Consider the following 72089-nt stretch of genomic DNA (forward strand, 5'->3'; position numbering starts at 1 on the left):
CTAGCATCCAGGAGGAATTAAGTATGGTAAGAATGACCAGCATTAAGGAGGCATACCAGTTTACCCTATGAGTTGAAGAGAAGCTAAATAAAAGGTTTGAAGGGAGACAAAGAGGGCATGGTCAAGGAGGAAGGGGTAGAGGTAGGTCATCTGGAGGCTAAAATGAAACCCAAAAGAAAAATGAAGATGTGGGTACTAGCGTGAACTAGAGGAATGAGGGTTTCAACCACTCCCATGATCAAGACTTTGGAAATCAAAGAGGAAGAGGTAGAGGATGTGGAAAAGGAAGAGGAGGCTTCTGTGGTACCTATTTCCATTGCAATAAAGAAGGTCATTATGCCTTTGAATGCCCTCAACAAAAAGGAAGGTTAGATAGGAGAGATGAGGGCCAAGCTAGGGTTTCTCATGTGGATGAGGATGCAAAATCATCACATTCAGAGGATGCAGAAAGAGGAGAGACTTTAGTAAATGAAAGGGTCCTACTAAGTGGTGAGATTGAACCAGGACAAAGGAGGAGTTTATTTCATACCAAGTGCAAGTGTGAGGATAAATGTTGTGATGTGATCATTGATGGTGGTAGCACTGATAACTTGGTATCAAAGGAGATGGTCTCTAAGCTGAAGATCAAGAGGGAGAAACACCCCTAGCCTTATAAAATTGATTGGGTGAAAGATGATCATAAGGTCCTGGTAAGTGAACAATGTTTAGTGAAGTTCAAAATTGGGATTTACCATGATGAAGTTCTTTGTGATGTTATTCCAATGGATGTTTTCCATCTATTGTTGGGTAGACCATGGTAGTTTGATAGGCATGTGGTACATGATGGTCATGCAAACACATACTCTCTAACAAATAATGGAGTTTTCCACAAACTAATACCCATGAAAAAGGAAGGTGAAAAGGTATGTAGCAGCGCTAGGATTTGTCTTGTTGATGGAAGGAAGTTTTTAGATGGCATGAAACATCAGTGTATGTGCTATGCTTTAATTCCTAGGAAAGATAAAGAAGGTAGTAGTGAAATACCACTTGAAGTATCAGATTTACTAGGTGAGTTTGGAGATATCATCTGTGATAATCTTCTAGAAAGATTTCCATGAGTAAGGCAAATCAGTCATCAGATAGATTTAATCCCAGGAGCTAGTTTGCCTAACAAGGCTGCTCACAAGATGACTCCAACTAAAATTGAGGACCTAAATAGATAGGTGTAGGAGCTATTAAGAAAGGGTTTGATCTGAGAAAGCTTGAGTCCATGTGCAGTACCTGCAGTATTGGCACCAAAGAAGGATGGAGAGTGGAGGATGTGTACAGACTCTTGGGCTATAAATACGATAACCATCAAGTATCGATTTCCTTTGCTAAGAATGGATGATCTTATGGACTACTTGAGTGGAGCTCAATACTTCACAAAGATAGATCTCAAGAGTGGCTATCATTAGATACTGATATGAGAAGGAGATGAGTGGAAAATAGCCTTCAAGACCAAGGAGGGTCTTTATGAGTGGTTAGTCATGCCCTTTGTATTGATGAATGCCCCAAGCACCTTCATGTGGCTTATGAATGAGGTGCTTAAGAAGTTCTTGAGATAATTTGTTATTATTTATTCGGATGATATTTTAATTTTCAGCAAGACTTTGGAAGAACATTTATTGCATATTCGTAGTGTTCTTGAGAGGTTGAGGGGAGAGAAACTGTTAATTAATCTGAAGAAGTGTACCTTTGCTAAAAAGGAATTAATCTACTTGGAGATTGTTATATCACCTGAAGGTCTCAAAATGGATCCAGAGAATGTAAAAGCCATCTTGGAATGGCCTACTCCAAGGTCTGTTACTGAGGTAAGATCATTTCATGGTCTGGTTAGTTTTTATAGTAAGTTCTTTAAGAATTTCAATGGCATATGTGCACCCCTGACTGATACAATAAGAGAGGATAGAAAAGAGTTCAAATGGACTGCGGCAGCTACGAGAAGTTTTGAAATGCTAAAGAAGAAGGTAATAGAACAACCTGTGTTGGAACTTCAAGATTTTAGAAAGGTGTTCCAGGTGGATTTTAATGCTAGTGGTAGTGCTATTGGGGCTATATTAAGCCAAGAAGGTAAGCCTATTGCATATTTTAGTGAAAAATTGAATGATGCAAAAAAGAAGTATTTTGTTTATGATCAAGAGTTCTATGCAATAGTTCAGGCCTTAAAGAAATGGAGGCATTATTTATTTCCAAAGGAATTTTTTTTATATACTAATCACCAGGCATTGCAGTACCTAAATAGCCAAGGTAAATTGAATCAGAGGCATATGAAGTGGGTAGATTTCTTGCAGAGCTATACATTTGTGTTGAAGCATAGAAGTGGAAAATCTAATAAGGTTGCAGATGCACTAAGTAGGAGATAGTTGTTGATTATAGTAATGCAGGTTGAAGTAGTTGGGTTTGATGAACTCAACAATTTGTAGCCTAAGGATCCTGATTTTGCTGAAGCATGGAAAGCTTCTAAAGAGCCTGTTTTTGTAGATAGAACCAAGTGGCTAGACTATTTGATTTAGGACGGTATGTTGTTCAAAGGTAGTCAATTGTGTATTCCAAGGAGTTCCATGAGAGAAAATCTAATTAAGGAGAAACATAGTGGATGGATGGCAGGACATTTTGGTTGAGATAACACCATTGTCATTCTCAAAGAACATTTTTTTGGCCTCAAATGTCACAGGATGTGAAGAAGTTTGTACATAATTTCTAGGTTTGTCAAGTGGCCAAAGGATTTAGTCACAATATTGGACTATATCATCCATTGCATGTTCCATCAAAGCCATGGGAGGACATAAGTATGGATTTTGTTCTTGGATTGTCGAGGACACAAAGGGGTAATGGCTCAGTATTTGTGGTGGTTGATAGGTTCTCCAAAATGGCACATTTCATTCCATACCACAAAACTCATGATGTTGTCCATATTGCAAACTTGTTTTTCAGAGAGGTGGTAAGACTACATGGTCTCTCACAAAATATAGTTTTTGATAGAGATACTAAATTTGTGGGGTATTTCTAGAGAACATTGTGGAAGAAGTTGAGAACAGACTTGAAGTTCAGTTCCACACATCACTCGCAAACTGATGTGTAGACTAAAGTGGTAAATAGAAGTCTAGGCAATTTACTGAGATGTTTAGTTGGGGATAAGCCCAAGGGGTGGGATTTGATTCTACCACAAGCAGAGTTTGCTTACAATAACTCTATAAATAGGATTACTGGTAGATCACCATTCCAAATTGTATATGGAAGTAGCCCAAGGAATGCACTAGAATTAAGGAAGATAGAGCAAGGGGAGAGGACAAGTGTTGAAGCTGAAGAATTTGTTGAACATATCAAGCATCTACATGAGGAGGTCTAGGCACACATTACCAAGATGAACCGACAGTATAAATCTAGGGCTGATCAAAGGAGAAGACATAAGGAGTTCCAAGTAGGGGATCTAGTCATGGTACACTTAAGAAAAGAAAGGTTCCTAGCTGGTACTTACAACAAGCTGAAGATGAAGAAATTTGGCCCCTGCAAAATTTTGAAGAAACATGACTTAGGAAATGCATATGAAGTGGAGTTTCCAGATGGAATTCACATTCCTCCTATTTTCAACATTGCAAACTTAACAGAGTATCATGATGATGTTATAGATGAGGAGTTGATGTTAGACCCATGTCTAATTCCTACTTCTAAGAAGGAGGAGATAGAGGAGATTCTGGATAGTCATGTGGGTAGGAGTACCAAAAATAGGCAGTATGAAGAGTATCTGGTCAAGTGGAAAGGAAGGCCGATAGAGGACTCAACTTGGATATTAGTAGCTAAGGTTTCCCATTTGGGATTTCCTCTACCATTCATAAAATGAAAAGGTCATTTTTCAATCTACCCTGGGTGTCTGATGCAGGAGCATCCAGAGGTATAAGGGCAATCCTGTGTCACCCAAAAAAAATGTTTTGACTTAGTTTATGTTTCATGTGTTTTCATTTCTGGATACCCATTTGGGTCAAATAAAGGTTCCAACTCTCACAGTTCCACTATCAGTGTTCTAGGATAGAGTATTTGAGCACCTTGGGATATATGTAAATGCCAAAAAAATAGGAGTATCTAATTGAGCAATAATTTTGGTGAATTAGAGGGTGTAAATTGGTCAGATGAATGTAATTGTAATTTAGAGCATTCCAGAAAAGGAACTAGGTCAAAAGGCCCAAGGGTTTGAAAGTTATTGTAGTTTTTTGATTTTTGGAGATCTCCTAAGAATGCTTCAAAGTCAAGTTAGGGGTATTAAATGACCTCAAACAAGAACAAAAAATGGGGGATGAGTAAAGCTCCTCCATAGGGCTATAGAGTGCTTTGAGAGCTTTCCAAAAATGTAAACAGTTTGTCAATCGGAGCTACGGTTCAAAACTTATGCCTCCCAAAAGTTTGGATACCATTTGTAGATTCTTCTAATTTTGTGCTGACTTCTAACATAGCTTCTGGAGCCTTCTATTTGGTTAGTGGATGCCAACTAGCACTTTCTAGAATGTATTCCTAATCCTTAACCCTTTGGGGTCTATTTAAGAACATTTATGGCATTGTAAAAGGTAGTTTGGAGTGGAGTTTGAGAGGAGGTACTGGGAGAGGAAATTATCTCCAAATTTAGGCTATTGTAAGCCATTAGGGCATGTTTTGAAGTCTATTTTCTCTGTACTGAATGTATTAGCATATTTAAATAATTAATAAAATTTTTCTCTTTCTTGTTGTGTCCATTATATTATTTGGCTTGACCGCATCACTAATTCAACTTAACCCTAAAATGGATGATGGAGGATGAATGGAAAATTATCTAATTTCTCTTTATAAGGGGATACAGGGCATGAAACAACAATTGGCACGTGTGAGAACCCAAGAAGGACAAGGAGTCTAGGGTGTTGTTTTATATGGTGGCTAAACTATAGAGTCTATAATTGGCATGCAAAGTAAGAAGACTTAAGGGTATGGATGCTTGAAGGGTCAACAAGCTACCAGAGCTAAAGTATGTGAAAGCCAAGTAGAATGGAGGACTAAAATAAAGATCTGTAATATGTAAAGTGAGTTGTAAGTTGTTATCAGATAAATCCTTGTAACTATTACTTTCTTATCATTGTACTAGTCTAGGGTAAATCCTTTTGATTAAGGTTGACCTAACAATCATTTGTAAATCCTTTAATTGAGTGACATTCCAAGTGAATGATCTAAAGTCCTCTAACAAGGCTCACTCCTAATAGGGTGATTGAAATCCTTTAACCAGGTCATATTTAATAGTGATGAATTGTAACCTTTAATATAGTTGACCTTTCACAAGGCATCACTTCAGAAGAGTGAGAATTAGTATCATGTTACTAGTGTTTTTTCCCAAATTGGGTTTCCATGTAAAATCATTGTGTCAAATGTATTATTGAATCTGTACATTTGGACATTGGATAACTGACTCATGCCCCCTCTTAGTTATTCTAAAGAATTCCAACACAATTTACCAAGAATATGGAGAGCATCAAAGAAAAATCCATGTAAGTTCAAATCTCTTCTAACATATTTATTCTTCTTTATTTAGAATTTCTTCCCTTCTAAAGGTACAATAGTATGGAGGAAAGATGTTCCTATTTTTATCAGATTAATGAGTATATAGTAGAAATGGTTGAAAATTTTGAAAGTATTATGGATAACTACTTTGAAACATTCAAGGAGAAGATGAATAATAGATATAAGATCCCAAAGAAACTTGTTGAAGATTAAAAAGATGATATCTATTTCATGGTGGACTATGACAAAGTATATATTCAAGCAGTCAAACCTAGAGTGGCATGGGTTAAACCTCTAGAGCATGAGGCTAACACTGATCACACCAAGGATATAATAAAGGCTTTGTTGAATGAGGCCATGGATCCTAAAGCTACATACTTTAGCACATAAGATGAAGCCAAGTAAAGAATAGAACTTGAGATTAAGTTACCTCAAGTAGTCAATAAAGGAAGGAGAAGAGTATAAAAGATATTGAAAGGCACTAAGCAAGTGGGTTCCCCTCTAATGCTTGTCAAGGGAAAAGGTGATGATATTAAAGAAGATGATGCAAAGGATGAAGAACAAGGATAACTTTAGTGGCAAATATTTGCCAATTAGCTAATCTCACTCATCAATGACCCTAGATTTGGCTTTTTTTTTACACTTTTGGGGTGTCCATGTCGCCTACACTTTACCAAAATTGGGTCCCATGATTAGGCTAATCATGAGTAATAATATAGAAGTATTTATATTTTAGTTATGATTTTTCCAGTGGAATCTAAATTTTCTATGTAGTAAATTAAATATATTTTCACCTACAATTTTCAAGGCTTGTCTTAATTGATGGTCACATTCACCAATATTTGGTTAAAATTTAAGGTACACTATAGATTAAGTATGTAGATTTAACATGTGTATCTATTTTGAGGACTTTTCATAAAAAAATTATCCTTTCTCACTTTTCCATGAAATAGATTTGATTGGGGACACGGATCTTTGCTTTGAAAACTTTCTTGAAAACTTGGTATCCTTTTAAAAGTTTGGCTTGAAAATAGTGTTTAGCCCATTGATTAAGGATCATCCAATGGTCAAAACTAATATGGGTGCTTCCCCTAAACCACCATTCAATAATTTGGAGGGAAACTATAATGACAAAAGTGGCTAAATTAAACCTTAAAGATTGATAATTATTTAGGCTCCATATAATAATAAAATCATTTTTCTATGTATGTATTCTTTTTTCTATTATTTTTATCAGTAATGAAAATTTGCTAGGATTTTATATAAATTTCATATGATTGAAAAATAATTGCCAATAATTTTTTTTAAAGATACTTAAAAATAAAATTTCACCAATCGCAATTAATTTTTCTCTCTTGAACTAATGTTCAATTCACCAATATTTTATACATTTTTATCCCATAAACTAATTGAATATGTGGTAAAGGAAGCTACAACAACATGGAATAACATCTATTAGTTACATCAACCTAGTGACTTTATTGTTCATGTGGAAGAGAAACCTAAATAAGATGAGGAAGAGGACATAGAAATAAAAGATCATGCACTTGATGATGTCAATATGGATAATCAGGAGGAAGAACATGGAGCTACTAGAGGAAGTCTTCTAGAGATTCAAGGTATTAAGTACTAGTCTCAAATTGGTTTTGACAATTGAGTGTCAACACACTTAAGAAACTTTCTAAGTTGATGCCAAGTATAATATTGATGTTGAGTTGCAATATGTGCCAAGCCATAAATTCAATAAGTGTCGAGTCATATAGATGTTGAATAGATAGACAATACCAAGATAGTTTCAAGTGTCGAGTAACTATAGGTGCCAAGCAAGATAGAATTTCTATATGTACTGAGCATCAGTAATCAACAAGTGCCAAGTGACACAATATTGTCATATGAGTTTGTGCCTTCACAAAATCAAATGTAAATCATGTTGCATGATAGCTAATAAACAAATTTTGAATCCTAAAGATAAAATTGAATCTATTAGATTTCTGATGTACTCTATATGCAACCAATCAAATAATTAAAATGTTAAAGAGGAAAAATGGATGAATCTCAGCCGTAGATTCATGCCTAACCCTAAGTCATGAAAACCTTTTAAGAAGAAAAAAGCTTCATAATTCAAATAATAGAAGAAAGGAAAGATAGAGTGAAAGAGAGTAAAGAATAGAAGGGTAAAGGGTACATTCAAGGTGACTTAGTATAATAGGGGAATTGCCTGATTAGTTAACAATAGAACATAGTATTAACACTTCATAAAGAATCATATCAGATCAAAGAGGATCAGATCAGAATGGATTGAACATCAATCTAAAATCAGCAATTGAAGATTATAAGTGATCAGGTCAACACATTCTACTATACTTTCTAGCCATTGTATTAGGATAATGAAAATCCTATGAAGATAGGTTGGTTTAATAGCCATTTTGCAAATCCTTTAATAGAGTGAAATTGAAAGTGAATGTTTTGTAAATGCTTTAGAAAACTACACTTTTAATAAGGTGTTGGAGCCTTTAATAGGGCAGGCCTCTCACAGGGCTTTGTAACCTTGACAAGTTACATATTGCTGCAGTGATAAGTTGTGGGTGTCATCCACACCCCAGTTTTACCTTCTCATTTTGGAGGGTTTCTAGGTGATTAGATATTGTGTTATCTAGTTACATACATGCCTTTATTTTCATGTTAATTAGAAATATTACATGTATGTATTGATTTTAGTTTAAAAAAATTATAGCTTAAAGTTTGGTACTTTTGATTCACCGTCCCCCACCTCCCCCACCTCTTAGAAGTATACTTCCCACTTGTAAATTCCAACAATTGGTATCAAAGACAAGTTCTCTGAAGGAGAAGCCTTACAACTTGAAGAAAATATCTAGAGATGGAAGTCTACAAGCCTTGGGAGATTATAGAGAACTAGGAGATTGAAATACATCTCACTCTACACTCTCTAGAAAAAGCTAGGGAAGAATTGAGGAAATCTGTAAAAAGAAGAAAAGACATTGCCATATCTAAGAATGATACACAGTACAAGGAGATTGGCACCTCAAAAGTGTTTTCCAATGGAGATTATAAGGAGTATGATGTAGTGATTTTAGACCTAATGGAGAAGAATAGAGCTCAAGTAGAAGAGATTAGAACTCTCAAGATTAAGCAAGAATCATAAGCCATGATGCTTTGTGAAGTGACTGAGCAAAAGAAGAGAGCCATTAAAGATAAAGCTATGATAGAAGATGACAAGAGAAACCTTGCCAACAGACTAGAGGAATAGTCAAGCGAGCTTGCAAGAGTTTCGAACATGTAGCTAGACACCCTAAGCCAAATGATGAATGTCCATCATGAGTTGAATGTCAAGGACATTTAGATCTCCACACTGAAGATGTAGAATGAACAATTGGAAAATGACTTGAGAAGAGAAAATGAAATTGCAGAAAGCTTCAACAAACCTATTTAAGCCATCAAGTATGTTGAACAACTACTAAAATCACCAAGATCTAGCAATGACACTTCAAGACTAGGATACACCAGCTTTAAAGGAGTGTCATCCAAGACTGTAGAAGAAAGAAGTGACAAAGGTAAGAACACAAAACCCACTTGTAATTTTTGTGGTAAAAAGGGGCATACCTCTAATATTTATAGGAGAAAGAACACCAATCAACATGACAAACTTAAAAGCATCAATGACTATCACAAGTACCATAAGCAAGGTCATCAGGCACATGGCTACAAGACTAGAACCATCAGGACACCAAGATTTTAAGGTCATTTTTGCAATTGCAAGAAGTCTAGACATAGATTCTTTGAATGTAGATCCAAGCCTATGTGGACACCAAACCAACTAGAAAAGACAAAGAGTCATGTACATCACTATAATTGGGACTACAACACTAGGCAAAGTTGTCACTACTATCAAGAATATTGGCACATTCTTGAGAACTACATAAGAACACATTTTAGTGGCAACTATAATAGGTGGTTGAGTCAAACCACTTGTTTTAGCCATCTAATGATAGGACACATTAGCAAGTATTTCTCAACTAGATCAAAGGTACCCAACTTTGAGTTCAACAAAGGAAAAAGAAAAGTTGACGTTGAACACATAAGAGGAGAGATGAATAGGACATTGAAAAGAAAATATGGAACCAACACATCCAATGGAGGGATCACTTCACCTAAAAGGTCAAGTGGTCGCACTTCATCCAACTAAGCAAAAGAAGGTATGTGAGACTAATATTTATATGATTTATCATACATCAGTTTTGAAAGTAAACAAGCAATGAAAAGGATAGATCAGCATGAATAAAGATGGAAAATTAAATCTTTAAAACTTTCACATTGTTGCCGAACAAGGAAAGTTGCCTTCAGATGTCCAGTTGTTTGCCAAAGTTAGTGTTTGTCAAGTGAAGGGAAATTCTTATTGAAGCTGAGTAAGGGAAACTCAAATGAATGTCAAGTGTTAGAAAATCAATGGAAGCCAAGTAAAATATAATTGCATAAGGAGCTAAGTAGAAAGATGTATATGCACTAAGCATTAAATGCTATGTAATGAAGGGTATAAGGTCAATTTTTTTATCATTTTTCATCATCGCAAACATAGAGCAAGAGAAAGAAGAGCACATAAATGATTTCCAAGTAGATATTGATTGTTTTGTGAAGATTCTAGCCAAGATTCAACATTATTTCATCAATTTAAGCTATGTAGTCTAGTGTGAAGCTATGTAATTACAAAAATATAACATCTTGAAACCCTATTTTTCTGAAATGGAATCTAGCTCTAGGAATCCCAAGGACAAGGAACCATTTGAGGTTCAATTGGTCAGCAATGAAGTTAAACAACCAAATTTTAGACCAATCCCTGAAGTCGCACAAAAAAATGACCTTGTTGGTGCTTTATATATTATTCCACCTAAAGTCATCATGGTGCAAGATGTCAGAAGGTGTTATAACTATAAAATTGGAGCAAGTAGTGACATGGATATTAAAAAAGCTTATGATAAACTTTGTGAGAATGGGTTATTGAAGGAAGAATTCCAGATTGTCAAAAGGAAGGGCTTAACCTGTGACCTAGATTTCCCTATAGTTTTCAAGATGGAATGGACAAGAGTTGTGCTATGTAGAATACATGATGGATGCCTATGGTTGGAGGATGGACATATTAAATTATCAAAAAGAATCATACATAGGGTAATTGGGTATCCAACCCTAGAACATCCAAAGAACCTAAGGAGTGATTCAAAAGAAGCCATAGAGAAGAACATTGTGGCAAAGTGGAATAAAAGAGGCATGACTATTGACACTATCAAAGATCCACTTGTAGAATTTGTTGTTAGGGTCATATCACATAAATTCTACCAATTGAGTCGACTAAATAGTTTACCTTGCATTGTAGTTGATGTGGGATACAAAATAGTCAAGAAGGATCATACATATGATCTAACTGAACTAGAATTGCAACAGATTATGGAGAATTTGGGAGCAATAAGGAGATCCAAGAGTGCTCAATGTAAGTTTGGATCAATTTTGATATGCTTATTTTTCTATGTTCAAAATGAATTCCCCTCTTTTGGTAAGGTAAGTTGGAAGACAAACAAGCTTATAGTAGTATAGGTTAATGAATACATAGAGAAAATGAGGGAAAACTTTGAAACCATAATGACTGGCTACTTTAAAGACTCTAAGAAGTCTATGAAATAGAGACTCAGGATACCTATCTCTCTTGTTGAATAGCACATAAATGACATTTGTTTCTTGTTTGAAATTGATTTTACATACATCCAGGTAGTAGTACCAAGGGTGAGATGGCTAAGGCCACTTGGATATGAAATTAACATTGATGAGGCATCATTAGCAATCACAACATTACTTGCAAAAGACATTGATAAAAGTGCAGAACCTTTTGGTACTTTTAATGTTGTAAAGTATAAAATAGAAATGGAGTTGAAAACTACTTCAATGCTTAAGAAAAAGGATAGATTGGTCAAAAATCTAAAGGCCAAATTTGGTGAAGGGACAATAGAAGTAGTAGAAGAAGATGATGAAGATGAAGAGGAAGAAGAATAATAGGGCCAAGAGCCACTTACCTTGACACAAGGTATGGGAGAAGATGTTGAAGAGGAAGAAGGTGTCAAGGAGGAAGAGCAAGCCAAAGAAAAGAAAAGCTCAAAAACAACCAATAGCTCAACCTAAGGGCAAAAAGATTGCCAAGCCAAGTCTAGCTAAGCCTATTACAAGGGCAAGTACTAGAGCTACAACTGAGGATGCTAAGGAGAGAGAAAATAATATGTTTATCAAGCAAGAAGGGCCAGCCAAGAAGAAACTAAGAAGAAAATATATTGGTTAAGCTGACTCAGATGAAGAGAAAACAAAGTCAAAAGACACAAGCCAATTTAAGTGGTAAGTCACACCACCGAGTCTGATTTAGAAAATATATGTGATAATATAAGAGATAATGCAAACTTAATTGGCTTAAGGAGCATTGATTTTAATAAGTTGAGTAGAGAAGAACAAAACATGGTGGAGGAATTAGTCTACACCATGATGGCCAAGTTCAAGAACACTCCACTTAAACTTGACAATTCAATGCCCAAAGAGTTGTATTCTATCATTGAAAATAAATGGCATTATTTCCTTAATATGGAGAAAGAAATAAGAGAGTCAACATTGGCTTGAGTAATGCTAGAACTCAAAAAAGGGAAAATTACCAAGGAAAATAAGAAGCATGGGAGAAAATTTACACCCAAATATAGAGCCTTTAGTATTCTCCAAAATAAGATTGAAGATGTCATCAAAAAGTTCACTCAAATGTAGAAATTAATTTATGGCCTAAGAACTATCAAAGAAGGAGAGGAAGATCCCTTTGAGGGAAGAAACAATGGAGAAGAAGATAACAATGATAAGGAAGGAGAAGGTGAAAAAGAAAAGGTAGATGATACAATGGAGAAGAAAACTCAAAAGGATGATATGGCAACTGTTGAAGAGTAGCAAATAGAACAGAGTCTGCAAGATGCACAATTGCCACCTCCAAGTCCTCCACATGTTACCTCAACACCTACAGATACAATAAATGTGCAAGATGTTCCCAACAATTTGGTTTAGAACATAATCCACTAAGTACAGAGGATCTTTAAAAGATCCTTCACCATACTACATTACAAGCACAATCGTGTACAAATCCAGTCTTGGTGAGTGTGTAAGAATTACAAAAGGATATAGCTGACATTACAAGGGATAAGGTGAAACCACAAAAACCACCTTCTCATATCTTAATAGCTACAAGTGGAAAACCTATGCAGCAGATAAAAGTAGACACATTAGCCAAGCTTGATTCCATAGATAAAGTCACTACAACTACCGAAGAGCTAGCAAAAGACCAAGCATAATAGATGAATACTTCAGTTTCTACTACATAAGAACAAGGTGCACCACAATAGATAATATAAATTTACCAAGAAAGACTAGAGGAGGAGATCCCAAAGGAAAAGGAGCAAGAAACAATTCAAGCTCTAGTAAATTTTCCAACCTCTGGGACTCCAATAGGAATTCCTTTAAAGCTTAGCATTTAAGATATACCACTTCAAATTTCAGCACCAGGCTCAAACTCTACAAAGGTTTCAAGGGTACTTCACTATGGAGACCCTATAGTAGATGAAGAAATAGTTATTCCTAAGTATGGCTATGCAACCATGAAAATTGATCAAATAAATAAAGTTCAAGAGGCACTAGAAAAGAAAAAGAAGCAATAGATACTCAGAAATGAGTATAAATAGAGACAAGCATTAATTGAGATAAAAGACATCTTTCTAGATGTATTTATCTTCCAAGCACCTAATGAAACTAAGCCCATTATGGAGCAACTATGCAATATAGTGTACCAGGTGTAGAATGAAGACCTTGATAGAAATGCCAAAATATTAAAATGGTCAAAAAGAGGCTTCAAAAAAAGGTGAATAAAAGAATATCTAGTGAGATAGTACTGTCATAGGTAGAGTTGGCCAAGAAAATTGAAAAGGTGAAGACAATACTTGGGAACATATTCTCCTTGTACTCAAAATTGTGTGATCCATCAATTTTTACATAGGAAACCAACCAAATAATAATGGGCTTGGAGAGGAACTTAAAGATATCAAGTATGCAACTACCTAAAGATCTAGCTCAAAATGAGAAGCATTTTCACACTACACTTCACAATTAGAAGGAACTAGTTGTGTTAATAGTAGATGAGGCAAATACAAAGGCAAAATTAATATGGATACAATCTACCATAACCCCACACATGGAAATTTTGCAAAAAGAACTGGCCTATGCTGAAAATGTTTTACAGAAGGAACCCAATCTTTATACATTAGATGGCCTAGTTCACCTTGTAGCAGAGTCACCCATCTAGATTAAATCACTAGAAATTGCACTATAGAACTAGGATGCTACTCTAAGGATAGTAATGTAGGTAAACAAATCCTTTTTGGCAAAAAATTCAGTTAGTGTATAAACCCCTTTGACATAAGTGTCAAAAAGGGGGGAGATAAATATTGATGGGGAGAAATATAAAAGCAAAAAGGAAACTATAATTACAAGGGAAGAATGTGAAAGGGGGAGTTAGAATAGAGTAGATAGAGAAAGAATGATAAGGCAAGGCATAGATAAAGAGTATCAGAATATGCATGAAATAAATCCAACATGATAAGTTTTGGATACAGAAAAGGCACATTAACACAGGGGTGTTTCAAATTTTGAGGTATAAAGTCTTTCACAAAATTTTGAAAAATTTTGAAATTTTTAATATATGATGAAATCAAATGTATATTATACTCGAAGAGATTAGATTCATCATGTATAGTTAAGTGTTTTTGACACTCATGTGAATGGGGGAGATTGTTGGTCTAAGATTGGTTTTGATAATTAAGTGTCAACACACTTAAGAAACTTTCTATGTTGATGCTGAGTATAATATAGATGCTAAGTCACAATATGTTCGAAGCCATAAATTCAACAAGTGTCGAGTCATTCAGATAATGAGCAGATAGACAATATCGAGCAAGTTTCAACTGTCAAGTATCAACAAGTGTCAAGTGACACAGTATTGTCATATGAATTTGTGCCTTCACAAACTCAAATGCAAATCATGTTGCATGACAGCTAATATACAGATTTCAAATCTTAAAAATAAGATCAAATCTATTAGATTTCCTATGTACTCTACATGTAACCAATCAAATAATTATTATGCTAAAAAGGAAAAATAGATAAATCTTCATCATAGATTCATACCTAACCCTAAGTCATGAAAAAATTTTAAGAAGGAAAAAGCTTCATAATTCAAATAATAGAGGAGAGGAATGATAGAGTGAAAGAGAATGAAGAAAAGAAGGGTAAAGAGTACACTCAAGGTGACTTAGTAAAATAGGGGAATTGCTAGATCAATTAACAATAGAATAGAGTATCAACACTTCATATAGAATCATATCAGATCAAAGAGGATCATATCAAAAAGGATTGAACATCGATCTAAAATCAACAATTGAAGATTGTAAGTAATTAGGTCAACACATCCTACTATACTTTCTAGCCATTTTATTAGGAGAATGAAAATCCTATGAATGTAGGCTGGTTTAATAGCCATTTTGTAAATCCTTTAATAGGGTTATATTCCAGGTGAATGTTTTGTAAATCCTTTAGATAGGTACACCTTCAATAGGGTGTTGGAGCCTTTAATAGGGAAAACCATTGTTGATAGTCAAACTTTGTAACCTTGACAAGTTACATATTGTTGTAGTGATAAGTTGTGGGTGTCATCCCCACCCTAGTTTTACCTTCTTATTTTGGAGGGTTTCTTCATGATCAAATATTTTGTTATCTATTTTCATGCATGCCTTTACTTTCATGTTAATTAGAAATATTACATGCATGTATTGATTTTAGTTTAAAAGTTTTATAGCTTAAAGTTTGGTACTTTTGATTCCCAACCAAGCTCTAAATCTATTTAGCTAAATATTTGATTGACTGAAGTACCCTACACTTCATCTACTAAGTAGCAAGGTCCTCCATCATCAAGCTTGACCAAGCAGTAACAGGTTATTCATGTTGTTAGAACCATTTCAAATTTTATTGCTAGTCCATCATTTTCAACCATTACTTCTATTCCAAATATATCTATAGAAAGTACAATTATAGTTGAGAAAGAGTCTCAACCAAGCATAGAAGTCCTAGACAAGGGGAAACAACTTTTTTCCACCATTCTGAAAGAAAAGTGCAAAGAAAAGGAAACTATTGATCTTGATGACGATATAGTTATTCCAAATTGGGATATCTCTACCCTCACTCCTAATCAAATGAACACCATGGCTAAATTATTGAACAAAAGAGCTAAGTAGCATAAGCTTAGAGAAGAAAAGAAGAAAGAAAACTAACTCTTTGAAGACATAAAGAGAATATTTGTTGATGCTCTAAGTATTGACTAAAAATGGGGACCTCCTACTTTATTTTTTAGCTTTTCAAAACCCTAGTCCAAGTTCTTAGTCTTTTCTAGGGTTTCATTTAGTGTTTCTGATCAAATCTATGTCCTAGTTCAAAAACCCAGAGTTTGAATGTCATTAGTAGAAGGAGATAAGTCTTTTTGTAAAATAAAAAGGCACACTAGTGCACCTCAATTGGTGCACTAGTGTGGCAAAGTACTAAAAAAGAGAGACATCCCCCCTTTTGGTTATGTATAGATGCCCAATAGTAGAACTCCACACCTGCACAACACCAAAGGTGCTTGGGGTCCCCAAGTCTATAAAACTTGGGGCACTCTTCTCCCTCCCACTTCCTTCACTTTTTCTTCACTATGAGCTCTCTAAAACTGTAATGCCACACTAACAAAGGTGTGCATCTCCATTCTTCTCCTCAAAATTTTCAAGGACCACATAAATAAAATTAAAATGCTTATAAAGGTGTGCAGTAGTGTACCTCATTAGGTGTACTATTGTGCATCTTTTTCTTCTTTGAAAAACCGTGAAAAAAACTACAAAAGTCCTTAAAGACAATGCATAAATTTATAATAAGGGTGCACAATAGCACACCTAATTAGGTGCACTACTACACACACTTTTAGAAACACAAACATTTGCCCAGGTCTAAACATGAGGCACACATCAGTGCACCCCATCAGGTGCACTAATGCACACCCCATAATAAGATTTTCTAATAAAAAGGTGCACGAGGTGCACCTACCAGGTGTGCTAGTGTGCCATTTTTATTTTTTTGCACTTTAAAGGGTCATAAATTTGAGTTTTCAGGTATTTTTGAGCAAATAGGGTTTTTAGTATTTGATTGTGTCACTATTAGGGTTTGACTTTATCGATATTTTCCTCAACTCTGGACTAATAGATGCTATTTTAATGTAGATTCAATGGCTTTCTCATCATCCACCCTCATCGAGAAGATGGTTCCAAAGCTCATAGTATTCAATTTTCAAGGTTTTCTAACCAAATCATGAATTTAGGATGATCATTTAGAGATTTTTGATACCGAACTAGGTCACACTAATTTGGGAGCATTCTTGACATTGTGCAACAAACCAATAGAAAGGTCTTTGATGATTTTCACATTGATCTGATCAAGACTTGTTAACATAATGTTGCATCCAGTTTCACTAGAGTCCTCCAAGTTAATCATGATGCGAGCAAAGAAATATTTTTCTAAAGAAAGGGTTGTCAAGAGTATAACTAGAGAGATCATCCTAGATCTCCAACCCAATAACATAGAGAAGGTATTCCATCTTCCAAGGGTACATTAACTTATCACATTGACCTATCACCAAGCTAAGAGATGGTATAGACAACATGTTGATGAAGCTTCCAAGATCATCCAGTATCCATACATTATTGAGAAGACACCTATAGGGTAGAAAGTTGGCAAAGTGGATATGACATGGGGCTATATAAAGGAGGATATTGGATATTCAATTATACTCTTGAGCAAAATCATGGGTTTTTCTACTTTAGGACATTTGTGGATGGTCAATTTCATTGAGACTATCAAGAAAACAAAGATGTCAATTGACTGGGCCTCTATTATCAATGAGAACTTGGGAGAGCAGTTGGTGGTAGTTATGAATAACTATAGATTTTATATGACTTCATATTTGGTATACCTACTTGCCGCAAGAGGGACAAATTATCCTAGGATCTATAAGAGGGGTAGTATGTAGGACGCAAACACATGGCCTTACATTGTATATCCTCAAATGGTAAAGAAGATGCTCTCAAAGTAGAGCAAGGAATATAAGATTGTGAATAATGCTTTCATATTCACAATAATCAAGTTCATAGAGGGGGATTATGCAAAAAGGATGTCACAAGAGGTAGGTTCAAAGATATCAAAAGTTGAGGCCTATTACATATAGTTTCGCACATTCACATATTTGAGGGTAGTAGGTACAACTATCAACACTAAGAAGCTCCCTAGGTATCTCAATGATAGACTCATTTTATTGGAGATCACTCAACAACTCTTGTCAATATATGACAGAGTTAGAAAGTAGCACACAATATGTTGGATATGGCCTATTACCAGAAGACCTTTCATTGTGGTATGAAGACAAGACATTTTTTCTTTTGAGTATGAACGGGATTAATATACCTTAGAAGAGTATAATTCTCCACAACCCTATTTTGGTAATGTCAAGAGAGTACAACATCTAGCTAGCAAGACATTCTAGCATGGGGATGCAATTGAAGATCACTAGACGAATGCAATAGATGACTACAATGTCTGCATAAGGGATTATTGTAGGGTGACTTTGTATCTGGTAGAGAGTGCTTTAAAATAAATATTACATTGAAGATTGTGCAACAAAATATAGAGGATCTCCTTGATCTATTGTTCAATAGGGACAAAATTAGTGACAGGGCTATTATGAATGCCAAGATTGGCAAAGAACAAAACTCAAGCATAAATCACAAGGAGAGGCACATCAACAAGTTGATGCAGGATTGGATCAAGAGATCTTTCAAGCTTGATCAAATTCCTCAAATAGTAGAATTTCATGCATAGGCATGCCTAGCCAAAGGTTGAGGAGCTAAGGTCACTATACCCACATTTACTTCCTAGTCACCAATGAGAGCTAAAAAAAATACCCAATTAGATACACCAATTGGATAGTATAGGGTATAAAAGGGTAAAGCAATAAGGAAGATAACTTCTCCTCAACAAGTGAAGCCAAAAGAAAAAACAACTCAGGTGCATCCATAAGAAGGAGTAGAAAATTTACAAGGGCTAGAGAATGTGGAAGCTATACAAGTTCAAGGTGATCCGCAAGTTTTGCTAGCTAAACAAGGCCAAAGGGAAGCAGAAACCAGAGTACAAGAGGTATCCCTACCTTAACAAGTAGAGCAAGCCTCCCCTTCTACACCTAAAAGAAGGAAGATCAAGACTTTAGTAAAGAGGAGGAAAAAGGTTATTAGGAGAGTGATCCCTTTCCCATCAGTTCTTGAACCAATCCCCAAAGAAGCAAAAGAAGAGGATTATGAGGATGAAGAGGAAAATTTACTTTTGAACCAAACAAGTCAACTCACAAGAACCAAAGAGTCAGAGAGGAGGAGAAGCTCCACAATCACACCTCCATCTATCCCTGATGAACCCATTAAGACTACCACGTCAAAAGACAAAATGCAGTAGTCAATAGATGAGTAGGATGTGGAGGGCACTGATGTCTTTCAAATGTTAGATTTTTATTTCATGCTTATGGGTACCAAATTTGTTGGGGATAAAATAAGAGATACTCCAAAAACATCAAAATTAACAAGCTAGTGCCATCATAGATACCAAATTTGTTGGGGATAAAATAAGAGATACCCAAGGTAGTGCCATCATCCCTAGTACAAATCACATTTTGTGTAGATAAGGGATTAGCTACCCCTCTTCCTACAAGCATAGAAGGAAAATATATCCAAATAGAGCAAGAGGAAGAGCCACAACAAACACCTACTAAGGAAGTGTTAGAAGAAGGGCAAGTAAGTGAATAGCCTCAAAAGACTTCAAAAGACACCAAGGTAAGGACTATGGACTCTACACACACAAAGACCCCAAGTATAGATCTTGTGCAAAAGGAGAGGACTATGGAAAGGGGAGATAAGTGAAAAGGCATTGCAGAATAGACTCCTTCATCCTCAATAGGAAAATATCCATTAAAGCATATCCCAAAGTGGATGAGAAAATAAGTAAGAAGAAATAAGAAACAACATTTCACTATTTAAGAGGAAGATAGAATGGAATTGATTGAAGTCCTAAGGAACCTTGATTCACCTCCAAAGGATGCACACGCATTAACCTTTGTTATGAGTGATTAGAACTAGGACCTTTTTTCTCATATAGATATCCCTCCTCTACATTCAAATGTTAAATAATTAACTCCATAGGATTATTTGATCCTAGAGCTTATGTTTGGAAAGACAAATTTGGATACTACTAAACTAATGGTTACAATAGGGATAAAGGAGGTATTAAGAAGCTTGGAACAAGATGGGGTGAAATTAATAACATATCAGTGACAAAATGAAATCCTAAAGGGATATCTATGTGAAGTTTTTGGTTCCCTAGATCCCACAAACCTTGAAGATACCTTGACTGCAAAAATTTAGAGAAGAGATAAGGGTACAGGCCAATTGGATCCATTTCTGATAGCTTTTCAATAATGGTGAGAAAGTGTTGAGGAAACGGGTGTATAGATTATTTAGTGAAATATGAAGGTGTTACATGTTATGTAGGATAATACAAAAAGGTGAGTCACAATTATGAATCAAGATTTTAGTCTGATGGATGAAGTACATACCTGGGGGAAGGATTTGAAGGTATTATAGGCAATTAAAGGCCAAAGGTATCAGATGCTAATGGATATATATACAACTGAAGAGTTAGAAAAAATTGATGATTGGATTGAAAAGATTGTAGATATTAATAAAGTAATGGAAACATTGCATACATATATTCTTAAGCTCAAGGATCAAACCGAAGAGAATTTTTTTGAAGTAGAGAGACATTATAGTGATGCATGCCTAGACATCTTTGAGGATGATTCTAGAGTGAACTTAATACAAGTATAGGTAGTAGTGGAGCAATTTTGGAAAATTTTTGAGGAGGCTACTAATGATGATGATACAAGGTAGGAATTTAGGATGGAAGAGGCTTTGTTAGAGTTATATGGAAAACTCAGAGATTTTGAAGATACCCATATCAAGGTAGGCAACTATAGGAGGAAGGTGAAAGACAAATATGAGGCTTTACATTTTCTATATGTGGCTCAAGTGACTAAGATAATCAATAAGTAAAAGGGAAAACACCCAAACATAGCTCTAGTATAAAGGGGAACAAAACCCAAAAGCCAAAATTTCAATTTTGACACTTGATGAACTTTCTCATATTTTGGAACCTGCCTATGAGGTATGTTGCTATGCTATTGTGCCAGGTGCATAGATGCACTTTTTTAGTGGTTTTTTGGAAGATTTTGAAGAATTTAGAGGTGTGCCAAGAGTTAACTACCAATTCTAAATTTAGAGCTTTCCAAGCATCGAAAACACATTTTGACAGTAGTTTAACTTTGACAAACACCTAGTAAAGATGGAGCTTCTATTTTTGGCACTTCCAGACACTCCTACATCATCTAAAGGCTCTCTCTTTCTTATTTTCTAACATTTTCTTTGTTTCAAGAAATGTAGAGGCTCATACATCCAATTAATGATATAAATATGGATGGAGTCCTACTAAGAACTAGTTAGAGAATCAGTTTGTACATAAATAGATTTGTTTTATTAGTTTAGAAGCATATGTTTGCAGAAAGAGATCTCTCACTCTCAACACATATTTAGGAGAGGATTTCTTATAAATTCAAGAATGTAATATGTATTCTAGGCCATGATTATTTTGATGCAATTGTCATGCCCAAAATATAAGGGCAAAACACACAATTTTTTAAATTTTTTTTTAATTAAGAACAATGATTAAATAAGATAACATGGTCGTAAAAGATTTTACATGTTTAACTATAATGGAACTAATTGTTCGAGTAGTTTTAAGTTTAGATACCTAGGGTACTTTGAAACTAGATGCAAGTTCACCATTGACATAAAAAGGTTACAACATAGTTTGAACATTTTTTTGAAGAGATTATTAGGGTAAACTAAGATTTTCTTAGTGAATCAATTAATTAAATTAAATGAATAATCCATTTATTTAAAGTCCTAATCCATCAATTGGTTTTAACAATTCCTTAAAATATTACCTCCTAAGGGTGACATTAGATTAACACAACAACTTATTCAATACGTCAAATGACTTACTACTAAAATGACCTCTATCCTTTAATTACATAACTTGTTTAGCATCAATTTTATTCTTATCAATATGCCACTATCCTTATAATGAACTAATTAACTAGTCCCTTTTGTTTACTTAATAATTTGATCGACATTACAAATTAAATCATTTACCATTAAGAAGATTTAAAACTCTAGAAGATCAATTAAATCTAACTATCCAACGCATGTTATCTACGTATAAAAACTTTAATCCAAAAATCTAATTCACCTTGGATATACACATACAATAGAGGTAAATGTTATCATCAATTATACTACATACATTTAAACTTAAAATTTTCTCTAACATACTTATAACAATCCAATTTATTAATCTATCATTTACACTTAGAATTGACGATTAGATCTAATTCAAATAAATCTATAAGTAAATCTAATCTTTATTTAAAACTATTATAAATTGAAGTCCACATTAATAATGTCAACCTTGAAATCAACCTGGCTAACTCACAATTTTGATAAAACTAATTAATAACGTAAAAATAAAATATGACTATAGCAAGGAATAACTATATTAGAACTAAAAAACTTAAACTATCTTAAATAAAACTACATAGAACATTAACTAGCTAACACATGCCCATTACAACTTGAGTTTATACTAATTAGTAAAACACTAAAATTATTTTAATTAAAATATACTAATTTCATATTAAAAATTTTAACAAAGAACTAATTTACAATCTAACCACTAAGTTATTATTCTATACTAACAATTATACTAACACAAATGAATATTATACTACTTTCTAATTGAACAAAATTAGCTATTAATCTAAGTAATTAAATTAATGCTAAACTTATTAAAACTAACAATAAACCTAACTACTAACCAACAAACCTATACTAGCCTAGTCTACCTAATACCTAAACTAACCTATATAACATCGTAACCAAGTGGCCTAGCCACCACTTGGCTTCACTACCCCTTAACTCATGCTACCTCATGGTCCTTGTGTTGACACAGGCCTTTCAGTGCAGACCTGCCCTTCCCACCTTACATGAGTGAGGGTCAGCAAGTCCCCAAGCGCATATGGAGAAGAGAATTGGTGGGCGTTGTATTAATGTTTACATTTTTTTTAAAAAAAAAACTTACCTTGCTCTCCCTCATGGTAACAAGGTCAACATGTACACAGCCCAATAATGGCATGGTAGGGTTGGTGGGGTCCACACCTGGCCTCCAAATAGGAAGTGAGAAAAGGGCAAAGGGTGGGTAGGAAAAGTTTGAAACAATCATTCCCCTGCACCATGTGAGCTACCCTCTAATGACATGGGGTGGCAACAATCATAGTACCAGACATAGGGACGCGCATCACCAAAAAATGCTTTGCTTGCAAAGAAAACAATTTGCCCAATGGAGGACAGCAGACATGAGTACCTAGGTCAAATCAAAATGGGCAAGTGTAAGAGCATTTAACCATTGCCTAGTTTTTTGTATTTATTTTTTTGAAAGGATGCCCCTTCAACTATAGTGGCGCCAACAGCCAGTAGCTGGGAAAGTTATTACAAAAACTAAAGTTGGTAAACAATATTTGTATAAATTTTAAATTGTATATTTTTTGAATTTATTTAATTTGTATAGTTTAAAAGTTATGAAAAAAGATTTTTTTTTTATATTCAAAAGGGAATAATTTAGAGAATATTCTCTGTGATTTGGGGGAATTAAATTTTTTTCCCCATACATTTTCTAGAGACGTTTTTAAACCTGGAGATGCAAAAAAAAATTAAAGTCTATTTTGTAAGTGCTGAAGTATATATATATATATAGATATTGGTATCCAAGGAATGATTTCTATCTTATTAACAACATTGGTTCCCTTTCTCAAGTATACTATAACAAAGATGTGTATAAATTTATTCTTTTTATAACTTATATTTTAATTCATCATACAACAAGGGTATATGAACCTTTCATTAGAATACAAGGAGAGGCATAATTATTAATCAAATTTTATTTGTCAATTATATAACTTAACAAGGAGAGAGCTAAATTTTTTGTCCACAAAGTAGGATTATTCATTTCCTCTTAATACATAAAACCTTGAATTGGAAACTTCAACATATCCAATTTCTTCTCATTACATAATTGAAAACTTGTGAATTCATAATTTGAAGACATAATCTATTATCCTACTTCTTCACATACATATGCATGATTTGAAATCACATAAAAGCAATGCAAGGAGGTTTCCATAATCTTTTCATTCTCTATTATTCATCTTGGTTCAAGGATCCATTGAGAAAGAACCAGTAAGAAAACTTGATGTCTTTGCCAAATACATCAAGGGATTTCACAAGAAATCTTTACCAAAGTCTTCAATGCATCAAGGGAACCATGGGAAAGACAAGAACCAACATGGAGGTAAAAACAACACAATAAGAATGAACAATTCAAGCATGCATTCCCAACACAATTTTGCACAATAGGTTCAATAATGAACCAAAATAGGGGGCAGGTGGATTTTCTCAATAGGATATGTCAATCACCATAACATAACATAGCCTTTTCGGGGCTAAAATTCAAGAACTTACATTCTTCTACAATTTCCCTTGTGGGTCCAATATAACAAGGGTGTTCATTCCTTCCCTTCTTCAAGAATTCAAATTTTCATACAAGGTATGGGATGACAAGTAGGGGCCCATACACCCTACCCTCTTTCCCTCCTCTCACCATGAGAGGAGACTCTACACTATTGATGTCCAACTAAGGACCTTTCCCCATACATGGCCACTTCTTCCCTATCCAAGGGTGAGTGATGCCAAAACAATCCCCCATGAAATATCCTCAAAACAAAGTATTAAGGCAAGCACAAGGATAACATCAAAAGAAAAACAAGTTAAGATCCCTCCCAATCAACCCCACACACACAAGAAAGCAATACAAAAACAACACAATGCCTTATGCATGATTCAAGCAAGATTCAAGCATGAACAACATGAAGAAATAATTCAAAGGAGTGAAGAACTCCCACCTTCACAAAAAGAGTTATGGCACAATGGTAGGTTGAGAAGAGCTTTTCCTTTTCTTCCTTCAATCTTCAAAACTTTTTCCCAAAACTAGAGATTGGGTAACAACCCCAAGACTACTCCAAAATGCCTCTAAGTATGATCCTTAACTCAACTAGAATTCAAGAAAACTCAAGATGGAGTTTGAGTCACCAACACATGGAGGAGATAATCAATTTTTGCAATCAACCAAAAGTAGGGTTTTTGAGTGACCCTAAAAGTCAACCAAAGAGACTAAGGGGTTGGAAAGTGCTCCCCACCCACATCCTTACCCCTAGGGTACTTAAATTTAATGTTTTTAGGCCTTAAAGACTTAATAGAACCCAAAAAAAAGATAGGAAAATTTTAAGATAATAAGATAGCACAAAATTAACAAGTGGTTTAGTTTTGTCTTTCCATTGAGTTTACCCGGCTAAATTTCCTGCACACTCATTGCACACATCAGTAGATCAAGAAATCACATGCATTATGTAAATTACATATTAGAAAAATCATATAAATTAAAGCATCCATTTTCTAATAATCAATTGTTTATCTAATTCCACTCATATTTCTGACCATTAGAATTGCATAATCAAAGTGTTAGTTTTGCATTCATTTACTTCATAATTATACATGTTCATAAAGCTTTAAATGATGAAATCAAATAACTGAAGTAAAGCATCACACATCGTAAAATAGTATAATAATGTTTAGTGCATCAAATAATGTTCTGACATATCGAGTCATGAGTATCAAAATAATAACGTATCATCAATGCTAGGATGGGTCGGGGTGAGGCTTCGCAGCAATAATATATATTATTGGTGCTCACATTTGGAGTGTAGAAATGTTATATTTTGTGAATGTATGTTCATGAAGTGTAATTGAGCCAATTTTTTTATTGCATTATTGTGGTTGTGCAATCTTTTAATTTTGGTGTTTTCTGTTGGTCTACAAATTCTGTTGACATACTTAGTTTGAGAAGCGATCACCATATTGTTCTTGCATAACTCTTCATCTCACATGAGCATACTTTTTATAGCCTTGTGATATGATGAAAAGTGAAACATCTTATGATTACAGAATTCCCATCAATGATTGCATCAATGGAGTTAAAGAAGCATTGCTCCTATTTTCATTTGTTACCCACTGATCTTTTCAAAAGCTTAATTCGCAAACACATTGTTTCCATAGTTTATGTTTGGTAGGATTTTACTTTCATGTTATTTTCTTAAATTTCTCATTACCCTATCTTCATTATTTTCTTTACAAGCCCCTTGGTTAAATTAGGAATTCATATAGTTGCATTGTTAGATTGCATCCATTAGAAAATAGAAAAAATACAAAAATATATTTCTTTTTGTGTGTTTACTCTTTTGAAATAGCAAATAGATTGCACATCTTATCTAAAGTTATCAGAATTGGCAAAGGCCTCCTTGTGAACAAACACATTTATCTTGAACTGAGTAGATTATAGTAGGTTGCAAGATCACCTAGAACCTTGGAGTTGATCCAGATTAACCTTTCAAGTGAGGAGTTTGAAAGGATTTATGTCATTAAGCATCGTGAAAAATGAAACCTAAACATGAGGTTGATGGAATGCAACCTATTTTGGTTCAATTATTATATATTCTCGACAAATTCAATGAAGACTTGAATGGATAGGAGAAGCTACTTCAGAGAGAAGAAAGGAAGTTTGAGAATAGAGTATTGGAAAAAGTTGCACAAATAATTGTAATATATCAAGTAGAGTTAGCTAGTATTCTTGGCTCATAAGAAACCTCTATCAATAATGTTGTATCACTATTTGTCAAATTAAATGATATGTCTATCTTCACCAAGGATATCAAGAGAAATTGTCCAAGATAGATGAAGACATGAAAGCAAGTGCACATCAGCTATCACTTGACCCAAGCCATAGCTCTACATATGATACAAAGATCAAATATATGACTAATCTATAGGCATAATTATTGAATGGAGAAGCCAAGATATGGATGCATTGTAGAAACATATTGCACATGCAAAGACACTCATCCATGATAACAACTTCTCCATAGCTGATCACATGATGGAATTATCAACACAAGTTTATATTGGATTGCATGCAAGAAAGATACTACCAAAAAATTTGGACAAGATAATGGTACTTATTCTAAAGGTACATTATAAATTCTTTTTATTATACACCTTTGGCATTTACATCAAAAAAGGGGAGTAGTGTATATAATATGTAAAGGAGAAAAAATATACATATCATATATGAATATAAGGGAGATATATGTATGGGGGAGCAGTATAGAGTAGCATGAATAAGCAAGGAATAACTTTACAAAATAAATTTTGAAAAATTAAAAAAAATAGGGTATGTTACCAAGCCACAAAAGATAGAAGTCAAAAATGAGTTGAAGACATAGAATGATGGAAAAAGAAGTTTTGACTTATAGTTTTGAATGATCATATTTTTTCGTTTTGATATGTGTTTTTCTTAGTAATGCCAAAGGGAGAGATTGTTGAAATAAAGGTTAATTTTTCAATCAATGACTCAACGCTTAGTCATCTGGTTACATTGCTAATTAGATCCACAGTTTCTACCAAGCTTATCATTCAATTTGTAGTATTAAAAAGGTGATTTAGTTGTTCTCAAGCTAAGTAATTAGAATACAGTTTCTACCAAGCACCAAAGTTAGTTTGCAGTGTTTGTTGAGCTACACATTATTTATTGAGCTTTATAGAAAAATTTAAGTTGTAAATAAGTGTACCAAAGGCTACCAAGCTAGTCAGTGGAAGTAAAGAAAATTGTAGTGTTAATCAACCTCTATGTGTTAACCACGTCTAACAGTGTCTACCAAGCTCATAGGGTTAACAAAGTGGATCTAGTCTAATTGATCTAGTTTCTACTAAGTTCCTCATAGTTCACCGAGTCACATAGTGTTGACTAATTTCAAGCTACTTGGAAGTGATTAGTATGGAATGAGCTTCAAGTTTAATTGGGTGCCAAAGATTATCGATCATTGACATTTTTTTCCATGTATCAGAACATCATCATGTTTGTCTTTAGAAATCAAATTAGAGTAGTTGGGTCGACTTTGTGAATTATGATAAAATTTCTATTGTAGCCAACTCCAATAAGTTATAATTTGGATTTGTATATATGTAATGTATTGTATCATATCTAAGAATATATGTGAAAAGAATATGATAAGAACTATGAATTGAAGAAGGCTACAAGTAGTATAAGGGACAAAAAGGTATTATCTATCACAGTCAGGTGATCATTGTGATACAAGGAATATCAACCAACAAATCAGAGTTGTAGATCGGAGATCATCCACTAATTCATCCTAATAGGTGTGTCAGCTAAATTGTATAACAAGGTAGGCTTAACAATCTTTGTTAAATATCTTAACCAAGTGCATACTTCATTCTATGTTTGTATCCTTTGAAAAGATGGACCTCATAGTCCTTATTGCTCCTAACAAGGCAGATCACTAGAAGTGGTCAATTCTAAGCCTTAACAAGTTAACTTTATAATATAGTACTAAAGCTTGTGGGTATAATCCCCACCCAAGTTTTACTTTCTAGTTGGAAGGTTTCTGGATCACCATATCTTGTGTCAAAGTGTTATAAATATTTATTTGCTTTCATTCTTTCATTCATGCAATTAGATTAGAATATTATACGAAGAATTAATTCATGAATAATGATCAGAGTTTTATTGGTTACTGATTCACCTCTCCCCTCTCAGTAACCTTGCATACTTTGTATTTCCAACAAGTACTTCATTAAACCTAAATATGTCATCTCAAATTCCTTTTCCATAGCTGATTTAAACATATCAAATGATAAATCATTTGTGAAGATAAGGTCATCAACACATAAAGAAACAATTAAGATTTCACCTTTTTCATTCAAATTAGTATATAAGGTAGGCTCATATTGCACCTATTGAAGCCATTTTGTAAAATAAAAGAATCAAGACTACTATACAATGGTCTTGGGGCTTGTTTGAGTCCATAGAGTGCCTTCTTAAGTCTATAAACCTTGTTTTCATGACCCATAAACTCATACCCATGTGGCTTCTCTACGTAAACCTCTTCTTCCAAGAAGCCATTGAGAAATGTTGATTTCACATCCATTTGATAAACTGCACACTCATTTTGAGTTGCTATGGCTAATATAGTCCTTAGAGTGTCTAAACAAGAAATTGGTGCAAATGTCTCATTGTAGTCTACACTGAACTATTGTGAATAACCTTTTTCTACAAGCCCTACTTTGTTTTTTTCAACATTATTGTTTGCATTCAAATTGTCTCATAAACCCACTTTGTTTGAATCATATTTTTCCCTTGTAGAAGGCTCACTAACTTCCATGTTTGATTCTTTGCTATGGAATTAATTTCTTCATCCATTGCATGTATCTATTTTTCTTCTTTAGTAGCTTCTTCAAAGTGATTTGGATCATCAACATGTGAGTATAAAGGAATAAAAAGCCTGATCTGCTCTACATTTACCATTATCTTGCTCATAAATATCTCTCAAATGTCTAACTTTTTGTGTCCTTAAGCTTTTGAATGCAGGGTTTGACATGTCACTTGAATTTTTAGTTTGTTGACATGATGGATCAGCACTAAGAGTCCCAATTGAAGATGGTGTTTGTTTCACATTTGATGTTGTATTTGATTGTGAGCATGATATTGTTTTGATGCTTGATGATGGTGTCCTTTGACCTAATTTTTGACCTTGAATGGGTGTAAGAGGAGTCACGTTTGAAGTACATACTAATGCAAAATATTCATCTTGCTCTTGTAGTGTGTTGGCTTCTATATTAAGTGTCTTATCAAATATTCCATCCCATGCTTCATCTTCTACAAATTGCACATCTCTGATGATTATAACCCTTTTGTTGATTAGATTGTATAACTTATATGCCTTTGATTCATCACTATAACCAAGAAATATACACTTTTATCCTTTTCTATCCAATTTTTCTCTCAACTCATCTGACACAAGTGCATGTGCCACACATCCAAATACTCTAATATGAGAAATATTATATTTTCTTCCACTTCACACTTCTTTGGGAATCATATTTTTCACACTCTTGGTTGTACATCTATTCATTATATAGGCTACACATGATATAGCTTTAGTCCAATACTTATTTTACAAATGTTTTTCTTTCATCATTCTTCTAGCCATTTCTATTATTATTCTATTTTTTGTTTCAGCTATACCATTTTGTTGAGGTTTATATCTAGTTGTGAATTGCTTTTGAATTTTGTGTTCCTTGTAAAAGTTCAAAAAATTATTTGAAATGTATTTACCACCTCTATCCATTCTCAATGCTTTGATATAATGAACACTTTGTTTTTCAACAAGAGCCTTGAATTGGTGGAAGTAATCAAACATTTCATCCTTAAGTTTTATAAAGTAGACCCATGTTAATCATCATTGTATGTCAAGAATTAGTATCTTTCACCAATGGAGGATGTTTGCATTGCTCCACACAAATTTGTATGGATGATCGCTACAGTTTTCTTGGCTCTTACTGACATAACTAATGGAAATGTTTCCCTATGTTACTTTCCTAAGATGCAACCTTCACACACCCTTGTTGGTTTCTCTATTAGGTGCAATCCTTTGACCATGCTCTTATTGTGAAGTAAGTTTAGTGCTACAAAATTTAAAAGCAAAAATTGTGGATGCCAAAGAAAATTTTCATCTTTTAATTGTGCTTAAAATATTATTTGTGTGACTACTATAACTTTTCATTTTGCATCTTGTGTGATCATTGTAGGTTGTGCTTGAGAATTTTTTACATTCACATTAGGCTTAATGCTTGAGAGAAACATTCTATTATTTGTCATTTGGACTTTGGAAATGAGTTGATTGCTTGGAAATTTGCCTAGGATTGTGCACACTCCATCTTTAAAAGGTACTCTATAACCTTTTTGAAAATTTTTCCCAATGCTTATCATATTATATTTTAAACCAAGTTTAGAGTACACATCATATATATGTTTCTTCTTCCCCTTATTGGTTAGAATGTTGACATTCCATTTTCCTTTGAATTCTACTCTATTGTCATTGCCCAAAGTTAAATTAGATTTTACATTTTCATCCAACATATAAAACATTTCTAAATTCCCTATTATATTATTGTTGCACCCTAAATCTAAAAATCATACATGTGTTTGGCATTCTTGTGCAACATTACAGGCTAAGAAAATGCTATCCTGAGTTTGATTTTATTTGGTAAAGTTTGCACCTCATTTTATATTATCATATTTCTTCTTTTTACATTCAATAAGATAATTCCAAAATTTCTTGCAATAATGAAATTTGGTTGAGGATTTGTCACACCTTTTCACTTGAGGTTGATTATGAAATGCATTTTATGCTAGGTTATGTCTACTACCTCTTCCACTTGAACTTGATGGACTACTTCTTCCACTTGTATCTAATTTCCTTCCTCTACCTCTAAAAATTGTACTTCCCCTAGCTCTACCATGGTTGATTGAAACTTTTTCTTTGAATGCATGCTCCAAACTTGTATGTGTTCTTCTATTTAGTCTATGCTCATGAGAAATGAGAGAGACATATATCTCCTCAATTGATATTTGTGAGAGATATGTTGACTCTTCTATGGCTGCTATAATAATGTAAAATCTTGGAGGAAAACATGTTAGTATATTTTCTACTACTCTCTTCCCCAAATGTCTCTAATGTAGTCATTTTTAGTGGCTTTCTAAATAGTAGCTTTTAATAGTTCTTAAAAGATTTTAATGTTTTTCTTAGTTTTTACAAAGTCGGTTTTTATTAATAACCTCAAAATATTACTTCCAATTTTGAATGTTAGTTGGTAGCTCATCTTATCTTAGTTTTAGGAAGCTTTACGAAAAATCCATTTTTTTCAAGTTGTTTTAAAAATTACAAAAAATGGAAAAAAAAAATTAGTTTGATGAAAAAAATTGCCAAAAATGGTAATTTCAGATTTGTATTTAAACTTATAATTTTTCTCATTGTACAAGGAGGAGGATTTGAAAGAATAATAAAGAATAATTTGGAGTTCTAGTATTTATTTTTGTGTTCTTTCTCTCTTATGTTTTTGTTAATTATTTGGGGAATTTTGGTTGCATCATTTGGTATTAGAGGACAAAAGGCCTAGGAAAAGGAGATTTTTGTGGTTGTGTGGTTTTGAGTTTATGTTTATGTAGGATGGGAAGAAGAACTAGTTTCCTACCATGAGATCTAATTTGGTTTACAAATCCAAGAATTTGAGTGAAGAATGAATGCATTGAACCATATTCTTTCATGTCAATAGACTCAAACTCTTTTCTTAGTGTTTGTCATTTCTCTATCTTCACTTTTTTCATTCATTGGTTGACAATTTGAAGAATATACCATGCTTTCTTGGACTTTTTTGGTGTTTCAATTCTTTGAAATATGCTAAATCATGTACCCCTTGAATCATTAAAAAAATAATATTTTGAATCTTTCTTCTTATTATCCTTCAATAAATCCTTATCTACCTGAGAAAGTACATTACATAGGCTGGTGCATTTTCTGGTTTTGGGTATCCATTTTCAATAAGATCCCATAAATCTTGTGAGGAAAATAAGGCTCTCATTGTCAGTGCCCAATACTCACAATTTTTCCCATTGAACTGTGGGATCTGTGGATCTATCAAGCTTGTTCTTGTTACCATTATTGATAGTGAAAAATATATTTCTAATCTTGAGAGCTTCCCAAACACAAATCTTCACCCAATAATCTTTAAACGTTCATCTCTAATAGCACTAATGGAAGAGATAGAGGAGATGAGACATTGAAAAAATAATAGAGATTAAAGACATGCTTTCAATACATATTGGATATATGCAATAATTTGATTACATAAAAACACTAGTACAAAGCATTTCAAAAATTCTATTTTTAATTTACTTTTCAAAGTATTTAGTCTGCCACAAAAGACCCCTTTTTTTCAAATATTTCTTCATCTCTATGTTTCTAGACTTATCTCCCTACTATTGCAAAAAACCCCTATTTTAGACTTTTCTTCACACACCATTCAAAAAACTTACTTTCTCACCATATCTAGTAGACAAAAGATGAGGTTCAAAAACTTACTTTATCTATCTATCTATCATGTTCACAGAAAATGTTTTGATAGAAAATGATGAGAAGAAAGATTGAAGTCTATAGAGAGTAGTTGGAGAAGGTGGGATTAAATTTAACAAAGTTGAGTTAGCATGCCAAGTTCATCAAGAATATCACCATGCAACTTATTTTGATCCAACTCCAAGTCAACTAGGGATGACAAGCTTCCTAGAGAAGCTGGGGTTGTGCATTTTAGCTTGTTTACTGCTAAATAGAGGATCTAAAAATTTAAAAGAATATTAAGATAATAAGGTATGCTTCCAATCAAATTATTATATGATAATGTGAGATTTTAGAGAAGAGTATAGTTTTAAATGCCAATGGGAATCACTACTGTCAAGTCATTTTTTTGAAGATAAAGCACCTCAAGCTGAGTAAGAATACAAATTTCAATAGGAATAGCACCATAAAACTCATTTTTCCTCAACTCCAAGTAAACTAATAATGATAGGTTTCCTAGATAATCTAAGACTGTGCTTGTTAGCTTGTTTGCCCCTAGACCAAGGGTCTCTAAGTGTGAAAGAAATCCAAGCTAGGAAGGTATACTTCCACTCAAAATTTTGTAAGATAATATGAGACTTCGTAAAGAATGGAAACTTTCCAAAGCGAAGGGAATGAAGCTTCTCAATTTATTTTAAAATAATTTAAGTATTCTAAGGAGAGAAAGGTTCTCCAATTTAGGATGATTTAGGCCATGAAAGTTGTTAATCTTAAGAGCAAGTACACTAAGAAAAGAGAGATTGCTAAGGAAAGGGTAGATGGGGCCAAGTAAAGATATACCAATAAGATTTAAGGAGACCACACACTGATGATGAGAAGAAAAGAGAACACCAGTCTAGTTGTAGAGGGAATGATGAGGAGACTACTTGGATAGAAGAGAATTGTTGAGGTCAGGAGAAAGTGAATGCTTAAAAAAGAAAGAACATGTTGATAAGAGTAATAAAAATGCTAAGAAGCATGAAATTGGAGTACAAATAGAAATATGAGGAGGAGGGGATAAAGTAGACTCAAATAAATATTAATCTTCATTGAACTTAGGAAACATAAAGAGGTTTCAAGCCTATGTGTTGTTTGAAGGCTCTCAAATATTTTATTAAATAGCTGTGAAGGCATATGTGATATGGATAAGGAATAAGGAAGTATACATTGGTAAATATTTTGAATAAAATGGGAGGAAAGTGACGAGGAGAAAAGTCCCAAGATCAACTAAGGAAGGGGTCCCATGGGAGGGGCTTAGGCTCTATGTGGAGTGGGTAGCCCCATGACAAATTTTTAAGGTGGGCTACAGGATTATTTGGAATCTACTCCTATAAAGTAGGAGCTCTAACCTTTTTCCCCCTCAATTTCACTGGGTGTAAATGGAGTGGGGCTCGAAATAGCCCCATCATCTTAGGGAAAAAATCTACCACTTGTCAAAACCTACTATTCATTTTCTGACCAAAATGATATAATACTACAAAAGAAATTTATGAAAACATTAAATTTTTATTTTCAAAATTGATATCACACAAGCTTTGATGAATTCAGGATTTGATTTTTTAAAGTTGATTCAAATATAAAATTCATAGGACCACTTCCTTTTAGATATTCCTTAAAATTCTTAGTGGCACCCACTCTAGTTGTAAGGAAGTAGGTACCCATGTGACCCAAGCCTAAGTTGCTTGATATCACTCAATCTCTAACAAGATTTTGGGAACAAAAAAAATGAATTATTTGTCAATGTATTTCATGTTACATACACTATACTTGATGAAACTCATACTTGGTATGTTGTGTGCGAATTTGTTCATTAGTCCTTGTCTATTTATAGGCAAGGAACGAATGTTCCTAGTAGCTCCTTCTAATTAATTTTTATTAACAAAAATAATGAACTTGTAAAGTTGAAAAATCATTTTATTTAAAAAATAAATTTAGATCAAGAATTCTTGTTTTCTAATTGTTCAATGTCTATTTTGCTAGGATTATTTGCTTCTTTTATTAGAAAAAATAAATAAATAATTATTAAAACAATGATTGGTGATATTAAAGTTTAATAATGGTAAAAAAAAAAAGTTTTGTATATTTTATGTAGAAATAGATTTGAAACAAATAAAAAATAATAGTAAGATAATTATAAAAATTACACATTTCTCATATGTTTTATTCGAAAAGATTTTACATTAATAATAGTATAAATATATGAATTTGTTATTTTGATAAAAATAATTATAAATTATTAATATTGAAAAAAAATCAAATTAATTCACTAAATCTCAATTTAAGAATTGCATGTTCTTTGTTTTATTTTAAAAATATTGTAAATTAATATAGTTTTCTATATGTTTTTATGCTTGCAACATGACTAGTAGATGTTTAATAATACTATATTTTTAATATAATTTAATTAATTTCTACTTTAAATAAATATAAATTTTAAAAATATTTAAAATACAAAAAAAAAATGACATATTGATATTTAATTTATTATATATAAATAAAATGAACTAAGCATAATGTAAACTAGTTATAAAAAATAAAAATAAATTTTGTTTTATATTTGTTAAGTTCAGACCTAGACTTAAGACCTCCCACATGAGAGGTGTTATAGACTCTTGGCATACAAAATTAAAATAATTTAAAACTAAAATATATATTTAAAAATAAAAACTAAATAATTTTTAAAATAATAATAATAATTTAGTTTTAAAAATACATATAAATGATTTTTCCATAATCACAAACAGAAAATGATATTTTAGTTCTTTAGAAAAGAAAAATTGTTTTTGGAAAAGTCACAAGTTCAATGAGGCAACAATAGAGTATTAATAAAAAATTTGTTTTCAATTTATTTACAAGAATTCACAATGCTAAATGGTGTGTTTACATTAAGTTTAATATTTGTTTTTCAAATGAAAGAAATAAAGAGCATATAAATTTATTATTATTAAAGAAGTGTTTACATCATAATTCATAATAGCCATCAAACATTTACAACTTTAATCCAGAACACTAACTAGGAACACCAATCAATCACTATGAATGACCATGAGTCACATTTCATAGAGATGAGCATATAGCTAGTTAATCACAAAGACCTGCCAAACTAACAATACCAAGACCCACCAAAAGCCAACCCCAAGGACGACTTGGATAGGCAAAAAATAAAATATGGTAGAACCTTGGGTAGTGGTATATATACAACCTTGTCATGCCTAGATGGATGAATGGTGAAGTAAAGAGGTGTCTTCCTGATCAACAATCTGAAAAAGAGCAAGGAATAAAACTTGATTTTTAGAATTAGGAACAATATTCACCAGACCTTTATCAATTGTCATATTTTTCATGTAGTCAGACAATCTATTGCCTTCTTTATGTCTGTGAGAAATCACGTAAGATAAAAAAAGTGTCCAACAAGGACCAACACTTTTGAAGAATATAATGTATTTTCCTATTTTGACATGATCTTTGTTGAACAACTTGAATTGTGAGTTGAGAATACCCCTCAATATGGATCTCTGAAAAACCCAGTTGAATTTACATTTGAATACCATTAAGAAGAGAAAATACTTCAACTTAATTATTAGTGGCTAACCAAAATGGAATAGCATTAGCCTAAATTAACTTTCCTTGAAAGTTCCTAAAACATATTACAGCCCTTGAAAGGCCTAGATTACAACTTGAGACCCAATAAAAATTAAATTTAACAAATGAAAATACAAGAGTGTGCCACCTAACCTTCTTTCTATTCACTTTTACCTTATTAATAATATGGTGAAATGATGGTCTTAGACTAGTCCATAGTTAAAGGATGTCATTATCCTAGATTATAATTGATAAGAACTTGAGGAAATATTGGAAGTTATTGTATCTAATGATTCCTCAATTGAAGAAACTAACCTTTTTTGAAACGCCTAGATAGTAGAAGCAACCATTCAAAAAAAAATTATTTCTCTCCCACCAAATAGACCAAATGAAAATGGCCAATATAATGACCCATAGATTAGCAAATAGAGAACCTATTTACAGATTTAGCCAAGATTGCAAAAAATCCCAAAGCTTAGAGGGGAAGGAAGAGAAATAGTGTGATTTATCAAAAATATAGCACCAACAATCATATGCAAAGGGGAAAAGTAAGAATAAATGATCAACATCCTCAAGAGCATCACCATGAAAAACACATTTATGATAAGATATTTTCAATTTCCATAACATATCACCTATTAACATGCGATGGTTTAGCTTCAAAACAAATAAATGTTGTTGGAATGAGGGAGGGGTGTGGATCAGGAGTTTAAGCTCGGTCCCATAAAACTTCTACTATTCAAACATTCACATGCATTAACATAATGAAATAACATGTAAACAAATGCATCTAAGACATATAAGTAATCAAACACATATGACACTAGATATGGTCACCCAGAAACCCTCCAAAAGAGAAGGTAAAACTAGGGTGGGGATGACACCCAAAAATCCTTACTATTGTAGCTGTAAAGTGTAGCCAATTAAGCTTAGAAAGGTTTGACCATGAGTCATGATCTGCTGTATGAAAGGGCTACCTTGTTAAAGGTTTACAAGGACTATTAATTCCCACCTTGTTAGAGGATTTCAACACCTTATTAGAAGTATGCCTCGTTAAAGGACCTTAGAACATCCACTTGGAATGACACCCTGTTAAAGGATTTGGTTAAGCCTGTTAGGACTACTCTGCCTAGGAGATTTAACTAAAATCACCTGTTAGAATTTCTCAGCATAGATCTTGTGATTAGTACTGGATTGCTTGATTAAAGATCAAATGCACACAATATCCTTCTTGATCCATTATGATATTTAGATGTATCAATGTTTTATCCTTTTCTATCCTTTGTTCTCCTCTAACTGATTTTGCAATTCACTATCACTACTAAGTCACCTTGAATGCTCTATAAACTCTCTTGTTTGCTTCTCTATGATTTGCTCCTTGTTACCTTCCTATAGCTTGATTACTTCACATCTTCTTTATAAGGACTTTGGCGGCTAAGGGTTAGGTACAAATCAATGATTGAGATTCATCCATATTGTTGTTTGAACCTTCCCATTTTTTGATTTTCTAGATGTAATTACATAGGGATTCTACATATAGATTCATCCATATCTCCAACAGATCATAATCTATTCTTGGGTTGGATTGGAAATGGTTTACATAGTTGTTTGTGAAATTACAAACAAATATGTTCAATCTATGTTACTTGGCACTTGAAGTTACTGATGCTTGGCACTTGAAGTTACTGATGCTTGGCACATACTATAATTTTGTTCCTAACTCGAAACCTAAACTACTCGGCATCTACTAGTTCCTCAACACTTGAATCACTTAGCATGCTTTATCTACCTAGCACTTGAGTGACTCGACACTCATTGAGACTTGGCATGGTCTAATATTTACATGTTGTATTCGACATCTATTACTAGTTTGGCATGAACTGAGTAAATGGATTAAGTGTGTTGAGACTACATTATCAAAACCAATATGAGATCAAAAATCTCCCCCTTTGATATCAGTTTCAAAACCACTTGAATATACATGATTAATCTAATCTTCTCAAGTACAACATATCCATGACTTGGCTTATATACAAAACATCAAAATTTCAAAATTTTACAATAACCTATGTACCTCAAAATGTATAACTCCCCCTAAGTTAATGTGTCTATTTTGTATCAAAAATCTATGCTCCACTATTAGTAGATTTTCCTCTACTAATACTTTTTGACTTTATTGCACTTATACTCTTTCATCTGATATGCTCTGTTTCTATTCTTTCTCTACTCTTTTCCTTATTTCTCCATATCTTCTTTGGTTATGCTCCCCCTATATTTATCTTTATCTCCCCCTATCTACTTTATCTCCCTATCTTCTTTATCTCCCCTTTCTTCTTTATCTACCCCTTTCTTTTATCTTTATCTTTTTGTATCTCCTCCTTTTTGACACTTATGTCAAATGAGCTATACACTTATAGTGTATTTGTCCGAAATGGATTTATGGGCTTCCATTATGATTTTTAGAGAAGCATCCCAGTTGTCACATGCAAAATATAATGATTTTATCTAGATAGCTAGCTCTACTAGAAGGTGTACAAGTCCATCTAGGGTAAAAAAATTGGGGTCTTTTTTTAGTAAATTTTTTGCATAGCCTAGCTCTTTATGGAGAATCTCCATGTGTGGGGTAAGGGAGGCTTGAATATTTGTCAATTTAGCTCTTATATTAGCCTATTATATTGTTAGCATAGCTAACTAACTTTGTGATTGAAGAAATACATGAAAATGCTTCTCACTCTAAGCCGGGTTCTTAGGTAGTTGCGTACCTGATATGTTTAGATTCCTCTCCAAGCTTAGAAATATGTGTCTGGTGTCTTGAGTGAAGAGTGTGGGGTCACATAGTTTGGTGTAAAATGAGAATATGTTCTCAAGTACCTTCTTCACTTACTCAATATTGGTTTCCAATGAAACTGGTAATTATGCTATCTCACCAAATATCTTCTCATTTACTTTCCATTGAAACTTTCTCTCAGACCAATCTAAAAGTTTAGTATTTGTATCTAGGTCTACATTGTTAACCTTTTCCACAATTTCTGACAATTTTTCTAATAGTTTCTTGTTTTCTTTAGGAGGTGGAAAGCTAAATGCATCTAAAAAGATGTCTTTAATTTCTTGTAGAGCTTGCTTCTACCTATATTCCTTCTTGAGCATTTCTTGATTCTTCTTTTTCTCTAAGGCTTGTTTCATAATGCCTATTTGTTCTAACATCATTGTTGCATAAACAAATTTAGGAATCACTATTTCTTCATCTAGAGTTACATCCCTAGAGTGAATTACCTTGTAAACTTTAGAAGAGCTTGGGCTTGGCATTGAGATTTGCAGGGGTATAGCTTCTGTGCTTGGCTTCTATAGGATTTTTGTAGGAGATGTGCTAGATGTTGGTAAAGTTACCAATGCTTGGATAGCCTCTTGCTCCTTCACCTTTTGTTTATCTTCACTCTCTTCAAGTTTGTCTTGATTTATGATAATGACATGACTTGCATCTTGAGCTTCTTGTCCTGCTTGCTCTACTATAGTCTTTGTTTCTACAGTCTATCTTTGTTTAACTAAAAAAACTTTAACAATTGTGTCAACCTTTGTAGATGTGTCTGCTGATGTTTGGATTAAAGGTTTATCACTAGTAGCTAAAGGGATGGTAGAAGGTGGTTCTTTTGTATTCACCTTATCCCTTGTGATTTCAGCTACTACCTTTTGAATTTCATCCACACAAACTAATACTAAATTTTCACATAACTATGCTTGTAGTGTAGATTGGTCTAGTATCTTTTTTATATCTTCTACAGTTAAAGGATTGATTTTCCAGGAAGAAACATTAGAGAAATCTTGAAAATTTATAGTTTTTGTAGGTATACTTGTGTCATGTGGAGGACTAATACTTGGCATTTGTGTGTCTTGCACACTTTGTTCCTCTTGTTGTTCTTCAGTTTTTGCCTTCTCAATCTCCTCCTCAACAATATTATCTTTTTCTTTGTTATCCCCCTTTTCATCACCCTCATCATTACTATTCCTACCCTCAAAGGGATCCTATTCTCCTTTTTTGATAGTTTTCAATCCATAAATCAATTTCCACATTTGGGTGGATTTATCTACAACATGTTCAATATTATTTTGAAGAGTGTTGAATGCCCTATAGTTGGGTACAAACCTTCCTCCATACTTCTTGTTTTCTTTGGAAATCTACGCTTTTATGAACTCTATCATGACTTGGGCTAAGGTGGATTCTCTTATCTATTTTTCTAAATTTAAATAGTAATGCCATTTCTATTCCACAATTTCATATACACCTTTTGGAAAAGTGTTGTCAACTTCAACTGGAGTGTTCTTGAATTTGGACATCACCCCATATATTTCTTCTTCTACTTGGTTTTCCTTCTCTCTATCAAGTTTATCAAAATCAAGATTCTTCAAAGTAGATAAGTCTGCATTATTTCTAACGATTTCATAGACATTCTCAAGATCAGAAAGTGGAGTATGACTTAATACTTTGAATTGACTTGTATCTTTTGATTTAGTTTTCTCTTCATCTATGTTAGGTTGTGCAATGTACTTTCTTCTCTGTTTCTTTTGCACTTGGCCTTCTTTTTTTATAGCCTTAGTCTTTTGCTTGGCCTTCTTTTTGCTAGCTCATGTGCTAGCTCTAGTGGTAGGAGCTATAGGCTTGGTTGTGCTTGGCTTTGTAATTTTCTTTGCCCTAGTCTTAGCCATAGGTTGTACCTTGGCCTTTCTCTTGTTTAGCTGTGCATGTGCTAGTGCTTCATCATCTTCTTCTTCCTTGGCCCCTTCTATTTCTTCTTCATCCTTTTCCTTTCCTAAGCCTTGAGTTATTGCAAGAGGATCTTGGGTTTGTTCTTGCTCTTCCTCTTCATCGTCTTCATCATCTACCTCTTCTTCCTCACCCACTCCTTCAGTAAATTTCTCCTTAAGATTCTTTACTAGCTTATCTTTCTTTTTCAATCTGGAAGTATTTTTTAATTCCATCTTAATCTTTGACTTCATTACATCATAATTGCCAAATATTTTTCAACTTGTATCAATCTCCTCTACTAGGAGTGTTGTAATTGCTACAGATGCTTCATCAACATTGATTACATAACCAAGAGGTCTAAACCATCTAACACTTGGTATGGAAGCCTATATAAAAGTGTAATTAGTATCAACTAGGACACATATATCATTATAATGTTACTCAACCAATAAAACAGATATCCTCATTCTTCTCTTCATTGACTTCCTGAAGTCCTCAAAGTAGCTAGTCATGAGTATTTCAAAATTTTCTCCCATTTGTTCAATATACTCATTGATCTACATAGCTATTGACCTATTTTTATTCCATCCTATAATGCCAAAAGATGGGAATTTATTTTGTACATAGAAAAATATACATACAAGTATTGCTCCAAATTTGCACTCTTTGTCTTCCTAATTGCTCCAAGGTTTTCAATCAATTATTTCAATTAAAGCTTAGCTAGATCATAAGAATGATCTTTCTGTACAATTTTTTAGCCAAGATCTATTGCAATGTAGGGTGCACTCTGTTGGATTGATAGAACTTGTGAGAAATAACTTTAATGGCAAAATCCAGTAATGGATTAGTGATTGTGTCTATTGTCATTCCTCGTTTATTCCACTTTCTTCCTATATTCTGTTCAATTACCTCTTTGGAGTCACTCTGCATAGTCTTTTGTCAATCTAGGGTTGGGTAGCCAATTAACCTATGAATTATCCTCTTTGAAATTTTAATCAGTCCTCCTTATAGCCATAAGGATCCATCACGTATTCTACTCAATACTATCTTAATCCATTCTATTTTGAATACTATGGGAAAGTCTAGGGCATGGGTCAAACCCTTCCTTTCAACTATTTCGAATTATTCCTTAAGAACACCATTTTTACATAGTTTTTTGTAGGCTTGTCGAATTTCCATATCGCTTATTCCTCCTATCTTATAATTGTAGCATTTTCTAACATCTTGGATCATGATCACTTTGGGCAAGATCATCAAAAGTGCACCTGAGGGGTCTTGCTTATATGCTATATTAGGGATTACTTTGAATATAGGTTGTTGAACCTCATTTTTGACTAGTTGAACATTTAAAACCTCTTTCCCTTCTCATTTATTGAACTAGACACCATTTGACAAACTAGGGTTTATGCAAATATAAACTACGTAGCTTGGCTTATGATAAATACCTTAGAAATCTTGGAGAGCTAGCGTGAAATCATTGCTATGATCTTTGTGAATTGTTTAAATAGGTTTATGAATCACCTTATCCTCCCCTTGCTCTTGTTTGAATTCAAAATGATGAATAATGAACATAAAATCAATCAAATACCCTTCAAAACTCTGCATTTAATGCATGTTGCTTGCACAACTATAAACTTGGTATCAACACAATTTCTAATCAACTCAGCACTAACTAGTGTTTCAGTTGGCATCAATAGGAAACTTTTCATGCTTGGCAACAACATGAAAACTTGAAGATTTTATCTTGGATTTTTCACAACATCTTTTATCTTTATTCATGTTGATCTATTCTTTTTAGTACTATTTTCTTTTGGAACTAGTGTATGATATAACATTTTGAGTATCAATCGCACTTACCTCTTGTTGCATCATTTGATGAAGTGTGATCACTTGACCCATTTGGCAAAGTGATCCTTTCTCCACTGCAACCATATTTCTTCTTCCATGTCTTGTTCATCTCACTCCCAATGTTTTTACATCTACCTTGTCTTTTCCTTTATTAAATTCACAACTTGGTACCTTTGACCTAGTCTGGAAATGCTTACTGATATGGCCAATCTTCCAATAGCTGAAACGTGTAGTTTCACTCAACCATCTTTTGTAGTTACCACTGAAGAGAGTCATAATGGAGTTCTCAAGGATATGTCCATATTCTTGATAATAATGATAGCTATGTCTTGTGTTGTAATCCCAATTGTAAGAGTACCCATGACTTCTTACCTTCACTGACCTGTTTGATGACCACATGGGTTTGGATCTGCATTCAAAAGGTCTATGTCCATACTTTTGACAATTGTAGTAGTAACCTTCAAATATTGGTGCATGCATGATTCTAGTTCTACATTCATGCACCTGATGACCTTGTTTTTTGTTCTTATGACAATGAATCATATTCTTAGGCTTAGCATTATGATTTTTATGCTTGCTTCTACACACATCAGTAGTATGTCCTTTCTTACGACAAAAGTGAGAAGTAGGTTTGGAGACCTTTGATATTCTTTTCCTTAGAAGCTTTGGATGATTCTCCTTCTTTGGTGCTTGTGTAGCCTAATCCTATTGCATCATTATTGGATCTAGGAGATTTTAGTAGTTATTCAAAGTACTTTATGGCTTCAGTCGGCTTGTTAAAGATTTCAGCAACCTCTCTTTCTCTTTTCCAATCATTATATAGTTGTTCATTCTGCATCTACAATGTAGTTAACTCAATGTGTTTAACATTCAACTCATGATGAGCATTCATTATTTGGCTAAGGGTATCCAATTGCATGTTGGAGATTTTGGTTAGCTCTCTTGATTTCTCTTCCTATTTTTTGTTCAAGGTTCTTTTGTCTTCTCCAATCATGGCCTTATCTTCGATAGCTTTCTTCTTCTTTTCTATCACCTCACATAGCATCATTGCTTGAGATTCTTGCTCAAACTTGAGATTTGTAATCTCCTCAACTTATATTCTATTCTTTTCCATCAGATCTACAATTGCTGCATCAAATTCATTCGATTCTCCATTTACAAATTTCTTGTGGTGTCTATCTCTCTATATTGTGTGTCTTTTTCTGCTATAGCAATTTCTTTGCTTCTCTTCAAGGAACTCTTCAAAGCATCTCTAGCTTCATTTAGTTGATGTAGTATAAGATGTACTTCAATCTCCTAGTTCTCAATAGTCTTTCCCAACTTGTAGACTTCCATTTGAAGATCTTTTCTATAAGTTGTAAAGCTTCTCCTTCTGAGAACATAGCTTTGATAGCAATTGTCAAAATTACATGTATGGAAGGAGTAAACTTTTGAGGGGGGTGGGGGGGCGGGGGACGGCAGTGTGAATATGGAGTTTAAGCTTGGTACCATAAAACTTCTAACATTCAAACATTCACATGCATTAACATATTGAAATAACATGTAAAAAAAATGCATCTACAACATATAAGTAATTAAACACAAATGACACCAGATATGGTCACCCAACCCTCCAAAAGAGAAGGTAAAACTAGAGTGGAGATGACACCCACAAATCTTTACTACTACAACTATAAAGTGTAGCCAAATAAGGTTGCAAAGGTTTGACCATGAGTCATGATCAGCCTTGTGAAAGGCCTACCTTATTAAGGGCTTACAAAGACTATTAAGTCCCACCTTGTTAGAGGATTTCAACACCCTGTTAGAACTGTGCCTGGTTAAAGGATTTTAGAACATCCTCTTGGAATGCCACCCTATTAAAGGAATTGGTTCAGCTTGTTAGGACTAGTCTGCCTAGAAGATTTAACTAAAATGACCTATTAGAATGTCTCAGCAAAGATCTTGTGATTGACACTGGATTACCTAATTAAAGATCAAATTGAAACAATGTCCTTCTTGATCCATTATGATTAGATGTATCAATGTTGTATCCTTTTCTATCCTTTCTTCTTCTCTAACGAATTTTGTAATTCACTTTCACTGCTAAGTCACCTTGAATGCTCTGCAAACTCTCTTATTGACTTCTCTACCATTCACTCCTTGTTACATTCCTATAACTTGATTACTTCACATCTTCCTTATTAAACATTAGGGCTTTGTATTCCTTATATAGACTTTGGTGGCTTAGAGTTAGGTATGAATCTATTATTGAGATTCATCCAAATTGTCATTTGAACCTTCCCATTTTTTGCATAGGGATTATACATATAGATTTGTCCTTATCTCCAAAAGATTGTAATCTATCCTTAGGTTGGCTTGGAAATGGTTTACATAATTGTTTGTGGAATTACAAACAAATATGTTCAATCTATGTTACTTGGCACTTGAAGTTATAGATGCTTGGCAGATACTATAATTTTGTTTCTAACTCAGCACCTAAACTATTCAAAATCAACTATTTTCTTGGCACTTGAATCACTTGCCATGCTTTATCTGCTTGGCACTTGAGTGACTCGACACTCATTGCAACTTGGCATGGTCTAATATTTACATGTTGTACTTGGCATGTATTACTAGTTTGGTATGAACTAAATAAATGGCTTAAATATGTTGACACTCAATTGTCAAAACCAATCAAAGATAAACAAATGTGTCGGCCCTTGGTGGAATTCTATTAATCCAAGAAAACTTATAAGCCCTTTAGAGACCAAGTTGGTGATCACAAGCTTGGAGAACTTGATAACCATCTTTGACTAAATATTGGCCAAATTTAGAAGGAAGCTAGACAAATCTATCTAATTGTGCCTAAAAGAAAATAGTTATGTTATTCAAGGTGCTTTTGAATAAAGATTTAGAGACATGATCAATAGCAAGGAGATCATGGTCCTTCTAATAAACCTTACCTAAAATAATATCCACATGATCAATATAATGGACTAATTTACCGCCCCAAATTTCAAAAACTAATTCATGGATTTTAGTGAATCAAATTTCATGAATTAATGGAACAAATCCATTCCAATAATCGAGCTAAAACAACACATCATCACCATTGTGTTCTTCCCATGATATTTAGTATGTAAGTTTAGCATTGATTTAAACAATAAAATATTTTAATAATATTATATGTTTAACATAAATAATATGTTTAAAGGTCTTACATAGACTAACTATCATGCACATGTTTACCTTCAAATAGATTTGAATATTATTAGTTTGATACCTCCTTGTTGCAATAGGGCATCATAAATTATATAAATATAAAATGGTAAACCTTGAGTTGAAAACTAGTTGAAGGGGGGTGGTAGGTTAAATATCATATGCATTTGATAAAGAATTTCTATATAACCTTATTTTGTTCATTATATCCTTTAAGAAATTTTGTTTCTTCTGTAATATGTCACTTAAAGATATAATAAATTCCAAGTAGACTATTCATTCTCATGAAATAGAGTTTCATGAAGCACACGACTTATTAAACATAGATCAATAAAGATAAAACACCACAAGAACTTTTTTGTCCCCATCAAATATGAATAATTTAAAATCTTATCTTAACCATATGAATTTATCTTTTAATAAGTTTATTTTAAATTTACTTTTCATAAGCTCGATAGATCTTTTACACTATGGATTTAAAATATATATTTGATACATGACTAAATAAATCGGTGCTCTGACCTCTAGAAAAAATATATGAAGACAAAATAAAGTCAAACATATATATTTTTTAGATTCACCAAAACACAGTGATTTTTCCTCAAAAATTTTGTTGTTTTTTATCACAAAAGATGCAAATCACGAAGATCAAATGCTAAAAATTTCAAAAGAATTCATTATGTTTTCAATTATTTGAAATTTGGTCAATGGTACATTTTGTAGGGAGCATAGCCACATACAAAAAAATTAGTCTTTTACAATAAGAAAACATACCATTAAAGATATTGTCCAATCTCTCTAAACTAATTCAATAGTTTTCAGAGTTTAAAATTAAAGAAATTTTTTAATAAATATTTAGACTATTAAGATATTCTTGAATTTTTAATATTATTTACAAGTACATTTCCAAACTAAACTATGGTTAAACTGGAGACAACTTTACTGAAATAATATTAATTAAGCCAATAAGCTTATATGTGGGAGCTTTGCTCCTTATTTTTACATTTTTTGGTTAGAAAATTGTCAACCTCCCATTGCTGATAAAAAATTTCACGCAATAGAAAAAAACAACCTATCATTTTGGTAAGTTAGTATTTTTCCCATTTTTATCTCTAATTTTTGAGGTACTATAAGTTTCTTTATTATCTTCTATCAACATTTTGTTTAAGATGCATGAATCAAAGAGCATAATGAATGATAAATATTCAAGTATTTATCATGGATTTAGTTCTTCTATCTTGTTCTGTATCAATTTTATTTGCTGAATATTTATTTATGATCTAGATTTTTTCTAAATGGTTTTTTTATATTGATCAAAAGCTTCAAAGAATCTTGAAGGAGAATGTGAGAATACAAAAGATAATCTACAAATTTCACTTCATTGTAATACAAATCTTTAATTGATTTCATTTTTTGTTTAAAATCTTGATGATATATTTTCCACTTTTTATTTAGTATCATCTTCAGTTTTAGTATAAAATCTTCATAAATATATTCTTACTACATCTATATAGAAACATCATTTTTATTTAAATTTTTTAGGTTTGGAATGGTTATATATTCATAGGAACATAATTTTACATCCTTTTACAAAGAGAAAATGAAATCTAATTGAATATATATGCAAGATGTTATGCAGATTGCTATTGCAATTAGTGTAGAATTTTTTTGTTCATGGATTCCATGATGATGATTTTAGTTTTTCTATATTGTCATTACTGTCATTCATTATGATTAGTATTTGATAAGTTTTTATTTTAGGGTTCAATTTTTATCACTAAGGAGCCATGCTTGTAATTAACTTCAAATCATATCATTGTACTATTTGCAATATGAATATGCCCTTACTATAATATTATATGCATGTTGCACAAGACATCACGAAGTGCATTATTGCAGTAATTTCAAGCTCTTTGCATTATTATAATTTCTCAAAACGTTTTTAGTCATCAAAGTATTTTAATTGTTTAATAACTCAATGTAAATTTACTATTGCATATGTATATTTTTCTATAGTCAATAACATGTCAATAAAAAAGGATTTTTTTAATGTTTGTTTGGAAGTGGAATATTTTATAGAAAGTTAATAAGCATAAATCTTTCTAAAAAATGCTATAAAAAAGCCTTTCTAAGTTATCTTGCTATATATGCCAAATTTTGAGCTTTGTAACAACACCTCCATCAAAGTCTATTAGAAGATTTATCTTTGAAACACATTTTCTTTCATAAAGGTAACTAAAACTAAAAGAAGTGAAAATTTCTAAATTTAACAACATACTAAATTGTTTCAAATTTGATTAGATAAGGATATTTAATAAAATATTATTAAAAAAATGAATATAAAAATTATCAATATTGTTGCCTAAGGCTTAATATAAATTTGTTTTATTGGGGTTATATATATATATAAAATTAAAGATAAAAAAAAAATTCTTTGTAAATATTATTATGTTTCTAATTTATTATCGTATTTCTCCCACTTTAACTGGAATCACTTATTATATAACAATAAATTTTAAAATTTATTTGTATAAAATTCAATTCCATTGAAATCACATTTTATAAATTTCTAACTTAAAATATTTAAAATTTATAAGATGAAGAGAATGGTAACACATTTTAATTTTAACAATAATACTAATTGGGACCTCTAAGCTTATGATACATCTAAACATTTCTAATATAAATTATAAAAATTGTATGTATGTTAGTTATTGATGAGTTGTTATTCTTTCCTTTGATGAAAATTTGGTATGAGAAAATGAATCTTGTTTGTTGCTAAAAAATATAAATATAAGGGATAGTAATATCATTTCAAATCATAGAATACAAATTCTTTTTAAGAACCATCCTCTTATAGTTTTTCAAGTTTAAATATTCAATCAATTTAACTAATTTTTTTTTAAAGCATATTATTATATATGCAAAAATGTGAACTAAAATTTTAAGTTAGACATTCTAATTAAAAATATTGTAGAGTAATATAAATATATATAAAAAATGTAGAAACATGTATATGCTAATAAATTTTTTTTATATGATTTAATTATTCTATTTTAAAATAATACAATATATTAAAAGATGGTAATTGATTAATTAAGCTGATAGGCTTATTGTGGAAGCTTTTGCTCCCAAAAATTACTATTTCGCTAGAAATATTGTAAGAGCTCTTGGTTTTTAGATTTTCCAATAAGATATTGAGAAAAAATATTTTTATAGTTTTCAAAAAAAATTATTTTATTTTTCTCTGACTTATTTTTAGTTTTTTTTTAAATGTTTTTACAAGTTTCAATTTTGATTTCTTGTAAGATTCACATTTATTTCCTATTTTATATATTCATTCAATTTCATTGATATTTTGAACATGTAAATAACATTGTAAATTACTATTAATTACTTCAATTTGATATTCATGTAATGTAGAATAGATACCATAAAATATGGACAAAATACCTTTTTTCTTACAATAGTCAATATTAGTTAGCTACACTAATATAAATAATTTTTTTAATCTCAATTAATTTAATTTTAAAAATAGCTATTATTGCTTTTATATTTGATAGTGAATTAATATAAATATAAAATTATTCATGTATTTTTAAAGATTTTTTTTTAAAAATTGTGTAACAAATACTTTTAAAAATATATATTAGGTGGTGTTTTTAATATCTATCTTATATAATTATGTATGAATCTTAGTATTTATAGTGCTATTATTTGTGACAATTAATTTTTTCTTATTTTTCTACGCAAAATGCTAAATTTTATTTATGAACATAAATAATTATTATATCAACATTATAGAAAAAACCAATTCTATCAATCATGCCCACCAAAAAATATTTCTATTTAAAAATAAATAAATATCAAATTTTATTTTAGTGAAATTATTATCTTTGCCTTCTTATGTATGGATTGCCATTATCAATAGTTAAATTATGTATGTATGTATATATACAAGCTATGAGTATATAGCAATTTGTTTTTTATTTATTACGATTGAAAGGTAATTTCTTATTAATAGAATTTGTAAACTATTATATGATTTTTCAAGATTTAAGAATTAAAAATATTTTAAAATTATATTTTAATTATTTAATCTAAATAATCTTATTCTTCTTTCAGTAGAATAATGTTAAGTATACATAAACGCACGACTGTGAAAGAATCGGATTTGAAGTAATCGGCATCCACCTCCAATTAGCTAGGCGTAGACAGACCATTTTGACATTTTCCTCAAATATAGAGAAGATCTTTTTAGTTCTAGTTAATTTAAATCTTAAAATATAGAGCAATGGTCTGTGCGCCGTTAAGATATTAGCATTTTGATTGTCTAATTAACTATTAACAAAACTTCATTTACATTTCTTTCTATTAAAGACGAATAACTTAATATCTTATATTACTAAGTTTGAATTCACTTAATAATTTTGTTTCAAATGTACTCTTCGATGATCTAGAATAGCTACTTGGTCATAATCTTATGGCAACTTTAAATTTTTCCTCTTGATTTTGTCGGCCACTAGCATAACAGTATTTTGGCATCATCTGAAAAGTTGCTTTCTGCGAAGCTTTCCCTGCTCGGCGTATAGACACAGTATTTTGGCATCATTTATTTGTCAAAAGAAACGGAAGACTTGACAGCGCACATAATGTGGGGCCAAACTCTGTAAAGAAAAAATGCAGAAAAATCGAATACAATTTTTTTTTGACGCGGTAAATCTTAGAAGAGCTGTGTATTGCGTAGACGGAGAAGTCAAATCTTTCTTGTCAATTGAGACGCACATATTCTTGTGAAGGCTAATGAAGTGCCTTCCATTATATCACAGTAATATATGAGCATGAATTTTTTTTTAAGACCAAAATTTGAGCAAAGTGTTCCCTTGGAATTCCATGGTGAGGAACATCTTGGCATTATTTTAGACAGGAGACTGCACCCTCTTGTAATGGAAATACAATATACTTCGATGAAATACAATATACTTCCACGTAGTCACTAGCCTCTAGCATTATTTCCAATGGAAGAGATCATAAGGTGGGCCAGCAATCTTTTATTTGTTAGACAATAGACGATTTGACAACCGGCAGAATCTTATTATACTGTCAAAGTTAAAGTTTAAAATATATGAAATAGTTGTGTGATTTTCAGTCATGTTTTTATCTGATTGAAGATATTAAAAACTTAATTCAAGATGCTGCTGGCAAGAGCAACCAATCATGAGAATGGAGTATAGTAAACCTCAAATCACAACTAAGACAGGAGGAACTAATTCGAAAAGACCAAAAAAAATGGTGGAACCGGGAAGAGCAAACATGAAAATGTAATACAAATACAAATCAAAAGAGATGGAGATGCAATACGGAACAAATTAAGTCCTGCCTGTAATTTATTTTGAATTCCTAATGATTGTGGAAAATGAGAGGAAATGCTTTAATTGATTGAAAAGAATATTGACGACTATAAAGTATAAAGATACACACATGTTAAAGACTGGGAAGTCAAGTCTCTCATGTCACTAGAGATGCATATACTTGAGGATGCTAATAAGTGGTCTTTTATTATATTTTTATTAGCATGGAACTCTTACTTGGAGAAAAGTTTCAAGAGGTTGTAGTCTTCAAACAATACATTTTCTAAAAGATTTGCATAGTCAGCATAGAATATATGTTTGGATAAGACAATGCTTGAACAATAAATGGAAGGAGAAAATTTCAAATTTCTGATCCAATCAGAGGCATTTCCTACATACTTATATTTTGAGCAAGAATTGGTTTTTAATAAAGAAATAAAATTTAATGTAAATTTTTTTTTCCCCTTCTTTATGTAAAAGTAGTCTACTCATAAAATAGCAATGAGACAGGTATCCTTTTAAAGACCTCAAGTGCTGGTTGGGACATCTCATTGTACTTTTGATGGTAAAGGATGTTTTGATTTTTATTTTTTTGTACTATATAGTAAAGGATGGGAAGGTAGGTGATGGGTAGGAGAAGGATGGAGATTTACTTTTCTTTTTTTATGGAAAGGGAGGGTAGGGGGAGAATACAGTTGGAGTTAGATGATGAAGTTGATTGACTAGAAGAATTCCCTTATAGAATTTTTTATTTTCTATGAAATAAATAGTTAAGTTGAAGAGTAAAGCTGAAATAATATTTATCCAGTGTAATTATATTTTGTTATATCTTTCTTAGATTGTGATCATGAATAGTTCTATAGAGATGAAGTGTTTGATGCACTTTATCCTAAATTTTTGAATTTGTATTGTTCAATTATCTAATTGTTTTATGAGTGGTGTTCAGGGTTTGTTGATTTTGAGAATGTATAACTAGCTTTTAGTCTCTTCAATCAAGGGATCACAAGAGTCTTCATAGTGTGTGTTGGTCCCCACTAGTACTGAGAGGTGGGGTGAGTTAGTACAAATTATCCAACTTGTATTAATTCAAGCAAGGTAGAGAGAAACAACTTAACTAATACTATATGGATAATGGCATCTAATATCACGCAAAAATGCATATATCAAGTGACATACAGATTTTGTACATGGAATCCATTGATGAGTGGATGAAAATCATGGTGGGATTAATATACCCACTAGCCTTTTGATATAGATAAAAGGTTGCCCAATTAAAGGCTATAACTATTCTTTTTAAGAACACATCCAGTTATGAATGTTACCAACTAAGTAGGATTACATAAGCCTTTCAAAGATACCATGTTAAAGGATCTTATGCTCTCTTTTTAGGAGGTACCTTACTAGATGAATTACAATATGCGTTCTATTGAAGTATGCCCGATCAAGACCTTACATCTAATTACAATGATAAGAAAACAATCAAAAGATCAATTTGAATAAGTGACACAACTTGCCTTGTACATCTTTAGAGTATACCTTGAAGATGTGTTGATCTTCTCTTGTCATGTTGATTTCACTCGTGATATATGTTGTATCACCTTGTTGCCTTCTACTCAATTATGTCTATTGTTACCTATTTGCAATAGCTCATCTATATGTTGTCTTCCCCATCCTTCTTATTTCATCTTCTACTCTCCACTTGATAGCTTTTCTCCACACACACACACACACACACACACACACACACACACACACACACACACACACACACACACACACACACACACACTTCAATAATGAAGTTTCCAAACTATATATGTTCACAATCTTCTGGATGCCAAAACCCTAAAACCATCCTACCCAAAGTTAATGCATAAAAATTTTCAATCGCATGTCTAAGTTGATCAAGGAAAATCTGGGAAACTTACTTATAGGGTCTAGACTTGTAGCCTTAGCAGTCCTACCATGAGGATGATATAGCCTATACCCTTTCTTCTTTTTGCCACTCCAACTAAACTTTAGTCATATTATGATGCAATGCATGTCCTGATGTTGTGTCACATCGATGGTGACTCACCATGTTGACTATGACTTAACACATTAACCATGTTCATTTACTTCTTTAGGCTGAACCCACAAAGTATGTTTCAATTTTTTGGAAGAAGAAAATCCTCTAAAAATGTCTGACACCAATTTTTAGTCGTAAAGTTCTAATAGAAACTACTTGACACTTTAGATCTAAATTTCAATATCTACGATCATAAGTACATTTTTATTATATTTGATTAGAAGTAAATTGCCTAGATACTTTTGATCAAAATTACCTAGTTATTTTTGATCGAAAGTACTTGAATTATTTTTTGGGTTAAAAGCCCACCTCAACCTAGCATTTTTGCTAGATTATTTTGGAGTTTTGATTGTAAGATTGGTACGAAAGTCCTCTGACTCATGAACCATTATTCTAGGTTAGCTTTTCTTAGATTTTTTAAGTTCTAAGGTTTTTTAGTATATATTATTTTATTTTTTTAAATTATTTTTTTATGTATATATGTGGGTATGTGCAAGATCATGGTGTCCCAAAAAGTGGTGATCTGAAAAATATGTAGTCTTGAAATCCCTGAAAGCATTTCAAAATCGATGCTCCAAACCCAAAACATTGACAACATACATATGACACAATAGTTTTATAGTTTGGTTTAATTTAGAAAACATTTTCTTGAGTTAATAGTAAGGTTTCAATTTTTGTTTCAACGTATGTTTTCAAATACTTATAATTTACCAATTAACCTTTACTATTTACACCATTCTAATATTCAAATAATTCCACAATTACTCTAATTTGATTTTAAATCCATTATTCCAAATGACTTAAGGGTTATTATTTATTTAAAATATTAAAAATTATACTCATTGAATTTAAATAAAATAATTTACAATTTCATTAAAAATTAGAATTATTAATAATAATTAAAAAAAATTTAAAAATTTATAGAACAACTTCCATTATTAATTAAACTTAATAAAGTTGCATATAATTAAATTAATTAATAATCATATAAAATAACCATACTAATCTTTCATTTATTATCTATTAAAAAAATAAATATTAATAAAATTTATTAATAAAATGACTAAATAAATAATAATTAAAAATTTAATATTATTAAGTTTTAATAATCAATTTTTAAAACATAAAATAAAATAAGTTATAATATATATATATATATAAACATTATTAAAAAACAAAGTGTGTTTTATAAAGGCTCGCCGGCCTTAAAAAGGGTTGCAGCCACTCTATGGCTATTACACGGCCTACTACCATGATAGTACTATGCATTGCCGCTATCATAGTCCCTACGGGGTAAAACCCCCCTCCCTCATTTTATATATATATATATATATTTTTTAAAATTTCTTTTTCTATTTAGATTTTGTTATTAAAACAAACACAGATATAAACCCCCCCCCCCCCCCCCCCCAAAAAAAAAGTATTTAAAAAAAATAAAATTATATATATATATATACAAGTTCTAGCATTAATCTAATAGGGAGATTACAACCAACCATTCGAATTTCCAATTTAAAAATATCATTTTCAATTATAAACCCTTCCTGGTTTAAATGTAATTTGCAAAATTATCGAATAAGGAATCTAACATATTTTAACCTCTACATACATAGAAGAAATCAACATGCACACTAGTAATTCCAAATTGAAATATTTTTCACAAAGAAATATTCAAGTAACTATCTCACAGTCATGAAGAAGACAGGAAAAGAAATACCATAATTAACTATGCAAATTAGTCACAAAAATCTACCTAGATTTTGATGCTAAATTCACAATGCCCAAAATTGATTTGTGAGGGAAAAATCTCCTCTCAAAACCTTCTCTCTTCCAATACTTTGCTATCCCAAAAATTTGTCTTCCTTTGAAAATGAACCCTCAATTGGTGATTAGGAGTTTTCTCCTAACATTGAGGCACTAGTTGTGCGATCACCCGAGAGGACTCCTTGCTCAATAGACTTTAACTCTTTATTATATTTTCTTTATCTTTTTCATCCATGTTTATTGAAATATAAAATAAATTTATTTAATTTCACTTGACTTCTCTTTTTAATTAATTTATTAAATTTTAATCTCATGCACACTTTATGTAATGTTAAAACTTTTAATAAATTAAAATATTTTCACTTCTTTTTAATTCATTTTCAAAGCATTCATTGATAAAATAATTATTATGTTAAATAATAATAGGATTTAGCATTTATTTAAAAATGAACTCTAAATATATTATTATTAAATTAAATAAATATTATCATGTTCTAAAATTAAACTTATAACTTTTATCTTTAAATTTAATATTTTTGTTTAATTAATTTCTCAATTAATTAAATATAATTAAATATTTAAAAAATACCACAATAATTTTCCATTAAATTTAATCATTTAATTTGACTTAATTAATAGAAAAATCACCAAAGACTTATAGGACAAAATATGAAAACCCATCATAGAAAAACACATACAAGATCAAACTAAAGGGTTATAATCATGAATTAATGTCATACGATGCATTTGGAAGGTAATAAACTCAAATACTTGTTCTAATTTTATAGGACAATTGGTTTAAAGGTTTAGTATTTGGACTTTATAATTTATCTCCCCTCTCTTTCCATTGAGATAATGCAATAGGTTACATTCATCCTCGCGATTCAGGGAAGTCTATACATGGTACCTATAATCTACATAAAGTCGATGCATGTACAAACATATATATATCTATATATATATATATATATATATATATACTTAGCTAATTAGGCAATGGTAACAAGTGGTGCATTATGTAGATCTCGACTAGCAAGTGACTACGAATCCCTTCCTTAACCTTATTAGAAATGTCATACATAAAGAAAATATACATGCACACCATACACATGCAGTATGGGGTAAGTATCCATAAGAAAACACATATGATAATCCATCCAACTAATGATCATCATATGACTAAAATCATTGTAACAATCATCATTCATACATGAAGTATAGAGTACCAAGTAATCTCCTCATAAAATCAACTAAAAATGAAACAATACCTGATAATCCCAAAATAATGCTACTAATCATCAAGCATAAAACTAACCTAAAAGAGTTCGAGATTGATAGCAAAAAATTAAACTAGGGACATGCACTACATGCATGCATATATATACTTCTATACACATATCTATGTACATATGGATATATAAATGTGTGTAGATATATGTATGTCCATATATAATTTCTATGTCACATATAAACATATACACATATTTATGTATATACTCATGCATATAGATATATGTATGTATGTACACATGTGCATGTGTGTGCACAAACATATTTACATGATGCTATTCTTAATCCTAATTTACAACCCTAACCTAAACCCTTACCACATGATGTATAATCTAGAACATGTATAAATGTCCTAATTAGTTACACACACATGTTTAAATATGCATGTGTGCATATAGATAAATTGATAGATTGATGTTTAATTTTAAACATGAACATATAACCATCCTATTAGAACAATAAGTTGCCATTTAGAATGGCAAAAATATTCACATGAACTATCTAGATCATGTCCTACGTAAAAGGTGATGTATTCATCCTCGATTAGATACTCCCTTTAAGTTATCATATAGAACCCCTTTAAACACACATGTATGGAGTAGAGACCATGTGACCTACTATATTTAGAAAATCATGATGGATTGATGTTCAATTTTGAATATGGTTAGGACATCCTATTAGGACCAAAAACTACCATCTAGACCCTTTTAAATACACACATGAAGTGTGTGTGTGTGATTTCCACATGATATATTCAGTTTGAAGTCAAATAATCCCCTTAAGAAATCCTCCTAGGACCCTACAAAACATGTTCATTGGAACTAAAAACCATGACCTATTAATGAAAATTATGATCTAGATCGATGTTAGATTTTATATTTTCCCCTTAAGCCATCATTTTAGGACATCTTTCAACATTTTCATAGATTGATTTTTTACTGTAGATTATCCTCTTAATCCATGATATTAGAATATATTGATGTTTTATTTTAAGCTTATTACTTAATCAATCCCATTCAAACCCCTATAAAAAATAATTTGTGTGTTATACATCAACATCTAGCTTAGTAAATTATAATTTATAGACTGTTGTTCAATTTTGCACTCACTCCTTAAGTCATCATATTAAGGCCTCTTTATATGCATGTATGTATGAACAAGATTGATGGATTAAGGTTTGCTTTTAGGTTCTCCCATTAAGAAATATTATTAGGACCCCTTTCATTATTATGATAGATACATGTTAAATTTTAGATTATCCCTATAAGCCATCCTATTAAGACCCCTTTAAATATCCATATGTAAAAAGTAGGGATCATAACCTAGTTTGGAAAATTATGATCTTGATTGATGATTGATTTTAGGTTTTCCCCTCAAGCCATCCTTTAATAAGTCATTCAAAATTATGATATATATTTAATTTTATTTATTTTTGATGCTCCTCTTAAGACATCTAATTAGAACTCATTTTATGCATGCATGGTTGAACTAGAGAGATTGTGACCTTGTTTAGAAAATCATGATGGATTGATGTTTGATTTTGAACATGCACATGCCATCTTATTAGGACCAAAAGTTACCATGTTGATCTGAATTAAGAGTTCAAATTATAATACTTGGTGTAGAACCTAAAATATTGTGATTTAATTGAAAGAAATTAAAATGCAACAATAGATACTTTTGTAGGAAAAAAGTGACTCATTCACATAAAAAATAGAGTTCATACAAGTCTGATGGATCCCAATTATCACCACTATCCCTTGGAAATGAAAATTAAGAGTGCAAAAGTTAATTAATTACAAAATAAACTATGACAACTATGAAAACTAACAAATTCTATATTACAAATTATATCTACTTGTAGAAGTCATAACTTTCTACTCATAGCTCAAAATCACAAACCATTAGAATTTTAGGAAATGTCTTCTAAAGTTCTAAATTTAGTTATTAAAGGTTTAAGGATACCTAGTCCTTCTTACATAACCTATTATGCATATGTGAGAAGAGAAGGAAATTAATGCTAAGTGAAGAGAGAGAATTCATGGTGACTAAGGAGGTTGTAGGAAAGGATTAAATTATAGAATCAATTAGAGGAGAATAGAATAGAGTAGAGAGAGGATAGAGGAGACATATTTGATCAAAAGGATCAAGCATACATCAGAAAAGATAGGATCTGATATCTAGCAGAGTAGTGCTAACCAAAGGATAATTTTACTGAATCATTTTAATAGATGATACAAAGTAAATCTCCTAACAAAGTAGTCCTTATAGGATTTTGTAAATCTCTTTATAGAGTGCTTCCTTTATTGTGAGTTTATGTCCTCTAACAAGGAAAACTTTTAACAGGGTAAGACCTATCAGTCTTTGTAAGCCTTTAATAGGGAAAACCTTTGACAAGCTAGATCACAGTTTATGATCAAACATTATAACCTTCATTAGATACACTTAACAGGTACAATAGTGAATATTTTTGGGTGTCATCCCCACCCTAGTTTTACCTTCTCATTTGAGTTTTTTGGGTAACCAATATCTTGTGTTAAGTGTTATTTGTTTTATGTTTTGAATGACATGCATGGATAGTATTTTTAGTTTAGATATTAGAGTATGAGATGAATGTATGAGATGGATGTGTGGTGAATATGTTTTGGTTAAATTTTTGAAGTGATGGTTCACCCCACCCCCCCTTGAAAATTTACTTTCCCATTACTATTTCAAAGAATTGATATTAGAGAATTGGTTCTCTTGAAGGAAATCTTGACAATTTTGGATGAAAGTTCTTAAAGTTGGACATGCACAAATTGGAAATGTTATTGATAACCAAAAGATTAAAATACAACTTATCCTATGTCAGTTGAATGAAGCAAGAAATGAGTTGAAGCACTCATTGAAAAGAAGGAAAGAGATGGTTATTCAAGAATGTGACACACAATACAAAGAGATTTACACTACTCGACTATGTATAGAAGGGAACTATGGAGAGTTTAATGAAGCCATTGCAAAAAATATTTTTGTGTGAGACAAATGAATTGAAAAAGAAAGATGAACAGGACAAAGTCATCCTTGAAGAAGAGAAAACAATATTGGCTAATAGATTAGAAGAAAAGACATAAGATATACAAAAGCATGCCAATATGAAATTGGATAAAATGAATCAATTGATGTTTGCTAATCATGAATTGAATGGAAAGGATAGTGAGATCACAACATTGAAGTCACATAATGATTGATTGCAGAATGAATTGAGAGTTGAAAGAGAAAAGCTTAACAAGCCAAGTGAAGCCATAAAATATTTTGAGAAATTGATGGAATCACCAAGACCTATCAATGATAGTAGTGGATTGGGTTACTGTAAAAATTTGGTATAGCTTTGATACCATGTAAGAATTTAGTATAGCAATGATACCATGAAAGAATTTTCCTAAGGCAAGAATGAAATACCAAGATCAAGAAGCTCACAAGATAGCATAAGAGAGACAAGATATGATCAAATAAGAATGGATAGATTAGATAATTGGATAATTATATCAAAGAAGTGCCTTGTATATAAAGGAAACTAATATGACTAGAAGTCAGTAAAGAGATCAGCATAACAACTAAGAACATATCCATCAAGAGTGGATTATACTCCATTGTGCATGAATGTATGTGCAAAAATGTTACGATAAGAATGTAAAGGTGTATCTCATAAAGAGATGTAGTAGACAACATGTGCTTAATTGGAGTGCAAACTACTATGTTGTCTACATGACAACTCATATAAATATGCAAACTCCTAGGTGTCTAGATGAAAACTAATATGAAAATGCATTAACCTAAGTAAACTTAAGTAAAGTGTAAATAGTAAATACTTATTTACATCAACACCCCCCCTTAAGTGCAACTTAAGAGAATGCACTTATGCTCACAAAAACTAGATAATAATGCAAGATGAGTCGCGACTACTAGGCCATGTTAGGTACTCATGTGCAAAATGCAAGTGCAAAACATATGCAATCAAATCTCTCATAAAGAGGAGAAAGCGGGAAAACCACATGGGAAAAACTCCCCTTCAAAAAGAGAGATAACTAAAATAAAATAAAATGAGAGAGAAGAAGAACTCATGTGAGGAAAAGATCTCCTCCCATAAAAAAGAAGAAGAGGAAGATAGACCAAGTAACCTCTGCTCAATGTAGAATGTACAACAATGGAAGATTCTTCAAGTTCAATGTAGAAACTGCACCATGAGTGTAGAACAACATCCCTACCCTTAGGAAGAAACAACACCAAAGGCATATCAATGAAGCCTCTCCCATTTGTAGGAAGAAACCTCAAAATGTATGAAATCTCTGAAACCTACTCAAGTGTCCCCATATCAATACTGAAATGTACATCCTCCAAATCATGTGTACTATGCTAGTCTACTGAAAAAGACAAATCAGGTTCAATTGGCAATGAATGTAGAACATGTATCATAGACTCAAATATCTCCTCTAAAAATAAATAGACCTCCTCAAACTACTATATCAAAGGATCTACCATCATGTCAACCTCAAAAGACTGATCAAGTAGAGAATGAAGATGAGGATTAGCAAGCTCCCTTGTAACAACTGAAGAAGGATCATCTTCACCAAAGAGAAGATGAATGTCATCAATAGTGTCTCCCAAATCTACAATGTAGGACTCCATGAACAAACTAGAAATTTTTGTCAAGTGGTCATCCCATGGAACTAAGTCTGGAAGACAATGAATATCCTACTACACTAAATCACTTGAATCCATGGCTGTGTGAATAAAACTATCATTAGGAACAATAGTAGATGGAATATTAGTAGGAGGAGTAGCAATCAATGGTTCAAGAACTTGATCACATGTGAGAACACCCAAGTTCAAGTAGCCAATGTTCTCCTCAAAATTTGAATCATCACTGGAAATGTGATCAAAATCTATTAAAAAATCATTGTCATCATCATGACCAAAATCTAAGAATTAGCGTAGCCTAGATGTATAATCAACCACTCCTATAGCAATGATCTCTCTAGTCTTGAAGTCTCTGATTAAAACTAAATTAGATGTGAAATCCACAGTCCTTCTATCTCCATGAGTGAGTTAATAGATAGAATGAAGATTATGACTTAGGTGAGGTACATACAACACATCTTTGAAGTATCCCTACCCTTTATCAATAGTTCCTTTCCCAATCACATTCATGTAAGTATGATTTCCCATCAAAATAGATGGAGTATGACAAGGATCAAATGATGAAAACATAGACTATGAAGATGCCATATGATGAGAAGCCCCTAAATCTAGAAGCCATCTCCCTAAATCTTGACTTGAAGTAGGCACTAAGGCTTGACCTTTTCCCATGTGATCATTTCCTTTATCAAAATTTAAATGTGAAGAAGAGGGTGAAGTAGTCATTCTTGAAGGTAGACTAATTTAATTCTTCTTAAGAAGATTCTTGAGTTCATTTATCTCCTTGTAACAATGATGTTGTTCATGTCCATTCTTCTTGTAATATGCACAAGTAAGAAAATACTTCTTAGATTATTTTCCCTTATTGTTAGAGCTGTCTTGTGGTGAGGAGGTTGAGTGTTCTATTTCTTTTTGTCAATTTTGTTGGCATGATTTCTGCTTCTTCTTAGACCCTTTTCTTTGCTTCCCTTTACTAGCCACCAATGCTTTGGACTTTGAAGACTTGGGAATCCCCATCAACATTTCTATGTAGGAATCAAATCAAGGCATGGTGTAGGAAGAACCTAAGGTCAACTTATGAGTGTTGAAGCTCAAGAAAAATAATGCATATTGTGGATGAAGTTTTCTCATCAAATTATAGATTAATTTTTCATCCTCTATGGTAATTCCACAATCCTTAGCCATTGACCTTAGCTCATGTGCCTTGTTGATATAGTCTTGAATTGTGTCAAACTTCTTTGGATCTAATGACATGATATTTGTATCAAGTTCAAAACCCCTAGCTTTCTCTACTTCTACATACAAGATAGAAAACTTATCCAATGCTTCCTTTACTTTTGCATACAATCTTGAAAACTTATCCCATGCTTCCTTTACTATGTTACAATTATCAATATGGATGATAAGATCTTCATGTATAAACTTCCTCAAAGTACCAATAGCAATCTTATTGTTATGATTCCATTAATTTAGTTTATCACCTTTAGATGGTGCAACCATGCTTCCATCAATATAATCAATTAAACCTTTTTCCATCATTTTACTCCATGCTCTAAGTTTCCATGTAGCATAATTAGGTGAACTTGAAAGTGGAAACCTAGGAGAACCCATGATGCAAAATAAAATAACACAACACTCAAGACACACTTGCCAAATAACTCAATCAAAGAACCCCCCCAAAATGGATGATTTTGGCACTTTATACTTAGTGCGTGTACAACTACCACTTGTCAAAATGAAGCAAAGTGGACTTTTGTTTTTCATTGTTGCAATAGAAAATATGAAGCTATATGGGACTCAACAAGATAAGACACAAGACCTCTCAAGGATCTAATTAATTACAAGTGCTAAAATAGGACAAAAATGGCCAAATGCTGAAAGTACTATGGCTACTCAAAATTACTCCAAACTAATACTAAATCTACAAAGTAGAAAAAAGATCATGCAATTTCAAGAAAAATAGCACCTGAATATGTGTCTAGATGAGCCCAAACTAAATCTTTGAAGTTGCAAAAATCAAGAGTTTTGATTTTCAAAAAAATTGAGGAACATGGATTGCAAACAACCTCTACAATTATTTTTCCTAAATCGCTGCCATTGCACCTCTAAAAATCAAATGACTCTAGATTTCACCTCATATTTATTATTTTGATGAAACAAAAGTCAATTTGAAGGTTTTTTGACCTTTTGAATGTGATGCCAACATCTAGTTTGCACTAGCAAGCTCCAATCTTGGCCCTCAAAAAAAATCTTTCCAATGGCTCTACAATGAAACTCCTATGGCTCTGATACCATGTAAAAATTTGGTATAGCTCTAATACCATGCAATAATTTCGTATAGCTATGATACCATGAAAGAATTTTCCTAAGGAAGGAATAAAATACCAAGATCTAGAAGCTCAAGAGATAGCACAAGAGAGACAAGATATTATCGAATGAGAATGGATTGATCAGATAATTGGATAATTACATCAAAGAAATGCCTTGTATATAAAGGCAACTAATATTACTAGGAGTTAGCAAAGATATAAGCATAACAACTAAGTACATGTCCACCAAGAGTGGATTATCCTTCATTGTGCATGAATGTACATGCAAAATTTGGAGGATAAGAATGTAATGGTGTATCTCATAAAGAGATATAGTAGACAACATGTGCTTAATTGGAGTGCAAACTACTGTATTGTCTACATGACAACTAATATGAAAATGCATTAACCTAAGTAAACTTAAGTAAAGTGTAAATAGTAAATACTTATTTACACCAACATTTATAAATCTACTGAAGAAGGAGAATCATCTAGAAGTGGTGAATAAAGGTAAGCACACAAAACCCACTTGTCATAATTGTGGACAGATAGGTCATACAACTAATGTCTATAGGAGTAAATTTGTCAACCAAATCCCTAAGCAAAAATTTGGAGGAGTTTGCTACAACTGCAACAAACAAGGACATCAAGCACATGAATGTAGGACCAAGACCATGAACACTCAAAGACTTAAAGGATAGTGCACTATAATTGTTATAAGTATGGACACAAAGCATATGAGTGCATATCCAAGCCAAAATGGTCATCAAACAATAAAGTAAAGGTAAAGCATAATGACAAATCTTATAATTGGGATTATATCAAAACATATAGTTGTCACTACTATCAAGAATATGGACATGTTCTTAAGAATTGCATAAGAACACATTTTAGAAGTGATTATAGTAGATGGTTGAGTAAGACTGCATGCTTTAGTTGTTTGAAAACTAGTCATGTAAGTACAAATTGTCCAACAAGGTCACTAACACCAAACATTGAATTTAATAAATGTAAATAGAAGGTTGATGTTGAAAAAGTCAAAGTACAAATGAATAAGAAATGGAAAAAGAGAGAAGACTGCAATACATCAAATACAGATGAGGTCACTTCATCCAATGGATCAGGTGATCACATCAAGCCCAACTAGGGAATCAAAAGGTATGTATGGGGTTGATATTATAAAGTCACATTATACATTAGTTCCAAAAATCTAATATCTAAAGAGTACATATATGCATGAATTAAGATGCAATGTATTAGTTAGAATCTAGAAGAAATCTATAAGTTTGTTGTTTTCTATGTTATTGTAGAGCATGGAAAGTTTCATAGTGGTTACCAAACATGGATGAAATTTTAGTCAATGCCAAGCTTGTTATGTTAGCCAAGCATAGTGGAAATAATGTGAAAGTTGAGTGAATTGAAAATGCTATGGTAGTCAAGCTTATAGCTATGTAAGCACTAAGCATTCATTGCCAAATATCAAGAGTTATATAGTAAGTTTCTGACTCATCTGCATTCATCAAAGATCCAAGAGAGCATGTAGAGCATGAAGGGGGTTTGAGAAATAAGATTCAAGTTCTTATGAACTACACTCAACTGCCACTTGTCATCATTCATCAAATTCGTAAGGAATCTATTGAGTGCCAAGTTACATTGTCTAAATTTTCACAAACCCTAGTTACTTGAAATGGTGTCTATCTCTTCTATAAATATTAGGAAGGAAGGAAAAGAGGTTTTTCAATTATCAATTAATAAGTAATGATGTTTGACAACCACCCTTTCAAGCTATTCTTGAGATAGCATACAAAGGAGACTTGTCTAGTGCATCATTAGTAATACCACCACAAGTTTTGATGATACAAGATGTCAGATGTTTTTACACTTGTAAGGTTGGAGGCATTTGAGACATGTAGATTAGAGAATTATATAGTAAACTTTTTGTAAATGGAGTCTTGAGGGAAGAAAACAAAATAATAGAAAGAAAAGGGTTAACCCATGCCCTAGATTTCCCTAATGTATTCAAAACAAAATATATAAAGATTGTACTTAGCATAATACATGACGAATTCATATGGTTAGAAAATGGACCCATTAAGATCACAAAAAGGGATCATTAAGCAAGTGTCAAGGTATCCTACCTTAGGCATACATAAGAGCATGAGAAGTGATGCAAAGCAAGTGATTGAGAAGAACACATATGTAGTATGGAATAAGAGAGGGATGTCAATAGATTCAATTTATAACCCACTAATTTCCTTTGTAGTGAGAGTGATAGCTAACAAGTTCTTTCAATCTACGAGATTGAACAATGTATCTTATATGGCATTGGATTTATGATACAATATAGTTAAAAGAAACCATACCTATGACCTTGCTGAGTTACAACTTCAGAAACTATTTGAAAACCTAGAGGCCATTAGGAAGACAAAATGTGCATCAAGATAATTTGGTTCTCTATTCATTTTCATATTATTTTATGTGCAAAATATGGCTCAGTGCAAGAAGTTGGGTGTCACTTTTGGCCAAAAAGTGGAAGTGTTTTTCCTATTTTTGAAACATTTTGTCAATTGATGCCAAAATTTTAGCCATTTAGAGATTAAATATTAAAAAAGTTCAGAAATAAAAATTGTAGTGCCTGGAATCTTCTTTTTGAATATGTAATTTATTTGTATACCCATATGATAGATTGTTTTTTTGGTATAGATCTTTAATAACCACTTTTTCAAAATGCCTGTTTCAGGACCATACCATGCTCGTGTACAGACACCATAATTTGACACAAATGAATGAAATTTTGTGAATCATTTTAAATGGAGTTACCTAACACACCAAAGATTTATGACAATATTTTTCTTGAATTTTTTAATGAATATTTTTATTATTAATAATTTTTAATTGGCTATAAAAGAAAATTTTAAAACCTCTCGTGCACGGACACCATAATTTGATGAAAATTTCACTTTTTCCAATTTTTTTTGAAAACTTCAAAAGAATTGAATGTAGATTGATGACATATAAATTAATTTAAAATATATATATAAAATAAAAATTTTATTAAAGTATTAGTGAATATTGCTATTTTACATTTAGGTACCACCTTTGATTAAAAAATAATAAAAAAATAGTAAATAAAATCATAACTCCATAAAATTTATATTTCTAAAATAAGGACAGTGAGAGCTCTAATGGGTTTTTGTTTCGTAAAAAAATTTGATCGGGAAGACCCTCTAAAGATTATGGCAAGGCATGAATTTTACAGTTCAATGCCTTAGCCAAATCTTGAGAGGCCAAGGCATAGGCTTCGTCTCAACAAGCCTATCCCAAACCAAAATCTGAGGCAGGAAAAAAAAAATCTTGCCTCATGTTGTAAGAAACGGGGACCTGTTATTTGAATATCAAAAAATGGGTACCCATTTTGAAAAGCTAAAAGTGGCGTGTAAAATCCATCGAAAACTTTAAAAATTGAATTATTAAGAAACCCTGATTTTTAAAAAATGGGTGCCTATTTCTTAAAAATTTAAATTTAAATTTTTTTGAGAAACAGGTACCCATTTTTTTAAAATAAAAAATGGGTGCCCGATTTTTTGAAAATAAAGAACGGGTAATTTAGGGTCAGGCACCTGAGCCAAAAATGGGTGCCCATTTTTTAACATTGGGTACCTATTTCTAAGAGGTCTCATTTCGCGAATTTGACTTTCGTGGAATTGGGACCCAACTTTGTGCATTCACCCATACATTTTCTACATCTGGAAAGGTAGTGTGGAAGAAAAATACGCTAGTGACAGTGCAAATTTCAAAGTTGATAGAGAAACTTGGGAGAATTTTGAAATAGCAATGACAAACTACATTGATGATTTCAAAAAGTATATGAAGGAAGCCATACCTAGGGTTCAATGGCTTAAGCCATTGCCTGATGAAATCAACATGGATGAGGTATCTACAACCATTACAACACTATTGGTAAGGGACATAGACAAGAGTGCCACCCCATTTTGTAATTACGAGGATGTTAAATCAAGAATAAAAATCAACTTGAAAATTGCTTCTGTGATTAGAAAGAAAAAACAAATTAGTCAAGAAGTTGAAGGAGTTATTTGGCAAAGGGGGAGAAGGAGAAACAAATGAAGATGAAGATGAAGATGAGGAAGAAGAAGGTCAAGGAGAAGACCAAGAAGAAAATGTAGAAGATGACAAGGAAAGAGAAGCCAAGGAAGCACCCAAAACTAAGAAGAAGAAAAGAAAGGGAAAGAAGCTTGTCACAGAAAAGCCAAAGAAAGTTTTGAAACCAACACAACAGAAGCCACCAGTACTCATTACCAAGGCTAACACAAGGAAAGCTAGAAAACAAGTCAAGGAAGCTGAAAATCCTAAAAGGAAAAGAACTAGTGTCTCAACTGAGAAGTGTTAACAAGGAAACTAAACATACAATAGGAGAAAGTATGTTTTTTCTACTAAGTCAAATGAGGAGAAGACATAATTAGATGAGATGATTCAATTCAAGGTGGTAAGAAATAATCCCTCCTATGACTTAGACAACTTGTGTGATAATATTAAGCATAATGCAGAATTTTCTAGATTCACACATGTTGAATTTGATAAGTTAGGAAAGATTGATATGAGTAAGGTGGAAGACGTTATTTATGAGATGATGGCCACATTCAAGACCACACCTATTGAGATTGCCAACTCATTACCTAAAAGTCTATATGACCGAGTTGAGAAAAAGTGGCAATTTTGTTTACAAATTGAAAGATAGATCAGGGAAACCACATTAGCCCAAATCATGCCTAAAATGATAAAGAAAATGATTGATGAGGCTATGGAAATGCATAAAGGAAATTTTACTCCCAAATATAGAGCACTCCATATCTTATAGAAGAATATTAAGGATGTGGTAACCAAAAGTACAACAATCCAGAAATTAATCTATGATTATCTGCTAAAGAAATATAGGAGAAAGTTGAGCGTTAGTGAACAAATTGTCTTTTCCTACTAAAACAATAATTTAATATATGCCCAAGGTTTGGAAAATCCAATAAATTTCTTGTCACAGTTGGGTAAACACTGTGTTATTCATTTACCTCTAAATTTTATAGGTACAACTCCCTTTACAAATTATTTATCAAGAAATTCAAAAGATCAAAACTAATTGAATGCACACTTTTTCTAGAAAGTGCATAAGGAACACTTATGTGCTCTTGGGTACCGAGGTAATGATTTACATATTCAAAAACCCAAAGAATGAAAATCTCAGTCTTTCCAAATGCATGTAAGATTTAACTAGGAATTTAAACTTCACAACGACTCAAACTAATTTTGGAGAAAGATAAAAGAAAATGGAGAACTGAGAAATAGTAGTAGATGTCATATAAAACTAATCATCACAACTCACAAAGTAACCATGATTGAATCTTCTTCAAACACCAAGTTTAAGAGCACAAATATATATATATATATATATATATATATATATATATATATATATATATATATTGTTGGTAAATAGATTTGTCACAGTAGAATTTTCCCAACAGAGTGTGTGGCAAATTGTTCACAACAGTTGGAGAGGCCCTTGCTATGTGGCCTTCCTCTGTGTTTAGAGGGGCAGCTCCCTCGTAATGATATAATTTTTAAAGGATTTTCAAATAAAGAATCTAAAAACTTTAAAGATTAGGAGAAAGTCATTCAGGATGAATGCACCACATGCCCTTACAACCTTCTTCAATAAACAAGATTGATAACAAAGGTGATCAAGGACTACACTTGAAAACAACCAATATTACCAAGCACATTCATTAATATTCATAAACACTCACATAGTACCATGAGAATGTCTACTACAATGCATAAAATTTCTGATTTCAGTACAAGGAACCCAAAGCACATCTCATTTCATTTCCTTGCACCAAGAAGACAAAAGAGATTTTTCAATTTCAAAGATAAAAAGTGTACATACTTTCCAAAATTTATCTCTCTATCAAAATTTCAGCATAGTGTTCCCTTATTTCTCCAACCAAAAAAGTCCCCTTTACAAAGCCAAAAAGTGTCCTTATATAGACATAGAGGTTAATAACTACCTCTTCATGGTTAATAACCACCTCCAAAATACATAATTTTGGAAGGTTAATTAACCTCAAGAAAATTAACCTATATAAGGAAACTTGCAAAAAAATAAATTTAGCTAGAGCTCCTAAAGATGTTTCCATATATAATCACTGACCTCCTAGCTGCTAACTCCATCTATCTAGACACAATTGATCTATCCTGAAAAGCCTTGTAAGAATCTCAGCTGATCATCATTGATCCATAGTTTGAAAAGAACATATTTTCCATCTTGAGTTTTGGTTGCGAAGTATCTATCCTGAATCTCTTCTAACCCCAAATAGCCACAGTGACTTACATCTAAATGTGTCAAAGATCTTAGTTATTGAAACTCAAATGGGAATTTCTTAAATGTTTTACAACCAAATAAATCTATATATGGTAGGGCTTCAAGTTCACTAAAAATACAAGGCAATGCTTTCAAACTTCTGCAGTCTCTCAGGTTGAGATGTCTCAGAGTTTTCAATTGTCCAAATAATTATGACAAATGTTCCAGATTATTGCACTTAGTTATAAAGAGTCTATTAAACTCCCATAATCCACAAACATCTTCAGTAAGCCCATATAAAGAAAGGTAGTTCCTCACTACTAGTGTCTTCAACTTATTTAAGGTACCAAGATGGCTATAAAATGCACTACTTTCCTTGTTGTCTCTCACTCCAAAATGTCATATCCAAGGAGAAGTTTGGTATGAAGTCCTGCATCACAGTTGGGTGCCACGTGATTTTTAATGACCTTAAACTTGCTAGTAACTTCAGAGGACCATTCTGCTTGTCGAGAAGCTTCTTGCATTCTAACACACCTAATTTATCAAGTGCTTTGACATCCATCCAAGAAATACCTCCTGTTATTCTCATATATCTTAACTCTGGGAAGCTCACTACGTTATCTGTACTGCTAACTCCTATACTGTGGCTTATCATGATCAGAATTATTAATGTGTCCTTTATCAAATTAAGATGTCTTCTCTAAAGCACATAATCTATATTACCATCGAGCCAAATTCCTCTATTTCATTTGAGCTTTCTCTCATCTTTTTCAATTTTACCCCAAGAAAGCCCTATAAGCATCTCAAAGGGATACATCCTCCTTGGCCCCCTACAACGTACTCTACAACTAGATGAGGGAAACCCTTGGAAAAGAAGCAACATATGTCTAAAAATGCTTCCTTGGTAGACTCCTCTAGCTGATTATACACAAAATGAGACAGGCAGTTATTAAGATTATATTCTCTGATGTTCCCTCTGCAGTGTAGGATATAATCTTTGTAGCATAACTATTCTTGCAATTGTGAGCTATTGATTAGTGTATGATGTCAGTTCAAGAATAATAGAGACACAAAACAATGCGGGTGGCAATCGTGAAATTATTCCCACTAACGCTTTTCTTCTTCATTTTACTTATCACTACGAGGCTTTGAACTGCACAAACTTCTACAACATCGCCCACAAAAATATTGCACAAAAAGCTCTAGAAGGCCTCTCCAACGTCTTCCAAACCTATGAATTTTGGAAGGTAATATTTTTCATCTCATATTTCTCACCTTCTCAGGAGCAACACCTACCTCGTCTTTGACCCTTTTCGCTATATGACTTGTTCTTTCATCCATTTTTTAAAAATTTGAGAGTATCGATGAGTGGTATATTTCCCCCTTTCACATCAACTAGTTTCATCCTGTCAGAGCTCAACCACCTTTTCAACAACCAGTAAACTACTTCATAGTTCCAATTATCCACACACAAATTGAATGCAACATCTTTTCCTGAGTTGCTCAGATTAATGTTAGCATATGCGAAAACCTATTCTCGTGATCTCATTTTGGCACAAGTTGGTAGGATACCAACAGAGGTTGAAGAAACTGGATTAACACTTTCCAATTGTATTTCCTTAAATATCTCTAAAGCCTTTGCACTGAACTCATTCTGTGCAAATCCAACAATGACTGCATTTCATGATGCCAAGTTTGGCTAAGACGTTTCTTTAAAGAGTCTCATAGCCTCCTTAATAACACCATTTTGTGCACATCCTGTAGTCATGGTGATCCATGAGACTACATCTCGCTGAGACATTCTCTCAAACAAATTGCACACCATTTCCATGTTCCCTTTTTGGGCATATGCACCAACCATCGCACTGTCCATAGAATTGA

Source organism: Cupressus sempervirens, chromosome 4 (genome assembly GCF_028749045.1).
Source record: "Cupressus sempervirens isolate cs-2001-9-10 chromosome 4, ASM2874904v1, whole genome shotgun sequence".
NCBI classification, from domain to species: Eukaryota; Viridiplantae; Streptophyta; class Pinopsida; order Cupressales; family Cupressaceae; genus Cupressus; species Cupressus sempervirens.